The sequence below is a fragment of the Balaenoptera borealis genome, assembly GCF_965194805.1.
Source record: "Balaenoptera borealis genome assembly, chromosome: 15".
Lineage (NCBI taxonomy): Eukaryota > Metazoa > Chordata > Mammalia > Artiodactyla > Balaenopteridae > Balaenoptera > Balaenoptera borealis.
Window position 1 is genome coordinate 60,731,802 of NC_138871.1, and position 72,089 is coordinate 60,803,890.

The following is a 72,089-nucleotide window of genomic DNA, read 5'->3' on the forward strand; positions in this document are numbered from 1 at the left end:
TAAACCTTGCAGGATCTAGGTTTAGTTTTATTTAGGAAAACATTTTTCCTCGTCATCCATGGTTCTGATATGAGCCAACAGGGAAACTGGTTAAGAAGGTAAATGCCATGTTTGGTTGCATTAATACCAAGCACAGCACCTGGGCCAAGGGATGTAACTATCTCACTGTAGTATACTTATTCTTTGCTGGTTGTCACCATTCCTCTGTTGGAAGGAGCTGGAGATGGCTGGGTCTTGGCTAGCCCTCACGGCTGGGTGAGCTTCAAGCACTCCTCTTCCCTCAAACTAAGTGAAAAACCTCTTTGGCCCCCTTTATCTGACCTTTTTACTTGGTTGATGAGAAGGCCTGGCAAAGTGACCACATTATTTCTCTCGGCCTAGAGTAGAGCTCTAGGCTAGCCACTCCCTACCTCCTCTTCCTGGCTTCACCTTGGTCCTGCTGGCAAGGGCCTGCTTCTGCAGGATGGAGATCCTGAAAAGGAGAGTGGAAGCGGTCAGAAGAATGCCCAACTCCATACCCTCAACCAGATTCCAGCTGCCTCCTCTCCTAGGGTGGACTAAGGGAGCCTCGACCTTCCCCTCGTGGCTAAAGCGTGCCACGACTCTGGTCAAACCATCTCTCTAAAAAGATGTGTGTTCCATTAGCATACAGTTAGGTCATCCCAGATGACAGGCCTGGCAACCAAGAAACAGTTGTAGTAACTAAGGACGTTTGGTTTAGGATAAAGAAGGCATGCAAAGACCAGTCTCTCTTTTAAATATTCAGGAGGTTCCTGGAAGAGAAGATATTTTTTGGGGGGGACAGGATTAGAGGACAAAATTGGGACCGAGGAATAAGGTACTAGGAAGTGGATTTTTTTTTTTTTTTTTGCTTCAATAGTAAAACTAGCCCCCATGGAGATATTCAAGGAGGTGTTTCTGACCACGTGGTGGTGCCCTGGGAAGGAACGTCCTGCTGGAAAGCCATCCATTCCTGCATCCCTTGTCTCAGGCCTTCTGGAACAGTCCTATTTTCAATATTCTGCCTGTGACGGTGACTATAAACCATCACATGTCCCAGAAACTCCAGTATGCCCACATTCACTCCATACCCCTTCGAAAGCCTCTTGATCTTGAAAACAGAATAAGGATGTTTTGGCAAATATATTCTGACTTGTGGTTCATAAAATATGGGCAAGGTGCTAGGGTTTTATCCAACTCTGAAGGTCTGTAACCCCACATTTATCAGACAAGATTAAGTAATCACTTTAGATTATCTAATGACATAGTGGCAGAATAGGAGCTAGAACCAAGGATCTGACTTCTCTTTGGATGTTATTTGAGGCTTTTACAAATTCTGGCTCAAGAGGGGCTAGCTGCCCGTGATGAGATACAGGAATCATCTCTTGGTTTGGAACAAGCTCTGCCTGCTCCATTCTGCAGGTCTTTACTCATCCCTCCCCGCTCCTCAACACATCTCCATAGTGATGGCTTTCATCTGTTAGTTCGGATGCCCCTGGCACAGTATGAGACCAGACAGAGTTCACTTCTGGGCTGAGCTGGTGTTTTTCCACAGGTGAGCTCTCAGCTGTATGTATATCCATCTACCCTTGGCAAGGACGAGCCCTGGTGCAATCCAGTGTCCCTAAGTTAGTGGTGTATTTGGAGAGTCTGCTATTGCCTTAGAGGCTGTAAGTCCTCGAGGGCAAGGCACACAGAATCATTACTCTGAATCTTCAGGCAGCTAATAAGGTGTTACAGCCTGCAGGCATTGGATAGATATTTGGTGTTTGCTTCTCTTCTCCCACATGAAATCTCAAGATTCCATCATCTGGGGAGTCAGTTCCACCTGGTCGCTCCTCTTCCAAGCTCAGCTTCGGGAAATAAGGAGTGTGTCTTCCCACATACGGCTCTGTTTTCAACTTAATGTGTTTATGCGAGTACCTAGAAACCATGGTGACAGGCGCCATAGAAATAGAGAGAAAGAGCAGGGAGGTGGAATACAGAAAGGGAGGACCCCAAACACCAGGGGGCTGGAAGAAGTGTCTTTGTGACACCAGTGTTTATTTTGAGCTGGCAGGAGTATTTATCATGTCTTTGTGCACAGCCTCTCCCCCGGGAACGTAAATGCCATCCACTTCCTTATGCACTTACATCCTCCTGGTCTCCCGAGGAGGAGAGACGCTGCATTCAGTGTATAAGGATACACATCATCATCACTACTTCTTATCTTTGTGTCACTTGTCACTTTTCAGTGCACGTTCACGCACATTACTTCCCTCATTGGATCCTACCCCAGGGCAGATAGTATTCACTCCTATTTTTCTGATGAATTTGATGTTCAGACTAACTTGTCCAAAGTCACATGGCAAGTCAGGGGTCAGAGATAACCTTCAGCTCTGCTTCCTTGAGGGGGCTTCCCTCTGCTAAGATTGGGCTGTGCAACGATGGAAATTCAAAGCAGGCGGGACCGATGGCTAGTGCATTTTGGCCAGTGTCATTCAGGTTAGAATGTGCTGTGTGGAGTGATCTGAGTCATGGAGTGACAGCTGGCGCTTCTGCAAGAAGCCCACAGAAAACGGTGATTGGCTGCAGGAGAAATTTTGCTGATTTTATGTCCCGAGACAAAGGAAAAGGTAAACCATAAATGGACCCTGTTTTCAAGGCTGACGGCTCCTTGCCAGCACAAGTGAACTTCGGTGCTCTCAGCTTGATCTGCCTGTGCTGGTCCTGAGAAGGGCCACACAGATGTCTCTATCCCTCCTCAAAGCAGACTGAGCCAAATGTGACAGGAAATAGAGTCCTGGGCGTGGTTGGGCATGTTCCAACTTCATATCTATGACCCCCTTCACGCACGCCTGATGTAGCTGAACGGTGCTGCCTACAAGCCCTGCAATTTCTTGTTCTCGTGTTACCGAGCAGGACCCTATGAGGCCTTCCTGAGACACTTCTCCCCTGTTCCCCACCTGCCTATTGTTTGATTTGCATAAGCGAAGGTATAAGTTCGTATGTCTTGAGAATGAATTGTGGATAAGTTTGAACCACCAGAAGGATTTTTATCATTGCTGAAGCCATTTTATAACGTAGAAATTTCTTTTTCCTATTTTAAGTAACCAAAGTCCATTCTTAAGAATACGTTGTCCAACAACTAAAACAGTCTCAGAATTTGTTACTTGTCTGTGATTTATACTGATTCTGCCTTCTGTTATCATCCGATACCCTCGGAGTCCATTTGAAATGGCATTTGCTTTGCAGCAGGTATCTAGGATGCTTGTTCCAGGGTCAAGAACTAATTCAGAAAATGAAGCTTCTTTTAAAAACTCTAAAAGAGTTTGATCAGACATGACCTCTAGCGCATCTATGCTACTATGATAAAGGGCTTGTGCACACCTTTTAGCAGACTCCAGTCCTTCTTGTCTGCGAACAAGCTTTGTTTCTTCTGCAGCGAGTCATTTCTGACCACCCCGCTTTTCTGGCTCTCTGACATGCAGCTACATTATGTGGTCAATCTCTGAAAGGGGCAGAAAAGCGAAGAGCTTCAGGGACCTTTCTACCAAATCATCTTGCTGCCTCACAAAGAATTGATACAATTCAAATGGAGATGTCTTATTTGTTTAGCCAAAGAGCATTGCCAGGGGACTTTCCCAATTTTGCTCCAGTTGTAATTAGAGCAACAGATTCTAAATATGTCTTCTCCAGTGAACTTACGGATGAACTCATATCCAGACATGATATTGCCCAGCTGATCAGATCCACCTAGTTGGAGCCGGCATCCATGAGGCTAGAACAGGTAGTAGCAATCATAGGCCTGGAGCACCTGGTATTAAAAACTTGGCCAGGGGCTTCCCTGGTGGCGCAGTGGTTGAGAATCTGCCTGCCACTGCAGGGGACACGGGTTCGATCCCTGGTCTGGGAAGATCCCACATGCCGCGGAGCAACTAGGCCCGTGAGCCACAACTACTGAGCCTGCGCGTCTGGAGCCTGTGCTCCGCAACAAGAGAGGCCGCGACAGTGAGAGGCCCGCGCACCGCGATGAAGAGTGGCCCCCGCTCGCCGCAACTAGAGAAAGACCTCGCACAGAAACGAAGATCCAACACAGCCAAAAATAAATAAATATAAAAAAAAAAAAAACAAAAAAACAAAACTTGGCCAAACTCATGCGTTCCAGGCTCTTAGCTGAGGCTGCATGCTCAGCCGGCTCAGCAGCGTGCCCCTGCGGAAGTGGCCGCCCACTGCAGCTAGGAAGTGCCCCAGGTGATACCTCTGGGACCACGCCGAGGTGTCCAGCAAGGTGAAGCTGCCCTGGGTCCGCCCGTTAGTGAGGAGCTGCCGGTGATCAGCCGCCAGGGCCTTGAGCCCTCGCCGCAGGGCGGGCGCGTTGATTCGCAGGTGCTCTGCGTCCCGTGCCTCGCGCTCATTGGAACCACCGCTCGGGTCTCCCAGGCGCGCCGCGGCGCCTCCCACCAGCGCAGGCGTGCTGTGGCCTGCTCGCTGGGAGTGAGACAGGCCCAGCGGCGCCAGCAGACGCCCCACGTGAAGTGAGCCGGCCGTGGGGTCGAAGCCGCGTGTAGATGATGCGGGGCAAGTTGCCCGCCCCGCCGCGCCGCGGCGGAAGAGCTCTGGGAGCTCTGTCTTCATCACCCTCCCGGGGAAGAATTCCTTGAACAGACCCCGAGCCTTCTGCACCACCAGAAACCCCTGAGCGCCCGTGTGGGCCTCACACAGCCCCAGGGGCCAGACTCATGACCCTCCTCAGGTACCAAACCACCGACCCTGGGAAATGCACTGCAACATGGGCGCCGCCATCTTGGCGAAGCCCCAGGCTAAGAGGAGGAGGAGGAGGAGGATGGAGATGAACACGATGAAGATGAAGGTGGTCCACCTGAAGGATGTGAGGAAGAGGAGGAGGAAGAAGAGGCGGAGGAGGAGGATGAAACGGTGCTGGTCTGGTTTGGTCTTGTCCTATCTTTGAGACGTCTCTGGTGAGTGGCAGAACCTCGAGCGTGCGGACACCAGGGTGTACTTCCCTACTGGGGTGCCTTGATTGGAGATTTTCCTTTTTTGGGGGGGCGAGGGGGGGAAGGTGTAAGACTTGGTCACCTGGTTTTGAGCGGAGTGCCGCTTTAATTGGGTTTTGTCCTCTGTGCTGAGGAGTCCTTCCGCCGTCTGGCTCCGCCTGAGTGGTGCTGGGAAAGTCCGGGGAAGGCTGAGGCTGGGCTGTACCCCCGTTTGGGACAGTAGGTAGGTAGGAAATTTTCCATTCTCGTGCTAGGGAACTGCGACCCTGAGAGGCCATCGAGCTCTGGTTTATCTAGTTCTGGTCTGTTTCCGGTAATACCGGCCCTGTGAAAGAACAATGGGGAACCTGAAAGCCTGAATGATACTTTTAAAAAACAAGAGTTTCCGAGTATAGCTAGTGTGGAACAAAGTTCACTGGCCCGACTGCCCAGCTTGAGTAAACTTTGAAAGTTGGAATTTAGTGACAACATAATTTCTGGAGGCTTGAAAATCCTGGCAGAGAAATGTCCAAATCTTACCTACCTCAATTTGAGTGGAAACAAAATCAAAGATCTTGGTATAGTAGAAGCTCTGCAAAATCTTAAAAATTTGAAAAGTCTTGACTTGTTTAACTGTGAGATCACAAGGCAGGAAGATTATAGAGAAATTATTTTTGAACTGGTGCAGCAAATCACATACTTAGATGGATTTGACCAGGAGGACAGGGGGAATCGGTCCCAGGAAGGCTCCAAAGGGTTCTGCTGGGTTACAGACTCAGTCTTAAATCTGAAATGATCAAAGGTGACTGGAAAGCTATAGAATATGGCAAAGAAGTGATTAAGGGACCCACTATTTAGAAAAAAGAGGGATGAGCCAATTTGGACTAGTTGGAGAGTAATTATAGGACCAAAAATCATGTTTTTATCTCCCAACTAGTTGACGTTATTCAATAAAATCTTTAGAATTATTTTTGCACTTGGCTGATCTTTCTTTTTTAAAATTGTGGGAAAAAAAGCCATAAGATTTATTATCTTAAAGATTTCTAAGTGTACAGTGTTAAGTATATTCACACTGTTGTGCAACCAACCTCCAGAACTTTTTAATCTTGCAGAACTGAAACTCTGTGCCCATTGAACAACTTCCCATTTCCTGCTGCCCCCAGCCCCTAGTTACTATGGTGTACTTTATGTTTCTATGAATTTGACTTCTCTAGATATCTCATAGAAGTGGGATCATACAGGATTTGACTTTTTGTGACTGGTTTATGTCACTTAGTATAATGTTCTCCAGGTTCCTTTGTGTTATAGCATGTGTCAGAATTTCCTTCTTTTTTGAGGCTAAATAATATTCCATTGTATGTATACATACATTTTAATGACATCTGTTGATGGATACTTGGGTTTCTTCCACTTCTTGGCTATAGTGAATAGTGCTATTATGAACATGAGTATGCAAGTATCTCTTCAAGATCCTGCTTTGGATTCTTTTAGATATACACCCAGAAGTGGGATTGCTGGCTTGTCTTTGTCTGTTTGGGTTGTTGTAACAGAATACCATATATTGGGTGGCTTATAGATAACAGAAATTTATTTCTCATGGTTCTGGAGGCTGGAAAGTGCAAGATCAGGGCATGATTAGGTGTCTGGTGAGATTTGCTTCCTGGTTCATAGACGACTGTCTTTTTGCTGTGTCCTCACATGGTGGAATGGGTGAGGGAGCTCTGTGGGGTCTTTTTTATAAGGGCACTAATCCCATCATAAGGGCTCTGCCCTCATGACCTAATCACCTCACCTCCCAGAGGCCCCAGCTCCAAATGCCATCACAGTGGGGGTTAGGATTTCAACATAAGAATATTAGGGGGAAACAAACATTCGGTCCCTTACATGGGTCATATGGAAATTATATTTTTAATTTTTTGAGGAATCTCCATACTGTTTTCCACAGTGGTTGCACTATTTTACTTTCCTACCAGCAGGGCACAAGGGTTCCTATTTTTCCACATCCTGGCCAACAGTTGTTATTTTCTGTTTTTTTGGTAGTAGCCACCCTGATGGATGTGAGGTATTATTTCATGGTGGTTCTGATTTGCATTTCCCCAATGCATAGTGATGGTGAGCATTTTTTCATATGCTTGTTGGTCATTTGTATGTCTTCTTTGGAGAAATGTCTAGTCAAATCCTTTGCCCACTTTAAAATTGGGTTGTTGTTGTTGTTATTGTTATTATTATTATTGAGTTGTAGAAGTTCTTTATATATTCTGGATAGTAACCACTTACCAGGTATATGATTTGCAAATATTTCCTTCCATTCCGTCAGTTGCCTTTTCACTGTTGATTGTGTCTTTTGATGAGGCTCATTTCTTTCGCCAGTCTAAAGTTTTTGGAGGGCACGATTATATATCCGGGGCATCTTCAGTAAATGATTGTGGAGCGAAGCAAGGAACATACGCTGAGGGGAATTAGACAACATGCTTTTAATGAGATGGGATTTAAGTTTTGATGGGCAAGGCAGGCTCCGAGTGGAAATGCAGATGGCATTTGTGTGTGGCCCCCTCTTTCATCTGTTCCTCTCTGCTCAGGCATGAGGCTCTCTATCAGCAAGGTGATACTGGAACCCAGTTCAGTTTGACAAATGGTGTGGCAGGCACTGTGCTAGGGGTTACAAAGGAGAGCAAGGAAGGCAAAGCTCTACCCTTACCAGGTGCCATCCTGCAGGGAGATAAACAAGATGGGAACTTCAGTGTAATGTGAGGAGGAGGGCACCCTCAGGTAGTGGTTACTCACTGTACGAAAAGAGGCAAAGAAGGGCACCTAACCTGGACCAAGGGATGACGGAAACCTTCCTGGAGGAGGTGGTCCTGAGGTTGTTTGGCACCTGGCCTGGTCTGCCCTCAATAAAGGGCAGCCTTGAGCTCCTCCACTCCTCAGAACCCAGGGGCAGGGTCACCATCCAGAATCAGCCGGAAGAGGGCGCACCACTGCAGGAGCAGAGCTGCCGGGAGGATGTCAGGATCTACTGTATTGTGTTATATTTCCCCACTAACAAGCTCTATTTAAAGGTGCAAAAAAAATTCTAGACAGTTTATTGAGGAATTTCAATAAACTATTTCCTTTGGAAAACTAAAAGGAGCAATATATATGACTGATAAATTTATTTCAAAAATTAAGTGTTTAAGGGAATTCCCTGGCAGTCCAGTGGTTAGGACTCCACTGCTGAGGGCCTGGGTTCGATCCCTGGTTGGGGAACTAAAATCCCACAAGCCACACAGCATGGCCAAAAAAATAATAATAATTTTTAAAATGCTTAAAAAAAGATTTATTGTATTTACTAACATATTATGCTTCTTAGGTGCCAGTTACAGCTCTAAGCACTTTACATGTATTTAACTTACATGTATTTACTCACAACAGCCCTGTGAGGTAGGTATTATTATTACTCCCCTAGGAAGACAGGGAAACTGAGGCACAGGGAGGCTAAGTAACTGGCCCAAGGCCCCCAAATTAGGAAGCAGCAGAGCTGAAATTTGAACCTGCAGCCTGGCTCTAGAACCTGTGCTCTTGGCATTGGATGCTTAGATTTAAAAAAAATTTTTTAATTTTAATTTAAAAAAATTGAAGTATAGTTGATTTACAATGTTATGTTAGGTTCAGATGTTCAGCATAGTGAGTCAGTATTTTCATGGCATAGATTTCATGGCAGTATTTTAATGGCATAGATTATATGCCATTAAAAGTTATTACAAGATAATGGCTATAATTTCCTATGCTATGTAATATATCCTTGCTGCTTATCTATTTTATATATAGTAGTTTGTATCTTTTAATCCTGTAGCCCTAATTTGTTCCTTCCCCCTTCCTTCTTTCCTTGGTAACCACTAGTTTGTTTTCTGTATCTGTGAGTCTGTTTCTGTTTTGCATATATATTCATTTGCATTATTTTTTAGATTCCACATATAAGTGGTATCATACAGTATTTGTCTTTGTCTGACTTATTTCACTAAGCATAATATTACCTAGGTCCATCCATGTTGCTGCAAATGGCAGAATTTCATTCTTTTTTTATGACTAATATTCCATTGTATATATATACCACATCTTCTTTACCCATCATCCGTTGATGGGCACTTGGGTTGCTTCCATATTTTGGCTATTGTCAGTAGAGCTGCTATGAACATTGGGGTGCTTGTATCTTTTTGATGGGTGGTTTGATTTTTACCTGCCAAGAAAGTTTTTCCACTTCAGCCAACTTGATCCAATAGAATATGTGTTATAAGGTCATTCCTTTTAAGACTCCATTTCCTCACTTGCACCTTCTGAAAAATTCACCGTTGACTTAGTTGTTTGATGTAGGACTTGGTGTCACAGAGCCCTGGCACATCACCCAGGGGCTCCTGAAGTCACCTCTTAGCTCTCTGTTGTCCAGGTGCCTGGGAACCTTACTTAAAGCCACACTTAAAAAAGGCTCAGAATAGGGCTTCCCTGGTGGCGCAGTGGTTGAGAATCTGCCTGCCAGTGCAGGGGATACGGGTTCGATTCTTGGCCTGGGAAGATCCCACATGCCGCAGAGCAACTAAGCCCGTGCACCACAACTACTGAGCCTGCGCTGTGCAGCCCACGAGCCACAACTACTGAAGCCCATGTGCCTAGAGCCCGTGCTCTGCAACAAGAGAAGCCACTGCAATGAGAAGCCTGCACACTGCAACGAAGAGTAGCCTCCGCTCGCCACAACTAGAGAAAAGCCCGCATGCAACAACGAAGACCCAACGCACCAAAAATAAATAAATTAATTAATTTTTAAAAAAGGCTCAGAATAAATTAAAACAAACACACAAACAAACAAAAAAGGGACTTCCCTGGTGGTGCGGTGGTTAAGAATCCACCTGCCAATGCAGGGGACATGGGTTCGATCCCTGGTCCGGGAAGATCCCACATGCCACGGGGCAACTAAGCCTGTGCACCACAACTACTGAGCCCGCGTGCCACAATTACTGAAGCTTGCGTGTCCTAGAGTCCATGCTCCGCAATAAGGGAAGCCACCACAATGAGAAGCCTGCACACCACAACGAAGAGTAGCCCCCGCTCTCCGCATCTAGAGAAAGCCTGTGGGCAGCAACGAAGACCCAATGCAGCCAGAAATAAATAAAAAACAAAAAGACATAGACATAAGGGAAAAAACTCTAATGAGAAAGGATCTTAAAAAAGTAACCACAGTACCATTATTACACTCAATAAAATTGAAAATAATTCCTTAATGTCATCTAATATTAGAGTCCAATTTTCTCTGATTATTTCTATTTTCTGTGATTATTTCATAACTTTCTTTTCACAGGTATATTTGGTTTTAGGTCCCTTAAGTCTTTTCTTTCTTTCTTTCTTTTTAAAGATATTTTTTTGATGTGGACCATTTTTAAAGTCTTTATTGAATTTGTTACAATATTGCTTCTGGGTTTTGGGTTTTTTTGGCCACGAGGCATGTGGGATCTTAGCTCCCTGACCAGGGATTGAACCTGCACCACCTACGTTGGAAGGCAAAGTCTTAACCACTGAACTGCCAGGGAAATCCCTCTTAAGTCTTTTCTGATCTATAAAAGAATGTCTTCCTTTTAGTTTTTATACATTTTATTTGTTAGCAAAACTGGGTCATTTGTCCTGTGGAATAACTAGGAAGACAGAGAAAATCGGCTTAAGATGTCTCTGCGACCCTCTTTGTCCCTAGGTGCTATCCCACTAGGTGTGTTCAGTCAAAATATCGTGTTTTAAAATCACTTGAAATACTTCTTCTCTATGTGATTATGAAATCAATATGATACACTGTTAGTTTCATTTGTTCCAGTTTGTTTTTGATTGATGGGGGTTGCCTTTTCTAAATATGATTTTGTTTTATAATACTGCAAGATATCTACACGGCTGAAAGTCAAAATTATAAAAAAGATATAAACAGAGAAGTATAGCTTCCATGTCTGCTCTCTTCCCCTTTCAACCGTCAGTCTCTTCCTTGCTTTAGAGATGTATTTTTTATTAGTTTGGCTTTATCCTGCCATTTTTGTTTATGTGTGTGAACTTGTATTCCTCCTCACTTTCTAATATGATGCGTACTCTTCTGACCTTGTATTTCTGGAGGCCATCCTTATTCCGTTTTACAGCAGCATAACACTCCACTGTGTGTGCATTCCAGAATTTGTCCAGCCAGTCCCATACGGATGGACATTTGAGTTGTACTCAAGCTTTGCTATTGCGGATTGTGCTGCAGAGAATAACCTTGAGCGTATGTCATTTCACAATTTTGGTAGTTATATTTGGGGTAGACTCCCGGGAACTGTGATTGTTGGGTCAAAGGGAAAAGGCACGTGCAATGTTGCTAGACATGACAAAATCCTCCAAAGAGATTGGTACATTTTGAATTCCCATCAGCAGTGTAGCAGAGTAACTGTTTTCCTAGAACCTCACCAGTAGAGTGTGTTGTCAAACTTTTGGGTTTTTGCTTATCTGAAAGATAAGAAATGGTATAGTTTAAATTTGCAGTTCTCTTGTTATGAGCAATGGGGAAGTATTTTCATTGATTTCGTTTGCTTTTCTTTTTCTGTGAAATGCCTATTCATATCTCATTTTTAAAATCAAGTTATTGGGCTTTTTCTTCAGAGTCTTTAATTGTTAAGGATATTAGCCCTTTGTCTATGATATATTGATAATTTGCGGTAATTTCTCCCAGGTTTTCATTTGCCTTTTGATTTTACTTAGGACTTAAAAAATGCCATGGAGCCAAATTTATTAATCTTTTCTCTTATTACTTCTGGATTTTGCCTCTCTTAAGTTATAAAATATTTCACCCAATTTTTTTCTATTATTTGTATGGTTTCATTTTTACGTTTAGAGCTTTGACCCATTTAGAATTATTCTGGTGTTTAGTGTGAGAAATGGATCCAATTTTATGTTTTTCCCTATAGGTGTCCAATTGTATGGTATGTGAATTATATCTCAATAGAGCTATTATATATAATGTATATATATAACCACTGTTTAAGTGTTAGGATATACTATTCCAAACATATATGTGTGTGTATATATATATACATATATGTGTATATATATATATATATATATATATATATATATATGTAGTGGTTGATTCTGGATGGTAGGATTGTAAATATTCTCTATTTTTTCTCTACATGAATAGATAGGCCATATTCTATTCTCCTGTATTTGCAAGAACGTCTTTCTATGTTATACACCTCAGAAGGCTGGAATATTTATTTCTGAGAGGATATAAGGCAGGCCCAATAAAAACTTTTTTTGGAAGAAGTTTGTCGATTCTTAGTTCATACTTAGGCAGCCAAACAAGTATTTGCATGTCTCCTGTGCACTCTGAACCATGCTATGTGCTGGAGAAAATTTTAGAAAAAGCATAATGATCTAGACGGTCATATCTAAAAGTCAGTGCACCTTGATGGGAGTAGGGGCCATGGAAAAAGTTGAATAAGTGGTATAGACAGAGGATGAAGAATTCACAGGAGGGAGAGATCTCCATAGGCAGGGGTGGCCCTGGAGGCTTCAAGGAGAAAGCGTCTTCCAGTTAGTCTTTTTAAAATAAATTTATTTATTTATTTATTTTATTTTTGGCTGCGTTGGGTCTTTGTTGCTGTGCGCGGGCTTTCTCTAGCTGCGGTGAGCCGGGGCTATTCTTTGTTGTGGTGCGTGGGCTTCTCACTGTGGTGGCTTCTCTTGTGGAGCACGGGCTCTAGGTGTGCGGGCTTCAGTAGTTGTGGCACGCGGGCTCAGTAGTTGTGGCTTGCAGGCTCTAGAGCACAGGCTCAGTAGTTGCGGTGCACAGGCTTAGCTGCTCTGCGGCATGTGGGATCTTCCCAGACCAGGGCTCAAACCCATGTCCCCTGCACTGGCAGGTGGATTCTTAACCACTGCGCCACTAGGGAAGTCCCTCCAGTTAGTTCTTGATGGATGAATAGGATTTAGACTGACAGGGAGGAAACAGACACATGGAGGCAAGGACCAAATTGTGAGCAGAGGTGAATGGGGGCTCTTAAGGGCATTCAGGGGACCAGGAAGGCAGGGCTGGTCAGAGGGTCTGCCTTGAACATCTGACACTGTACACTGTGACTGGGGGCACGGCTCTCTGCTCCTGACACGAGGTGAGCTGTCCTCAGTCTCCAGGGACTGGGAGCCTCTCAGAGGATCCAGTTACTCACAGAACCCCTCCTCAAGGAGCTCGTTTCTAGTGGTCAGCTGCTTGCAGGTGCTGAAGCTTGCAGATGCCCACGGGCAAAGGGACTGTCAAGGTTTGCATTTGATTTTGCTCCTCATTATTCCATTCTTGGCTGGCACCCATGGTGTGCGGACCCTTGGGTCTGCACCAGGACCCAGCCAACCCTCCGCGGATGGGCACACGGCAGCTGCCTGGCAGGGCCTGTAGAGGGCAACCACCCAGGCTCAGATCGGCTTCTGCTTAGAAGAACTCTGGGCACGAATCTTCCTCCTCCTCCTCCAAGTGTCAGAGGAAGCAATGGCATCTCTGTTGGGGATGGAGTCAGGGAGGAGGCGCAGGCGAGTCTACAGCCTAAAGCAGCCACCTCACCACCTGTCCTGCATCACAGCCTCATTCCTTTGAGACTTAGTGTGAAAAAGGCCCCCAGATTTTCAGCTAATCTTTTTGATTGTGTGTGTGTGTGTTTGGTGGGGGTGGGAGGCTTCTGTGGGTCACCCTCCCCTGTGACTCTCTGGAACCACTTCCAGACCCTACACCCATGCCTCTTCCTCTGGGCTGCCCCTCGATTGCAAAGGGTGCCCTTCAGCACGCGTTCTCCCCATTCAGGGCAGGGCAGTACTCCCAAAGGGATTTCTGTAACTTCCTGAGATAATCCACTTCAGTTTTAAACAATCCTACTTATGTGTAAGCTAACACTCTTATGTTGCAGGAATAGAGAATACCTGAGTACCACTTTTTATTCCCTTATTTACAGACTCTACTGTGTTCCCCCTTAGAGGGTCACATGATGGGATGAACAGAGCATGGGTCTCAAGTCAGATGCAGCCCTGGCTCTGTCACTACCAGCTGAGTGACCTCAGGTGAGTGACTTAGCTCTGAGCCTCTTTCTGCCCCTTTGCCTGCTTGTGGTAAAGACTGAACAACACCGGCAGAGCTCATGGGCAGGATGCTGCGAAAAATAGTTTCGTTGCTACGTTCCAAAGCCCTCAGCCTTCTGTGTTTTGAGTCCCCTAACCTAATCCATCCTGTTTTCCGACACTTTAATCAGCGCCCCCTCTTTTGAGTGCATTGCTGTCCACTGAGGCACTGAACTCACCCAGAAGCCTCTACTGAGCCTGCACAATGAAAATATTCCTTTCCAGGCAAAATTTCTATACCAAGAACCGGCTTCTAGGCCCGATGAGGCTACCCCTGGAAGAGAGTGCCCTGGACACAGTTCACTGCACAGGAGCAGACAGAGGTGCCTGTGTTTGCAATCTTGTCCTCAGTTCCCTGACACCGGTCTCCAAGGGAATTAGCAAAAGGCATCTCAAATGTCAGGGTACATATTTCTATCTGAGGTTGTGCTCTCTGTCTTCTCCCTCTGTGGACCTGTACCACATCCGCCCAGAAATAAGTGACCCAGCCTCCTTGTAGAATGGCCTATACAGAAAGCATGCCTTCCTGGGTTCGGGATGAGAACTGGGACAATACACGAGGGAGAGTTGAGGCTTGTGAATTAAACAGGGCACACATAGTGGTCAGGAGCCAAGTTATTAATGTTTCTCTGATTTCCCTCTGGAGCAGTCAGGAACTGTTTCTCCCCTCACCTTTACTCCTCTCCTTCGCATCTTGTAACCCCTTTGATAATCAAGATGGTGGTATAAAAAAGCAGGTACCCAATAGCTCCTCGTAACCTTATTTCAGTGTCTCCCTTCCTCCTTTGTCCTTGGGCAGCCACCCTCATACCCAAGTCTTCAGGCTGCCCCCTCCTCCCATCTCATTGTCCCCTGGGGCTGGTCCTACCCATAGAACTTCATTGCTTCTCACTGTCTCTGTACCAAAGTGTTTAACTAATTTAATTAATGTTCCCAAGCCAAATGAGAGAAGACCAGAAGGTACTCCAGGTTCCCCGTTGAGTTCCCTGTATAGGTCGAGGCACACCATAGACTTAGTAATTCTGATGTTGGAAATTTTTCATAAAGTGGGAGATGCTTTTGGGCCAGTGGGTCATTCAAGCGATCTCATCGGATACTGGATACTAAAGTTCTTCATAAATTAAAAACAAAATTATGAGACAACCGTCATCCTCATAAGCAATCAACTGAATACTGTGCTTGGTGATTGGGACCACTGCTCTAATTAAGTATGACATACAAAGATAATCTGATGCCTATTTAGTGATATTATTTTATGTTTCCCTCCAGCCCCCATTATAATTAGCCACTGAGGAAGAGTATCCTTTATTATTTATTTATTTTTGTTCATTTATTTTTGGCTGTGTTGGGTCTTCGTTTCTGTGCGAGGGCTTTCTCTAGTTGCGGAGAGCGGGGGTCACTCTTCATCGCGGTGTGCGGGCCTCTCACTATCGCGGCCTCTCCTGTTGCAGAGCACAGGCTCCAGACGCGCGGGCTCAGCAATTGTGGCTCATGGGCCTAGTTGCTCCGCGGCATGTGGGATCTTCCCAGACCAGGGCTCGAACCCGTGTCCCCTGCATTAGCAGGCAGATTCTCAACCACTGCGCCACCAGGGAAGCCTGGAAGAGTATCCTTTAATTTGACTTTTCGATGATAGTGTATGTTTTCTGATAAGTTGTAGTTTCTTTCTTCAGAACGTAGAGTAGTGGTCTTCAGAGTATGGTCTAAGAGCTGGCAGCATCACCACCATCTCCCGGGAATTTGTTAGAAAGACAAATTCTCAGGCCCCACCCTAGTACTCCGAAATTAGAAATTCTGGGGGTGGGGTGCAGCCATCTGTTAGAACAAGCCCTCCAGGGGGCTGTGATGCACTCAAGTTTGAGAACCACTGGTGGAGAGTAACCCATTAACCAGTCAGTAGCCTATTAACCTCCTGTAGCTTGGAGCACCAGCCCACCCCTTTGCAGGAAATCTCCCAGAGAAAATACAATTCTTGTCAACCTTGTCTCTTTTCTAATCAAGTTGCCTTGTTTTGTCTGGAGTAGTGAGTTGAGGTGAGGAAGAGGGACCCAGTCTTCAGGACAACAAGAGAAGTACCTGCTTAGCCCAGCTGAGCTGCAAACAGAGGGTGCACCTCAGATTAAACTGAGCCAAATGGGAGGCTCAGACACCCACTGTGTCCTGAGGGCTGCTGGGCCCCACCATCCCAGGAGTAGGCTCCTGGTCTGATCGGCCTCTCCTCATTCATCAGTGGGAAAGAAGAGCCGGATGAACATCTTTTATTGCTGTGTGGTCTGGTTTTAAAGTAAGTCAAGAACAGGACTTATCACAGGGATGGTCTACAAGGGTACAACCTTCCTCTTGACTGAGACGTGATAAATTAGATTTTAGATTGGAAAAGATTTCTTCAGAAGAGGCGTTAGAATCATAATGGTTCACACTGGCTGAGTGCTTCTTGCTATCAGTGTGGCCATACCAGCTGATGAAGCCTGGTAAATACCAACTACCTCATTGCATTTGCTACTTATAACCCTTCAAGAGAGGCACTGTTATTAGCCTATTTATAGGCTGGGAAACTGAAGCTCAAAAAGGTTGAGTCAACTGCTGGTTAGAAAGAAAAAGAACTGGTGTTTAAACTAAACAACCTCAACACACAGCCACATGTTTAACCACCAACCAGGGCTCCCTTCCATGAGTTTAATGGACCAGAATCATCCTTTATTCATTTTTCATGAAATCTCAGCTTCTCTGCCCCTCCTCCATTGTCTTCTTGCCCCTCTCTCCCACTTAGTCTCCCTCTTCTTTCTTAGTTTGTTGACAGTCTTTTCTCCATCCTGACTGAGTGCTTTGTTTTCAGGGGTCTCTATGGGCCGCTCTTTGCCTGATCCATCCATAATTAACCCCGAAAAATGATCAGAGACAGAAATTTGCATTTAAAATTTCTTGTACTTTCTCAGGCTAAAAAACCCAAAGGTTTTGAATAGTATTTATTTTCTGAATGGAGAACCAGCGTCAGGTCCCTCTTAGATGTTGACGGTCTTGGGCTGAGGTGGGTATTATGAGTAAACCAGTGGTTGCTGGAGCCCAGAGCAGTAATTCTCATGTGAGGTTGGGTGAGTGGGCCACACCCCACAAGGGACATCTGAATATGAGCCTGGCTGTTCCGACTCTTCCCTCCCACTCCGATTCTGAATCCCCTGGGACAGGGGTCAGGACGTTGGCCTTTTTATGAGGTCCCCAGTAATACTTAAGATTAGACTCTTTGGGAAATGCTGGACCGAAGGAGTAAACCTTGGTTGGTTCTCTCATTTTCTTGCACCTATTCTAGAAACTCTCTTTGGAGATCCTGAGGCCAGCGGTCCCAGGACCAAAATTTGAGAACACTGCTCTAGAGCAGATGTCTTCAAACTTGAGCATGCATCAGAATCCCCCCAAAGGCTTGTTAAAACATGGACTGTGGGCACCTTTACTAGAGTGTCTGACCCAGTCAGTTTCCGGTGAGGTTGCACTTCTAATAAATCCCCAGGTGATGCTGATGTTGGGGGTCCCGGGACCACACCGTAAGAACTACTGTGCTAGATCATTACATTGCATTAAAGAGTAGATTGGCCCTCAGCCCAGACCAGAGACTTTTCTTCACTTCAAGCTAAAATGTGTAATGATAGCAACTCTCGACATGCCAGGGCTTTCTCATAAATTACCAGGCTCCTTATGTACCTCTGTTCTCAAAAGGTACAGCAAGTGCTCTGTTCACTGTTAAAACCAGGTGCTGGGAAACTTGGGTCCTAGGATTCCATTACAACCCAGACAATAATGTGAATGACCACAGGGAAGTCATCTATCTTTCTTTGGCCTGATTTCCCTCCATTTGCCAAATGTGACATCTTGAGGAGATAAAATGAGAGAATAAATTAAAACACATTCAGAAAAAGTTTAAAGCTCAAGGTACAAATACTGGCCATGACCCTGAATCTCTCACTGGGGAGGTGAAGACTGGCTCCTGGGTCTTGGTTTTTCACTTACTTGTGGGGTGACCTGGAGCCAGTGGTCAAGCTGCCATTTCTTTTCTTTTCTTTTTTTTTTTTTTAATAAATTTATTTATTTTAGGCTGTGTTGGGTCTTCATTGCTGCATGCGGGCTTCTCATTGCAGTGGCTTCTCTTGCTGTGGTGCATGGCCTCTAGGCGCGTGGGCTCAGTAGTTGTGGCGCACGGACTTAGTTGCTCCGCGGCACGTGGGATCTTCCCGGACCAGGGATCGATCCCATGTCCCCTGCATTGGCAGGTGGATTCTCAACCACTGCGCCACCAGGGAAGCCCAAGCTGCCATTTCTTCATCTGAGCTAAGTAGAACTAGACCGTGAATGGAGCCTCTGAAAATGTAGCTGCTTCCCCATGCTTACTTGTAGTTTGAAAGTTGCATTTAAAATTGTCTTTCACAATCATTGCTTTAACGCTCATTCTTATTGATATTTTTCTTTGTAAGTTCTTCCATTTATAAGGAGAAAACTCCATCACAACGGCCCCTGCCTGGGTAGGACCAGTAGGCTGTTAGGCAGCAAAGGCTGGAGGTGGGGGACAGGGGGCTGCTGCTGCATCAGCCTTAATCTGGGGAGCAATTTTTGGTTGCTGAGGAATGATATGACAACTAGTGAGATGTCATTAGAGTACATAAAATATAAACCACTAGGAACACTTATTTTTGTGATAGTTGGGACTGACTGATAGTAAGAGAGACTGTTTAGCCACGATCACAGGAATTATAAAAGAGTTGACACGCAGTTGTCTTGTAATTGTCTGTTTACCTGTCCACCGCTGCACCTAGACTAGAAGGTACCTTTCGGTGCGGCCAATCTTCCATCTTTTCACTGATATTGTCTCACTGCTATTAGAGTTGGCATTTAATAATTATTTCTTGAGTTAAATTATTGAATGCCATTGATGATAGATGTGAATTAACTTAAAAATGTCATCTTTTGGATAAATTGGTTTCACCTTAAATCCATTTTGTAACAAGGCGAAGATAAATATGTTAGTGAATGAGTGACTGAATAAACCAATGATCAGATGATAAAGGAAAGAAACAAATGAGAAAAAAAATACATCAGTAGCCTCTTGGCTGGTCTGTTTCAGGCTCCACAGAGGTCCTTAGTAGTCCAGCCCGATTTTGATGGAGGCTAAAGGAACGAGACCAGGGTCATTGGCTTGACCCCTACCGGAGCCCTTTAGTTTTGCTCTGTCTGGTGGCCCAGGCTGCAATGCGGAGCCAGACCCAAATCAAACTGGTCCTGATAGATGATGGTGTGAGCAACACTTGCCTTCTCAGGGATCCTCCTTGTGGAGCAATTCCTTATCTTCCTACAAAGGCCAGAGACATGCTCCACGTCCCAGGAGCAAGTGCCCATCACACGAAAGACCACATTCCATGGGTCAGCTTTTCCCCCCATTTAATTCATCAGAGGACCCTTCCCATGGTATTCTGCTCTGCTCTGTAGACAGTGAGTAAGACCTAGTTAGTACTTAACCTAGTAAAAGGGAACAGTCACCAAGAGGTGGAGACCCTCATGGTGCGAATGTCAGACATAACCGAAAGCCAGAGGAGAAGGCATTTCTGGGAAGATGGGCTGCCCATTCCTTCCTTCTGTAGGTTAGTTGTTTATGTGTTAGATACCAGGTCAGGTGCTGCAGAAGATTAAATACAGACACAGACAGACTGACAGGCGTGAGTGCACGTACATACACACACACACACAGACACACACACTTTCTCCTCCAGAAACTTACAAATGGAGGAAGCCTTACAAATGCATAGATCATTATAATAAAGGCAATATATAATAAGAACAATCATTTTTTGTTTAAATAATGATTTGCTGATTCCTATAAATAGCCTCTCTTGCCCCTTGTTTCTTCCCATTAACCTTTCTTTCACCTCTGCCTTTACCTGATTGCACTTTCCAGCTTATGGGCGTTACATAGAATAGCAGTTCTTATGAAATGCAAGAGCAAGAAAAACAACAGCCTTTCAGTCCATTCTTGTTCACAGGAAAACACCAGAGACTGGAAGGGTCCTGTGAGTCAGTGAACTGTTGCTCCTGGCAGTTGAAATACTTAACTTGTCATCTGAAAAAGATGCCCTGGAGCTAAAAACCATGGGGTTACCTGAGGTCTGGGAGTGGGTCGCCAGGACAGGGGAAGGGAAGTGACCGGGTGGGGCCTGGGCAACAAAGGCTCCAGGAAGGACTTGGCTTCTTATCTCTGCTCTGCCATGTCCTGCCTCTGATTTCGGGAGTCACATTGCTTCTCTGAACCTCGGTTTCTTCATTTGCAGCATGGCCATAATACCTACTCTGTCTACCTCACGGGGTTGTCATAAAGCTGAAATGCTCATTTCAGCAGAACTCATGTTTCTTGGTTCCTTGGAGAAGAGGTGACATTGGCAAGTACCTGACACCCCTTTAAACTGGAGAAGTGATTCAGTGATTTCCCCACGAACCTTGCAAGGAAGCAAACAGCTTTATCAGGCATCTGCTCTGCAGTGATGTTTGTGATTCAATTTAATTATCCCAACAACCCTACAAGGAAGGTACTTTCTTCTCCCTTAAACAGAGGGAGAAACCAGAGCTCAGAAGAGTTGACTGTGGCATACCTGGGATCCCTCGGGGATTGGAACTCAGGTCTGTCTGACTCTGCACATTCATTGTTCACTGTGCCCCACTGGCTCATGCTTTGGTTGCAGTTGGATATGGAACTAAAACCTAGGCCTTTGCATTAAGTCATCAGGATGCTAGACACCCAAGCAGGCCATGGAGAAATGAGAGAAGAGACAATGGGACCTCTGGAAGACACGTTGCCTCAGGACTGTTTTATGGAGACAGCTGAGAGCTGGTGAGAGGCCTGTGTCTACCAAGTGGGCATCACTTCTTCATCCTCTCTCTCTTTCTTTCTCCGGTATCTACTTAGGATGACCCCAAAGCCAAAGGTCCATAGAACACAGAACACATCTTCCTGGCCTCACACAAAGCTCTCGAAGCTGCCCAACTGACCTCCAGCAGTCAGGCCAGGTGGACACTTCATGAGGAACCTAGCTGGGGAACATCGTGGGAGCTGAGTGGCGGTGAAGAGTCGGCAGGGGCAGGCTTCACTCTAACTCCCTTTCTTGACGCAGTGCTGCCTCCTCCTCCTGGCCTGCTTTCTGACGTCCCCAAGGCCTTTCCAAGTAGGGAGAGTGGAAGGACAGAGTGGATGTGGCGAATCAAGAAACGCCATCCTCTAATCAGGTCACCCACACAGCCCCCTGTCTAACCCAGTTGGTGCTGGGCCTTTTGCCTGGGGATCATTCTGTTCTGTAACAGTAATGCTGACCTCAAGCTAGGCTACTCTGTCCAGATCCTTGTTGGATCTAAACAAGCACAGCAGCTATCTCTGGAGAGTTCTGTCTTGCTGGCAGGTCTCCAGAAGGGGGCGTTGCTGTTTAGCCAGGGGAGTCAGCAAATGGCTTTTCCTCCTACTTGGACTGCTTGGGTAACCTGCTGGTGGATTTTCCTCGGGTACAGAAGGATCCAGATTGTCTAGAGACATGTGAAAAAGAGCCTCAATTTCTAAGAGAAGGCATCAAAGTTGCTAAGTAGAAGCTCATTATACAAAAATCAATTTGCATTTTTATGTCACAGTTAGGAAACAAAAACTTTTAAAGCTTACATTTATAAGAGAAACAAAAGCTATAAGGGACCAGAAATAAATCTAATGAAATATATGCATGATCTTTATGAAGAAAATTATAAAACTTCACTGATTTAGGTATTCTTTGATAGATAGATAAGGTATGTTCATGATATGAAGATTCACTGTCATAAGATTTCAATTCTTCCTAAATTAATCTATAAATTCTAAAAATCCAGACAGGATATTTTGTGTAACTAAATAAGATGATTCTAGCCTTGGGCTTCCCTGGTGGTGCAGTGGTTAAGAATCCGCCTGCCAATGCAGGGGACATGGGTTCAAGTCCTGGTCTGGGAAGATCCCACATGCTGCAGAGCAGCTAAGCCCGTGCACCACAACTACTGAGCCTGCGCTCTAGAGCCCACGAGCCACAACTACTGAAGCTCACGTGCCACAACTACTGAAGTCCGTGCACCTAGAGCCCGTGCTATGCGACAAGAGAAGCCACTGCAATGAGAAGCCTGGGCACTGCAACGAAGAGTAGCCCCTGCTTGCCACAACTAGAGAAAGCCCACGTGCATCAACAAACACCCAACACAGCCAAAAATAAACAACAACAACAACAACAACAAAATAATAATTTATTAAAAAGAAAAAGATGATTCTAGCCTTGCTGCAAAAAAGCAAAGGGCCAAAATAACTATGAAATTTTGAAGAAAAGGAGATGAGTGACTTACTTTATAAGACTTATTAAGTTAAGGTGGTGTGGTATTAACCTAGAAAGAGACAAATAGACCCATGGAACAGAACAGAGAGCCCCCAGGCAGATTCCTGTGTATGCGAAGAATTGATATATGACAGAGGCAACATGCAGATCCATAGAGAAAGGATGAATTATTCAATGAATGACACTGGAAATTCAGAAACCCATGTAGAAAAACAAAACCAGAAACAACCCATTAAATTCTAGGTGAAAAATGTGAAAAGCAGAACTTTAGGACTTCTAGGGGAAAATATAGAAAACTTTCAAGATCAGAGAGTAGGCAATAATACCTGAAAACACAAAAAGGACAGACTATAAAGAATAGTGATAAATTCATCTGCATTAAAATGTAAAGCTCCTTTTCATCAAAAGAGGCCATACGGCCAAACAACCAACAGGGAGGGAACCCAGCCCCACCCATCAGCAGACAAGTGGATTAGAGTTTTACTGAGCTCTGCCCACCAGAGCAACACCCAGCTCTACCCACCCCAGTCCCTCCCATCAGGAAGCTAGCAGAATCCTCTTAGATAGCCTCATCCACCAGAGGGCAGACAACAGAAGGAAGAAAAACAACAGTTCTGCAGCCTTTGGAAGGAAAACCACATTCACAGAAAGATAAGACAAAATGAGAAGGCAGAGGACTTTGTACCAGATGAAGGAACAAGATAAAACCCCAGAAAAACAACTAAATGAAGTGGAGATAGGCAGCCTTCCAGAAAAAGAATTCAGAATAATGATAGGGAAGATGATCCAGGACCTCGGAAAAAGAATGGAGGCAAAGATCGAGAAGATGCAAGAAATGTTAAACAAAGACCTAGAAGAATTAAAGAACAAACAGAGATGAACAATACAATAAATGAAATGAAAAATACACTAGAAGGAATCAATAGCAGAATAACCGAGGCAGAAGAACAGATAAGTGACCTGGAAGACAGAATGGTGTAATTCACTGCCGTGGAACAGAATAAAGAAAAAAGAATGAAAAGAAATGAAGACAGCCTAAGAGACCTCTGGGACAACATTAAACGCAACAACATTCGCATTATAGGGGTCCCAGAGGAGAAGAGAGGGAGAAAGGACCTGAGAAAATATTTGAAGAAATTATAGTCGAAAACTTCCCTAACATGGGAAAGGAAATAGTTACCCAAGTCCAGGAAGCGCAGAGTCCCATACAGGATAAACCCAAGGAGAAACACGCTGAGACACATAGTAATCAAATTGGCAAAACTTAAAGACAAAGAAAAATTATTGAAAGCTGCAAGGGAAAAACGACAAATAACATACAAGGGAACTCCCATAAGCTTAACAGCTAATATCTCAGCCAAAACTCTACAAACCAGAAGGGAGTGGCATGATATGTTTAAAATGATGAAAGGGAAGATTACTCTACCCAGCAAGAATCTCATTCAGGTTTGATGGAGAAATCAAAAGCTTTACAGACAAGCAAAAGCTAAGAGAATTCAGCACCACCAAACCAGCTCTACAACAAATGCTAAAGGAACTTCTCTAAGTGGGAAACACAAGAGAAGTAAAGGACCTACAAAAACAAACCCATAACAATTATGAAAATGGTAATAGGAACATACATATCGATAATTACCTTAAACATGAATGGATTAAATGCTCCAGCCAAAACACACAGGCTCGCTGAATGGATACAAAAACAAGACCCGTATATATGCTGTCTACAAGAGACCCACTTCAGACCTAGGGACACATACAGACTGAAAGTGAGGAGATGGAAAAAGATATTCCGTGGAAATGGAAATCAAAAGAAAGCTGAAGCAGCAATACTCATATCAGATAAAATAGACTTTAAAATAAAGAATGATGTAAGAGACAAGGAAGGACACTACATGATGATCAAGGGATCAATCCAAGAAGAAGATATAACAATTATAAATATACATGCACCCAACATAGGAGCACCTAAATACATAAGGCAACTGCTAACAGCTCTAAAAGAGGAAATTGACAGTAACACAAAAACAGTGGGGGACTTTAACACCTCACTTACACTAATGGACAGATCATCCAGACAGAAAATTAATATGGAAACACAAGCTTTAAATGACACAATAGAAAAGATAGATTAAATTGATATTTATAGGACATTCCATCCGAAAATAGCAGATTACACTTTCTTCTCAAGTGTACACGGAACATTCTCCAGGATAGATCACATCTTGGGTCACAAATCAAGCCTCGGTAAATTTAAGAAAATTGAAATCATATCAAGCATCTTTTCCGACCACAACGCCTATGAGATTAGAAGTCAGTTACAGGGAAAAAAACGTAAAAAAACAAACACATGGAGGCTAAACAATACGTTACTAAATAACCAAGAGATCACTGAAGAAATCAAAGAGGGAATAAAAAAATACCTAGAGACAAATTACAATGAAAACACGACAATCCAAAACCTATGGGATGCAGCAAAAGCAGTTCTAAGAGGGAAGTTTATAACAATACAAGCCTACCTCAAGAAACAAGAAAAATCTCAAATGAATAATCTAACTTTACACTTAAAGGAACTAGAAAAAGGAGAACAAACAAAACGCAAAGTTAGTAGACGGAATGAAATCATAATGATCAAACCAGAAATAAATGAAATAGAAACAAAACAATAGCAAAGGTCAACAAAACTAAAAGCTGGTTCTTTGAGAAGATAAACAAAATTGATAAACCTTTAGCCAGACTCATCAAGGAAAAGAGGGAGAGGACGCAAATCAATAAAATTAGAAATGAAAAAGGAGAAGTTACAATGGACACCGCAGAAATACAAGACATCATAAAAGACTACTACAAGCAACTCCATGCCAATAAAATGGACAACCTGGAAGAAATGGACAAATTCTTAGAAAGGTATAACTTTCCAAGACTGAACCAGGAAGAAATAGAAAATATGAACAGACCAATCACAAGTAATGAAATTGAAACTGTGATTAAAAATCTTCCAACAAACAAAGTCCAGGACCAGATGGCTTCACAGGTGAATTCTATCAAACATTTAGAGAAGAGCTAACACCCATCCTTCTCAAACACTTCCAAAAAATTGCAGAGGAGGGAACACTCCCAAACTCATTCTATGAGGCCACCATCACCCTGATACCAAAACCAGACAAAGATACTACAAAAAAAGAAAATTACAGACCAATATCACTGAAGAATATAGATGCAAAAATCCTCAACAAAATACTAGCAAACAGAATCCAACAACACATTAAAAGGATCATACCCCATGATCAAGTGGGATTTATCCCAGGGATGCAAGGAGTCTTCAGTATACACAAATCAATCAATGTGATACACGATATTAACAAATTGAAGAATAAAACCCATATGATCATCTCAATAGATGCAGAAAAGGCTTTCGACAAAATTCAACACCCATTTATGATAAAATCTCTCCAGAAAGTGGACATAGAGGGAACCTACCTATATGCAATAATAGAGGTAGATAATAATAGAGCAATAATTAAGGCCATCTACGACAAACCCACAGCAAACATCATTCTCAGTGGTGAAAAACGGAAAGCATTTCCTCTAAGATCAGGAACAAGACAAGGATGTCCACTCTTGCCACTATTATTCAACATAGTTTTGGAAGTCCTAGCCATGGCAATCAGAGAAGAAAAAGAAATAAAGGAATACAAATTGGAAAAGAAGAAGTAAAACTGTCACTGTTTGCAGATGACATGATACTATACATAGAGAATCCTAAAGATGCCACCAGAAAACTACTAGAGCTAATCAATGAATTTGGTAAAGTTGCAGGATACAAAATTAATGCACAGAAATCTCTTGCATTCCTATACACTAACAATGAAAGATCAGAAAGAGAAATTAAGGAAACAATCCCATTCACCATTGCAACAAAAAGAATAAAATACCGAGGAATAAACCTACCTAAGGAGGTAAAAGACCTGTACTCAGAAAACTATAAGACACTGATGAAAGAAATCAAAGATAACACAAACAGGTGGAGAGATATACCATGTTCTTGGATTGGAAGAATCAATATTGTGAAAATGACTGTACTACCCAAAGCAATCTACAGATTCAGTGTAATCCCTATCAAGTTACCAGTGGCATTTTTTACAGAACTAGAAAAAAAATCTTAAATTTGTATGGAGACCCAAAAGACCCCGAATAGCCAAAGCAGCCTTGAGGGAAAAAAACAGAGCTGGAGGAATCAGACTCCCTGACTTCAGACTATACTACAAAGCTACAGTAATCAAGACAATATGGTACTAGCACAAAAACAGAAATATAGATCAATGGAACAGGATAGAAAGCCCAGAGATAAACCCACACACCTATGGTCAACTAATCTATGACAAAAGAGGCAAGGATATACAATGGAGAAAAGGCAGTCTCTTCAATAAGTGGTGCTGGGAAAACTGGACAGCTACATGTAAAAGAATGAAATGAGAACACTCCCTAACACCATACACAAAAATAAACTCAAAATGGATTAGAGACCTAAATGTAAGACCGGACACTCTGAAACTCTTAGAGGAAAACATAGTAAGAACACTCTATGACATAAATCACAGCAAGATCTTTTTTGATCCACCTCCTAGAGTAATGGAAATAAAAACAAAAATAAACAAATGGGACCTAATGAACCATAAAAGCTTTTGCACAGCAAAGGAAACTACAAACAAGACGAAAAGACAACCCTCAGAATGGGAGAAAATATTTGCAAACGAATCAATGGACAAACGATTAATCTCCAAAATATATACACAGCTCATGCAGCTCAATATTAAAAAAACAAACAACCCAATCCAAAAAATGGGCAGAAGACCTAAATAGACATTTCTCCAAAGAAGACATACAGTTGGCCAAGAAGCACATACAAAGATGCTCAACATCACTAATTATTAGAGAAATGCAAATCAACACTACAATGAGGTGTCACCTCACACCAGTTTGAATGGGCATCATCAGAAAATCTACAAACAACAAATGCTGGAGAGGGTGTGGAGAAAAGAGAACCCTCTTGCACTGTTGGTGGGAATGTAAATTGATGCAGCCACTGTGGAGAACAGTATGGAGGTTCCTTTAAAAAACTAAAAATAGAATTACCATATGACCCAGCAATCCCACTACTGGGCATATACCCAGAGAAAACCATAATTCAAAAAGACACATGCACCCCAATGTTCATTGCAGCACTATTTACAACAGCCAGGTCATGGAATTAATCTAAATGCCCATCAACAGATGAATGGAGAAAGAAGATGTGGTACATATATACAATGGAATATTACTCAGCCATAAAAAGGAACGAAATTGGATCATTTGTAGAGACGTGGATGGATCTAGAGACCGTCATACAGAGTGAAGTAAGTCAGAAAGAGAAAAACAAATATCGTATATTAACGCATATATGTGGAACCTAGAAAAATGGTATAGATGAACTGGTTGGCAGAGCAGAAATAGAGACACAGATGTAGAGAACAAACGTATGGACACCCAGGGGGGAAAGCGGTGGGGGGTGGGGGTGGTGGTGGGATGAATTGGGAGATTGGGATTGACATGTATACACTGATGTGTATAAAATGGATGACTAATAAGAACCTGCTGTATAAAAAAATAAGTAAATAAAATTAAAAAAAAAAAAAAAGAAGAGGCCATATGGGAAAAATAAAAAATAGACAAGCACAAACTGAGAGAAGAAGTTGGCAGTGGGGCAGCCATAAGGGGTGTGCTGCTTGGTCTTCCTTCATGAGAGAAACACCTGCCAGGTGTGTGATTGGCTGACAGCCAGTAGATGCCATGCCTTTAAGATCCACCAGTGTTCAAGCCAAGGCCATGCTCTCCCTTGCCTGGTCCCTGCCAGTGACTGAGCATGGTGGGAGAACCTAAGCTGAGCCATTCTTGCCCAATGTTGGTCTCCTTTAAAAGGCAAACTTTCTTCTGGGGCTCCCCATTAGCCTGGCCGAGACCTTTCAGAACTGCCTACAGAAGAAGGCCCTTCCTACTCAATCCTCCTCTCTTTTCTCCCATCACAGGTATCAAGAGCTGCATTGGCATCTGAAGATTCTTCCCAACCACTCCTGTTCCTTTTCCCACTACCCTTCAGAAGCATTGACCCCCCCAATAATTGTCTTGCACTTCCAATTTCCTCTTGGTGTCTGCTTCTTGGAGGACCTGAACAGACATAGCTTATAAATAACAGAGGACTAGTATCCAGAATGTATATGTAAAAACAAACAAACTACAGATTGATGAGATAAATAACTCAATAGAAAATTAGGCAAAAGATACAAACAAGCAAGCCACAGAAGAAATCTAAAAAGCCAATGAATACACGAAAAGATGGCTGATCTCACTAGTAGTCAGGGAAATGTAAATTACAGGAAACCAGATACCATTCTATACCCATAAGATTGGTACAAACTGAAAAGAACAACAACAACAAAAAACCCAAAAAACCCAAAACAAACAAAAAAACCACAAAACATTTGCTGAAGTATTGGGTAAGACGTGGGGCAACAGGAACATGTGTGCTGTTGGTGAGAGGGTGAATTCATGCGACCACGTTGGACAGTTTAGTAGTTACTCATTTAGTAAAGATGAGGGGACTTCCCTGGTGGCGCAGTGGTTAAGAATCCGCCTGCCAATGCAGGGGACATGGGTTCGATCCCTGGTCCGGGAAGATCCCACATGCTGCAGAGCAAATAAGCCCGTGCACCACAGCTACTGAGTGTGTGCTCTAGAGCCTGTGCTCCACAACAAGAGAAGCCACCGCAATGAGAAGCCTGTGCACCGCAACGAAGAGTAGCCCCCGCTCGCTGCAACTAGAGAAAGCCAGGGCATAGCAACGAAAACTCAAAGCAGCCAAAAAATAAATAAATAAATAAATAAATAAATTTATAAAAGACGAGGAAGTACTTACCCATCTTTAGAGACTTTCCCACATGTACATAAGGAGACACACAGAAGAATACATTGCAGAATTATTTGAAAGAGGAAAAGAACCTAGAGCAATCTAAATGTCCAGCAAGAGAAAAATGGATGAATACATTGTGAAACAGATATGCTACAGAATATCATACAGCAAATATGCTACGGAATATCATACAGCAAAAATTTCCACATGGAATGGAAGTGAAAAACTGACTTTCGGCTGTGAAAAGTCCTAATAATGTATGCTTTATTTATTTTGAAAAGTTAAAAGAAAGAGAGGGAGAGAGACTTGCTTATCCTCTAGTCTACAGGAAGTAAGTTGACAAGTACTTTTGATGTGATTTGTCTTGGCCACACTAACTGCTGAAGGAGACTATGATTTTGTAAATCTTTCATCTATTAAAAACAGACGGAAAAGTGTCATTTGTTAACAAATTGTTTTCTCATCAGTCCCAGCAGCTGTTGAAGTTGCCAGAAATTTGGAGGTACTCTCTCAAATGTCTGCCTTGAGTGGGCCTGGCATTCGGAAGTACAAAGGAAGGGGAGAGGGGTGAGGAGGGGGCTTTCGTGGGGGAAGAGGAGGGGTAGGAGTGGGAGGGCTGGGGAGCTACCTCGCTGGCTCTGCCTTCCTCTAGCCTGAGGCTGACGGTCCAGCGGCTGCCTCTTGTGTGCTGTCCTGGAATTCTTATTATGTCTCAGGAATCTGGCTCTGGCCAGTGATGAAATTACAGACAACAGTGCCCAGCCTCACCCATGTGACCTGAGAGGGGAAACCTCTCTTCTGGATGCCGGCTTTGGAAAACCTCCCAGACCTCTCTGCCAGGGCCTTGTCCCCAGTTGCCTTCCTGACCTGGTACTGACAAGCCCTGAGCTGTGCACTGGCCCCTCCCTTCCACTAGGAAAGTGTCCCTCTACTGCCTTTGTCCACAATAGGTAGTAAGCACTAAGAAAGCAAACCAGAGCAGGTCTGAGGCTCAAAGAGTTTTCAATCAGAGGGAGAGTTATTTTATTTTTGTTTTTAATTTTTAAATTTTATTTTTGGCCACACTGTGCTGCTTGTGGGATCTTAGTTCCTCTACCAGGGATCGAATCCGTGCCCTTGGCAGTGAAAGTGTGGAGTCCTAATCACTGGACCACCAGGGAATTCCCATTATTTTATTTTTAAAAATCCTATTCAGAAAATGTTCATTGAGCCTTATGAGGTACCTGGGCGACAACATGGAACAAGATTCTGATCTTGTCCTCAAGGCAGGTAAAGCTCAGAGGAGAAAGAAGGTAGGCCTGTGAACAGGCAGTTATGAAAGGATGAGATAAGGGCTGGGATGGATAAGAGCAGGGTGCTGGTACCCACTGGGGCCAGATGAGAGATGCTGGTGCAGTGCTGTTGGGAAAGGAAGAGGTGTGTGGTAGGCAGAGTAACGGCCCACAGAGGTTCATTTCCTAATCCCCAGAACCTGTGTCACCTTACAAGGCAAAAGGGACTTTTCAGATGTGATTAAATTCAGGATTTTGAGATGGGAGGATTATCCTGGATCATCTGTGTGGGCCCAGGGTTAATCAAAAGAATCATTAAAAGGTGGAAGAAAGCATATGGTCAAAGTCAGAGAGAGTTGAAGATGCTGTGCTGCCGGCTTTCAGGATGAAAGAAGGGGCGAAGAGCCAAGGAATGCAGGCAACTGGAAAATATCAAGGGAGCTGACTCCCCGCTAAAGCCTCTAGAAGGAACACAGCCCTGCTGACGCATTGATTTTAGCTCAGTGAAGCCCATTTTCGGACTTCTAACATCCAGAACTGCAAGATAATAAATTTGTGTTATTTTAAGGCACTAAGCTTGTAGTAATTTGTTACAGCAGCCGTAGGAAACTATCAACTAATATAAGGTGAATAGGTTCAAGAATGATTTAGTAAATAATTTGATGAGAGAGAGGAGGGGAGAGAGCGGCCTCATGGGATTTCTGGGTCAGGCATTAAGGTGAATTGAAGTCCCGTACCCTGAGCTAGGGTCCACTGGAGAGGGCTTGGGGGAAGAGGGATGGTGACGAGATACTCCCTTTTGGACACATTACAGTGTTAAGTTTGAGTGTCTACCAGTGTCAAGGTGAAGATGTCCAGTAAGCAGTTGTCTGCCAGGAGAGAAACTGGCCTGGAGACCGAGGTTGTCCGTGGTAACTGAAGTCCTGGGTCACATGAGGTAACCCACAGAGTGACACTGGGGAGAGAGCTGAGGACAGAGCCCCACGTTGGAGGGAAAAATCTCTTTATAGGTAGAGACACAGAGAACAGAACACACCTCCAGAGAATTTTTTGTTCTGTAAGCATTTCTGTTCTTGTATCCTCTTTGCCCCCAGGGCTCTTACAAAACCTCCTCGTGTACAAATGGACAGATTTCGGTGCTGCGCTCCTGGATTCTCCCTTTTATCCTGGTTCTCAGCCTCCCAGACACATACGGGGCTTTAAAATGTCCCTGGGCTCCAGCTCCCACGCTTTCTTCATGCAGAGCAGCTCCACGTGTCCTGCTTGGGGACATCAGGGTCTGCACACAGAGTCTGCCTGTCAGCAGCGAGCCCTGCCTCTTCTCTCTGGTTCTCCTGCTCAGATTTTGGTCCTGTCAGAAGGAGGCCACCTTCTTGACTCTGCTCCTGGCATTTGAACCTGAGCTTAATTTGACTGTTTCGGAGTTAGAGTACCTCAGCCCCGCTCCCTAGCTTTTGTATGTGCTGTTCTCTCTGCCTGGAACACCCTTCTGGAAAATACCACCAGGTCTGCCTGACTCAATTTGCAAAGCACTTCTGCAGGATTTTTTGTCCACGGGAGATAGTTTCATTTTAGTCTCATGTGGATCGTGAATGACTGTTTACTGGCCTGTGTCCCTCTTCTTGACCACGAGCTCCTTGTGAGCACGGACCCTGGTTTATTTATTTCGGTATCACCAGCACCTAACAGAGTACACAATTCAATAAATGTTTTTGCTGAACTGAACCCATCCTTCTCGACTGCGTCTCTGTCTGCATCTGACAGCTAGGTGAGCTTGCACAGCTGACAGGCAGGCACTAATTAGCAACAGGTGAATAGCTGTGCTCAAACCCACATGCTTTCCTTACATAACAGCCCTCCTGGTTAGCTGGCTCCAGGCATCACACGAAAGCCCCTGTGGTCTCTTCCTCTTCCCGTGCCAGAGGCTGCAGGGATCACACATCTCGGCCTCCCTGACAGATACCTGTCTTTGGCCTCACCTATCTTGCTTGACAGTGTGAGCCAGGCAGGAAGAAATCGCCTCTGTCTTAGAATGTTCTGGCAGGCCCAGAACCCACACGGAGAGAGCCAGACTGAACGTGTGGCTGGAGGGAGGGAGGGGAGAGGGGCTAAAGGGTGAGGGTGGAACTGAGTCTCCAGCGCTATAAAATTCCATTTTCCCCCGGTGGGTGGGGTGTTGAGAAATGCTAGGATAAATGAACCTGAAAATGAAAAGGAACTGGGGAAGCCCGTGAGTGATCTCAGCTGTTACTCGCCTGTCACGTGCCACCCTCTGAGTTCTGGTTTCCAAAGGGAAGGACCAGCTGGTGCAGGTCCTAAGGACACTTCTCAGTTGCCTGGCCAGTCCAGACAGCTCAGAGTGAGCCAGATGCAGCCACAGCTCTTTGTTTACTTTGCTGCGCTTCCCCCAGTCTAGAAAAGAAAGCAGATCCAGTGGATCCAATTACAAATGTGGCCTATGTACCTCCTCCTCACCCCCAAGGTTAAAATAGTTGACTCAACAATGTACATAATAACCCTGGAAACATTGAGCTACATGTCATTGAAAGTTTAAATACAAAAGCCACACAGAGATCGATAAGTAGTGAAAAGGTGAACTATTTAAGACTTTTATATAGCTCAGTGGGCCTGCATTCTGCTGAGGAGGAGTGGTTCTCAAACAAGCCGGCATCAGCGTCACTGGAACCGGTTGCTGGCCCCGCCCCTAAAGTTGCTGCTGCTCTAGGTCTGGGGTCAAGTAGAGCATCTGTAGTTCTAACAAGTTCCCAGGAGATGCTGCCGCCGCTGGTCCAGGGGCCCCTGCTTTCAGAACCGCTGTTTTCTTTAACAGCTAAAGAAACTCGTTTAGAGAGAAATTAAACCAACAAATAAAAGCATACACAAAAGCGTACTGGGTGAAAACCTGGCCTCAGGGCAGTTGCACATAGAAGGCCTCTGGACACTTCTCATTGCCCCTTGTATGGTAGTTCATGCTCTTCCAGAACTATCCAAGGTGGAGGAGAAATGGCTTTTCCAAAGGGGGTACCCTGGGATTCACAGCCTTTCCCCTCGGGGCTCCCACGATGTCCCTCCCACATGGCGTCTATGTATCCAGCCTCCTGGTGCACAACCAAGTGAGGACAAATCTCAGGGGACAGTACGTTCAAGACTGTGGGATTTGGAGGTTAGAAGACTCAGCTTGTACTAACCCAAAATATTACTGTTATTTCCAAACCTTTCTAGTTTCCTGCTCCTCTCTACTCCCCTAGCCCTGACTTCTGAGTCTAGTATCTTCTAAAGCTGACTTTAAATGCCAATGTTTCTCCCCCTTGTTTTTCCAAGAACATAACACAACACACACTTCTCTGTGGAAACTGAGTTATTGCTTTTGTCCTTAATTTCCTGGATGAATCAAGGTAATTTTCTGCTTGGGCTCCATGTCCACCCTTTGATTGCACTCCAGTGTCATTCTCCCAGAGGCTGGAACAGCCTCAGTTCCCTTTCATGAGACTTCCTGAGTTGGACTCTGCCATCTCTTCCCCACTCCAAGATTACAGCCTCAAGCTCAGCTCCTCCAGAGAATTCTCATCCCTCTCCCAGTGAGCGGGCTCGCAAATGCCATGGCCTACTTTAGACGACTTTGCACTGTAAAGAAGTCTTTTTCTCTCTCTCTCCCCTGAGGATGATCTCTCACTTTCTAGGCAATAACTTCACTCAGATGCAACCCCTCACTACCCCCACCCCCCTAGGCCAGATTAAAAATTTGGTGGAGGGAGGAGGGTGGAGGGACGGAGATGTTTTGCTAGTGAAATATTCATCATGGGGAAAATCAGAGCCTCGTTTCTGACCCTTTGCACTTAAAAAAAAAATGCAATTTAGTGCTATTTTTATTTGGGGTGAGATTTCTTTTTTTTCTTTTTAAATTTATTTTATTTTATTTATTTATTTTTGGATGTGTTGGGTCTTTGTTGCTGTGAGTGGGCTTTCTCTAGTTGCAGTGAGCGAGGGCTACTCCTCGTTGTGGTGCGTGGGCTTCTCACTGTGGTGGCTTCTCTTGTTGTGGAGCACGGGCTCTAGGTGCACGGGCTTCAGTAGCTGTGGCACACAGGCTCAGTAGTTGTGGCTCGCGCGCTCTAGAGCGTAAGCTCAGTAGTTGTGACGCATGGGCTTAGTTGCTCCGCGGCATGTGGGATCTTCCCGGACCAGGGCTCAAACCCGTGTCCCCTGCATTGGCAGGCGGATTCTTAACCACTGCGCCACCAGGGAAGGCCGGGGTGAGATTTCTTAATCGGTTCTGTATTTATGGTCTCTACAGGTCTTAATCAGGTTCACCGAACCATCAAATCTTGTGACTACAGGCTGTGTTTTAGTGAGAGAAACTTACACATCGCGTCGCAGACTGTTTTAGTCTTAGGCTGCTTCAAATATTTGCTGAAGGAGAGAACAAATTACGCTCCTGTGATTCCATGGGCCTTAGCTTAGTTGTATGATGGGATTCATAATAATAATATCATACCTCACATAGACTTTGCCTCAGAAAATACTGAAATTAAAAAAATACTTTTGAGATTAGAAAAGGTAAAATCTGCAAAAGGTTTTTGACCTCCACAGAGAAAACCTCAGTGCCTACGCCCCTTACTTGCGTAAAGAGAGTAATTCTCTCCTGGAGGAAGATGACAAGAATCAGAGGTCAGGGCCTGTGCAGCTGGGTCACAACGCAGGAACTCTCAGTCCTTATTTTCTAACCCAGAGCTTTGCTGGGATTGTGTGTTGGTGTACTTGGTGAAGCTCCAGAACTCTGCTGCTTCTTACCTCTTATCACACTGGTCCATTGCTAGGATCACACTTCTTACCTCTGATCACACTGGTCCATTGCTAGGACTGCCTCATGAAGCGGCTGTGGAAGCCAGGCCGGCAGAGTCCACGGTTTGGCTTGGGATCTGATTCAAGGACAAAGGTCTTCATGCCATCTGAGCAAATCCCAAGAACTGGTCACTGCTGCATGCCATTCACGGCTCACATCTGGGGTTTAGGAAATCCAGACTCAGAGCCAAAGATGTCATTCTGGCTGTACAAGAAGACTGTCATTGACAGACGCTGTGGCCAGTGTGACAATCCAGCCAGCGGCTAACCCGACACACAAGAGCCACTCAAAATGCAGTGGGACCCTCTTCCTCTGCAGTCTTTCTGCTCCAGAGGAGACCCTTCTCAGGGTCACTGGATGATCGTCTCTGGGCAGTTTACATTAGAACCACTGCAGAAACACTGAGTGATGCGTGGGAGACCCCCAGCCCTTTGCTGCCCGGAGTGGTCAGCTCGGGCCAGGCCCCCAGGGTTTGGGGCTCATTTGCTCACGTTGCTCCTTTGGAAATAGCAGAGTGAAGTCACTCAGGCTGGGTGCCTGCCTTCCCTGCTCCCGGCCCACCAAGGGGGTCCAGGACTGCTGCTCCCAGTAAAGGGCTCTGCAGAGAAGAACACGCTGCGTTTTGGAAATTAAACTCCTTTTTTAAAAGGTCCACCTCACTTCGAACTCAAGGTGGGGGGTTTCTTTGTCCCCAGCCAGGAAAATGAAAGGCAGAGGAAAAGCTGGGCAGTCCCTTCTTTAAAGGTGTTTAGGGTAAAGACGATTCTCTGTACTTTCCCCGGGGAGCTCTTTAGGGAAAAGAGTTGTTTCTCATCCTGATTCCGTGACATGTATGTGCTCATGCTCCCCCCACTACAGTCGGGGGCACACCTGGGAAGTCGTGGAGTAAGGGGTGCTTCTGGGACCCTGCAAACGAAGGAACCCAGATGATTGTTTGGGTGACAGGTCATTACAGTGGCCTTTCTCTTCTGGGGTAGACTAAGGCTCTTGGGCAGGAGGGGGCTGATGAGGCCCCACAGTGCACATGCAGCGGAATGAGGGCCAGGCCTCGGAGGGAGGAGGACCCGCCCAGCTTCCCTTCCCAAGGGCTTCGTTCCCATGTGCTCAGGAAGGCTGTGGGAGCCCGCACGATGTGCTTCTGGCCAGGGGAACATGTTGCTGTTAATAATAATAAACATTTATTGAGCATTTACTCTATGTTAGGCACTGTTCTGAACACTCGACATGCATCAGCTTCATTAACAACCCTGTAAAACAGATGCTATTATTATCATCCCCATTTTACAGATGAGAAAACTGAGGCACAGAGAGGCTGAGTCACTTGTTCTAGGTCACCTGTGCAGGAAGTGCCAGACCCATGATCTGACCCCAATCAAGTCTGACTCCAGAGCCAGTGCTCTTAATGTTCACATCCTGCTGTCCCACGCCCTTCACTGTTTGGGTATCAAGGACAAGTATTTATCTCACACGTTGTTTATGCCTAAGTAGGTTCACATACTTGATCACATTTGATTTCTTTCTACAACAGCCCTAGGAGATGGGTGGATTGAATAATATTGTCCCCACCAGATGCTGAGGAGACAGAGACAGGTCGAGCACGTTTGGCAGCATCGCCTTACTAGTTAGTAATAAACTATTCAGGGCTCCTGATGTTGAAGGAACATTTGCTCCGTTGACCCACAAGGAGTTAATCCGGCGTGTTGGATTAGGAACAAGTCATGCACCAAAGGGAACTCAAGGTGTCAGGTGATTTATGACCCAGGCCTTACCCATCATGACCCGCTTATAGAATAGAATGGAATAATTGCTCAAGGTGCTTAGGGTTGCAAGGACAAGACACGGAGGCCTGGCTCTCCTCAGGTGATGGATGTTGACTACAAGGCCACAAGAGGAAGTACGGAGCCCTGGAAAGCATCTCAACAGTGGCACAGCTGTGCCTTGTCCCAGTGCTGCCAACTCTGGCCATGGGAGTGCCTTGGAGAAGTGGAACAGGGGCCAGTCCTTGTTGAGAGCACCCTGTCTTCCTGTGGTCACTCCGACATGCTCTCTGTGAGACCCTCATATTCAACCCCTGACACAGGGGGACCTGAGGATCTGGTCACCATCAATAAGGAGTGTCCCTTTTGGCCCACCTCCCTGGTGGCAGCCTCACTTGGTCCAGTGTGTGGATTGCTTTTGGTCTGGGCATCTTCTGTCTTCCAGCTGGTCCCGGGCAGGACACTATCCAAAATAACTTCACCAAAAGAGCCTCCTGGACCCCTTTCCTCAGAGCAGGACTAAGGGCTCGCCAGGCAGTAACCATTGGTGGCCTGTTAAACGCGATGCTAGAGCTAGAAGAGACCTTAGAAACCAACTTTTAATTTTATTGAAAGGCCAAGTGTAGTGAGTCAAGACATTTGCTCAGGACCCCTGGGACTGTTCATAGCAGAGCTGGAAGCAGAGCTGGATGTAGAGCCCGGCTCCCGACTCCAGGTCCAGCACACCTTCTGCTGCCCCCAAGAGAGGCCAAGGAGGGGTCTTCCGTCTGCTCCACTGAATGCTCGCTAAGTGCTGCCCAGTAGTTAAAAAGAAATAAAAGCAAGACTGTCTTTGTCCTAACATTTCTATACCTTCTCTTCCCCACCAAATCCCTGCTGTCTGATTTGGGGCAGACTTGGTACAGAAGGGGTGAGAAGGCATGAGGAAACCCCACACAAGAGCCAGGAATCTGTCTGCTGGAGGGAGAGACGTGGGAAGCATCAAGCAGGTGGGTGGGTATCAGACAGACACCACGTATCTTCGATCCAGAGGCACTGCCACCCAATGCTGCCCAGGCTTCCTGGTACTGCCGGCCGCCTGCCCTGCCCCACCCCCCAGAGGGATAATGCAGCCAGAGGCCACGCTAGAAGCTGTGAGGCATGGAACACCAAGTAAACAACCCCCAGGAATTTCTCTTACTTGAATTTCAGCTCATTTACTTGGAAGCATCTGTCCTCCCGTCTGGCTGGGGAAGGGGAGAGTAGGGGTGGGAAAGGCTAGGATTACAGTGTCCTTCTGCCTAAAGGAGGCTGCTGGTCGAGAGTACCAGTGGTTCCCTAACAGTCTTCCCAGCATGTTTGCTGGGGGTATTGCAAGGACAGAGGGTGGGGAAAGGGCTGCAAGGTCAGGGGCACGGTCTGGGCAGGCTACCTTCCTCAGAAATGTTCTCAGTCTTCCGCCTATTTTATACATAGTAGTTTGTATCTGTTAATCCCATACCCTGAATTTGTCCCTCCCCCCTTCCCTCTCCCCTTTGGTAATCACAAATTTGTTTTTTATGTCTGTGAGTCTGTTTCTGTTTTGCATATACATTCATTTGTATTATTTTTTAGATTCCACATATAAGTGATATCATACGGTATTTGCCTTTCTTAACTTATTTCACTAAGCATATTATTCTCTACGTCCATCCATGTTGCTGTAAATGGCAGAATTTCATTCTTTTTCATGGGCAAGTAGTTAATATATAAATATATATAGGTATATTATATATATATTATACCTATATATATTATATACCTATACCTATATATATTTTATATATACCTATGTATATTAATCTATATATTAACTATTATATATATTATATATAATATAATAATTATTATATAATAATATTATATTATTATTATATATAATATTACATATTATATATAATAATTATATATAATGTGGTATATATATATATATATATATATATATATATATATATCGTCTTAATCCAGTCATATGTTGATGGCACTTGGGTTGCTTCCATGTCTTGGCTATTGTAAATAGTGCTGCTGTGAACATTGGGCTGCATGTATCTTTTTTTTTTTAATTAATTAATTTATTTTTGGCTGTGTTGGGTCTTCGTTGCGGCGCACAGGCTTTCTCTAGTTGCGGTGAGCGGGGGCTACTCTTTGTTGCAGTGCACAGGCTTCTCGTTGCGGTGGCTTCTCTCATTGTGGAGCACAGGCTCTAGGCGCACGGGCTTCAGCAGTTGTGGCACATGGGCTCAGTAGTTGTGGCTCATGAGCTCTAGAGCACAGGCTCAGTAGTTGTGGTGCATGGGCTTAGTTGCTCCGCGGCATGTGGGATCTTCCTGGACCAGGGATTGAACCCGTGTCCCCTGCATTGGCAGGCGGATTCTCAACCCCTGCGCCACCAGGGAAGCCCCAGGCTGCGTGTATCTTTTCTTTTCTTTTTTTTTGCATGTATCTTTTCAAATTACTGTTTTTGTTTTCCTCGGATATATACCCAGGAGTGGAATTGCTTGGTCACATGGTATTTCAATTTTTAGCTTTTTGAGGAACCTCCATACTGTTCCCCAAAGTGGCTGCACCAATTTACATTCCCACCAACAGCATATGAGTTCCCTTTTCTCCACATCCTCACCAACATTTGTTATTTGTAGATTTTTTGATGATAGCCATTCTGAACTTCTGTCTGCTTTAAACGGTGGATTCTGCCTAAATTTTGTTTCAGGTGAAGATCCTGTTGCTAAAACGTTTTGAGAAGCACTAATCTAGTGAGAAGATGTAGGAAGGGAGAGAGCATGGTTTTAGGCAAATACCTGCCACTGGCTTTGGAGTGACCTTCGTCAAGGCTGTTCATCCCTTGGTCAGACCTTGGTCATTTCCACTTGGAGAAAGGCTCACCTGGGCTCTGTCGTCTCCTCCCTCACAGCCTGAGTAGGCTGCCTTCCTGGGAGACGTTCTCAGTCTTCTGCCTGTGCTCTTAGGCCAGCCCCACAGCTCCCTGCCCTCCAGGCTCCCCCACCTGCCTGCCACCCCATCCCTAAAGTCTTTCTTAGATGGGCTCAAGGGTGTGACACTAACTGAAAAGATTAAAGATTAAAAGATTAGAAAAATGATTCCAGATCAAGGTGTTATCATCACATAAATTGACAAGGAAGAAGATTGGAGGGGGTGAGGGAGAGGGCAGGAAGTGGGAGGAGGGATTCTGAGCCTGCGAACACTTCCAGGGCTACTTTTAGCAATTAGCATTTACTGTCTAGTCAAATGAGCTTCGTAGATCCAGTAGAAAGGGATGCAGAGAGTTTGAGGCAGCTCCTGCTGGCTCTGGTTAGGTAGAGTACACTAATTAGAATTGGGTGGGAAGCCAGAAAAGACGTAATTACTCATCTGATTCCAAATGAGGCTCATTGAACCAATGGGAAGCTTGCCACGGTAACACACTCTGTTGGAAAGGTCAAAGTCATCAAATGAAAACTGCAGGCAGATCAGGAGTGTACCCTTACAGTCAACGGAGGACTGACAGGTCTCCATAAAAAGGACTGGCACCTTTGCTGACTGTTGAATTCCCAAACGCAAGCTTGCTCTCCAAATTCCATGACTAGCAAAATACTCCACCTCCCCCGAGTGCCTCCTTGCTGTTCTGTGCAGTGTTATCTATTAAAGGAAAGATGACTTTTCAAAACAGCACTCCCTATGTAGTAGGTGTTCAGGTGGGGGGAACTTAAGTGATTTGGGGAGTAATGATGATGACGAAGAAGATAAAGATAAAATGGGGGAAAAAACCCACCAATTATAAACAGATCAACAAATCTGGATTTTTAGAAAATGGTTTTTGGAGAATACCTATTCTCCCCAAAATAGAGGATATGGAAAAAAAAAAAACAGACCTAACTTTTCCATTAAGATTGTTAGGATCGGGCTTCCCTGGTGGCACAGTGGTTAAGAATCCGCCTCCCAGTGCAGAGGACATGGGTTCGAGCCCTGGTCCGGGAAGATCCCACATGCCGCGGAGCAACTAAGCCCATGCGCCACAACTACTGAGCCTGCGCTCTAGAGCCCGTGTGCCACAACTACTGAAGCCCGTGTACATAGAGCCCGTGCTCTGCAACAAGAGAAGCCACTACAGTGAGAAGCCCGCACACCGCGATGAAGAGTAGCCCCCGCTCGCCACAACTAGAGAAAGCCTGCGCACAGCAACGAAGACCCAACGCAGCCAAAAATAAATAAATAAATAAATAATTTTAAAATAAATAAATAAAGTGGGTGCTTACTCTAGGCTGCTTGGATACTGAGCCATCTGGGACTGGATGGGAATTCCCACCTTCTCCCTATAGGAGGTGCTGCATCTCAAGTAAGCCTGCAGGCCCAGGGGTTCTTTCCCTGACAGGATAGTCTCTAATGTCCCACATTGGTGTCTAATATCCTAAGATCTGGGCAGTTGGCATTTTCAGACAACTCCTGTAGACAGCTGGCAAATACAGACTGCCTGGCACCGCTGTCAAGTTTGTTCTGGCACTTGTACTATGTGAAGAAAGAGTGACGGTTGGGGTGGGAGCCTCCGTTGCCACACAGACCCACAGTGTGGGCCCTGCAGCTTCCTGGCCCCTGTGTGTCTCTCTGTGGGAGACTGGGTAGATCCAAGGGACCTTAGCTTTCACTTATTTGGTAGATCCTTGTTTGATTCATTTACCCTATCCCCAAGGTAGCGTATTCCTTAGCCCATGCCTGTGACATCATGGAATTTGTCTTGGACCCTAGTAAGAGGGACCCATCTTGCATGACACCTTGTTTGCAGAGATGGGTTAATGACATTCGCCTTAAGGGATTGGGGTAAAAATTCACTTGGCGAGCCAGACCCAGAGGCAGCAGCCTGAATAAAGGCATGAAGTTGTGTCTGGGCTTGGCATACTCAGGAAATAACAAATGCAGTGTGGCTTTAGTGCTGAGTGCCTGGCGGGGTGGGGATAAGAGGTGACAGATGACGCTCGAGAGGGATGTGGGGCTAAAGAAACTTCTCTTTCCTTGAGAGGAACTGAATATCTGTAAAGGCTTCTAAGCTTGGGAATGACAGGGTCAGCCTCCCCTCCCCCCAACCTCTGGTCCCCTGGAAAATACTTAGGGCAGGCAGTGTGAGGGTGGGCTGGAGGAGTAGGGAATGGTTGTTAGGGAGTGAAGGCAAACTCTGATGAGGCTCAGATAGAACCATGAAAGTGGGGATGGAGAGAAGGGGTCTTTCTTTTTTTTAAAATTTATTTTATTTTTATTTATTTATTTTTGGCTGAGTTGGGTCTTCGCTGCTGCGCGCGGGCTTTCTCTAGTTGTGGCAAGCGGGGGCTTCTCTTTGTTGCGGTGCGCGGGCTTCTCATTGTGGTGGCTTCTCTTGTTGCAGAGAACGGGCTCTAGGCACACAGGCTTCAGTAGTTGTGGCTCGCGGGCTCTAGAGTGCAGGCTCAGTAGTTGTGGCGCACGGGCTTAGTTGCTCCGCGGCACGCGGGAATCTTCCCGAACCAGGGCTCGAACCTGTGTTCCCTGCACTGGCAGGTGGATTCCTAACCACTGTGCCACCAGGGCAGCCTGAGAGTAGTGGTCTTTCAAAAGAAGAATTAACAGGATTTGATGGCCATTTCCTAGTGGGGAGGGATGCATTTGAGGAAGGAGTTGAAAGGAAGAAGAAAAGCAAATGATGCTCAACAGACATTATTTTTCTTCCTTTCTTTCCCTCTAGAGGACAGAGGTTAGAAGGTCTTGTCTAGAGGACAAGGGCTAGAAGGTCCTTTCTGGGGAAAGGGCTGACTGGCTAGTTTTGAGAGACCAAGATGGAAGCCTTGGTTCTCGGGCATTAAAAGGTCCCCTGAGCCTTTTCATCTGGCCTGGTGGCCCTGTCTGCCCACTTGCCCACAATGTCCATGTTGGGCCCCAACACGCATCCCTGTCCTCCTTGTTAAAAGACAAAGAATACCAATAACCATTACTATGTTGAGACCTTATATAATTTATCTAAAAAAAGAATCTGTTTTCAAGAAGAAGAGGATCAACCATTAAATACAGAGCTGAGGTTTGGCAGGCACCACAAATCTATCTATCCAGATAATATTTTTCAATACAGGGCTTTTCTTTCATCTTTAACATATCACAGATAGGCCTAAGGAATCATCCGGCATCTTGCTGTCTCTGTAGTCGGACAACTTAGATCGTATTAATCAGCCTGCTGAATGGCTCCTTTTTCAGACACATAGATGCTATCCAAAATTTTTCTGGTATTTTTGTTTTTAACAGCCATGGCTTGCTGAATCAATGCAGCTGAGTTTGATGCAAGTTCAATGTTGTTTCCTTCAAGAATTAACTCATCTTTATGGCCTTGAGAACTGAACAAGCAACGCCTGGCCTTATCTGAGCCCTGTGGACGTATTGATATTTTGTTCCCAAGAAATTTTGGAAATAACGTTGATGGGGAAGTGAGTGTACACAGACCTCACCTTGTAACGAAAGCCCAGGGTAGCAACCTTGATCGTGTTCTGTTCATGGCTACAGAGTGCGAACAATAGCCAGTCCCTTTCTAGTTCCCTACTGTTTGTCAACCTGGAACTGCTTCTTTTTCTTTCCAAGGAGACTGAGTTCTACATTTATGTCACTGAAGTCCCTCTGCAGGTTTCTGCTGGGGTCCTTCACAATAGCTGTGCTTCCCTTCAGAGTGAAGTCGATATTTTCTGGAATGTTGACAGTCTAATTGCTGAGAATGGTCTTCATTCTTGCAGTAGATGCAGCAAAGAGAGCTGTGTGTTTAGGTTAACCCTGGTAAGCAAGTACAAAGCATGGTGAAGCTGTGTAGGGAGAGATGGGACAGGTTCAGCATTTGCTGGGAAGAGGCCTAATGCTTTACATACCTGTAAACATCTCATTTAATCCTCCCAAGACTCTTCAGGCATTGGTGTTCTTGTTTCATAGTCCAGGAAACTGTGGCTCTGAGGTTAGACAAGTGACCATATCTATCTGAAGCTGAAGCTCTTGACCTGCCCCCAAGATGCATTCCTGGGATGGGCAAGGGGGTCAGTGGTCCTGGCTGTGATTCCCAAGGGGTGCTCGCTCTGTCGAGTGGTTACTTGATGCTGATTTCCTGAGAATCTTCATGTGGTCTTGAACCCAAACCAATGGGCCCTTTGACCATCCTCATTACAACCACTGTTAGGATAATCAATACGAAATTGAAGCAAGATGGTTAAATATATCCCCAAAATCAAAATACATTGCAGCACAATTTTTATCTATCAGTAATAAATTAAAGCAGGCAGCCTGTCAGAGTACTGGATTCTCCTTTGGCCCGTGTATAGTTATTGGTTTTCTTACTACAAGCACAGTGCCACTTCTTGATCCCTGTGACTATATTATAAACAGATGCCAAAAACCAGCAGGTCATAGGCTATATCCAGGCTACAGACATGTATTATTAGGCCTGGAAGGTGGCTTTAATTTTCTTGTTTTGAAAAATTGAGATAGTTATCAACAATGAGATAAATATTAAGAAATTTCACCTAAAAACCTTATTTTGACTTCTTTTGAAGACCCAAGATCTACTTTCCCCCCATAGTAGCAGTTGGCTGGAACCAGCAGCTAACCCCACAGCTGTCCCTGGCCCTGGCCTGTTGGCTACAGTCCCCTGGAGCTTGCTTCATTCACCTAGGTTTCCTGCCTGGCCCTTCTAGGCATCTGGGTTATGGCTTCTATATGATGCTGATCGAGTTCCCTAATTAATTACTTATGTTAGATCGACTTAACGGTATGAACACTATGAGAAAAGTGTCTGCCTCAGGACCCGAGGTCTATGGTTATGGATGTGAAGGTGTGGATCCTAATGTTAATCGAGAGAAGTGCTGTAGACCTGTAAAACATGAACGTTCTTACATCCCAGGGCAAATGCTCCACAGCCAGCCCAGCTGACTCCAAATCCTGTTGGGAGCGAGCACTTCCCCTGGTCCTGACCCCAAGCCCCACCCATACCCAGAAGCCAGCCTCTCCAAGGATTAGCCCTTCTCTGCTCCAAAGGCACGAGCCAGATTAACACCAACAGCATGGTGTTAATCCGGCCTGCCCTACCCTGGGGTGGGTGGTCTTCAGCTGCCAGATGAAGTGACAGAGATCCTGGAAGAACACTGTCTGCAACAAATCCAGATTCCTGAGACGACAGCCTTGCAGACTGGCTCTGGGTGCCAGGGGGAGGAAAGTCCAGAGGGAAACTGTACCTGAAAATTCACATCTCTTGTCCAATTATGGATTGGTTTCTTTTTTTTTTGGTCTTCGACTTTATATAGCTCTTTGAATTTGCCTTAGAATAAACAATTATAGTAAACATCATCTATTTTTAAAAAGTTTTACTGAGATGTAATTCATATATTATACAACTCACCCATTTAAAGTACAATCCAATGGTTTTTGATATATTACAATATTAACTTTTAAAATTTGTGGTAAAGTATATAACATAAAATTTGCCCTTTTAACCATTTTTAAGTGTACAATTCAGTGGCATTGATTACGTTCATATGCTGTGCAACCATCACCACTGTTTTCAAAATGTTTTCATCATCCTAAACCGAAACTCTGTGACCATTAAACAATAACTCCTCATTCCCGCCCTCCTCCCCAGCCCCAGGTAACCTCTAATCTCCTTTCTGTCTCTATGAATTTGCCTTTTCTAGATATTTCATATAAGTTGAATCATATAGTATTTGTCCTTTTGTGTCTGGCTTATTTCACTTAGCTTAATGTTTTCAAGGTTCATTCATGTTGTAGCATGTGTCAGAACTTCATTCTCTTTTATGGCTGAATGCTATTCATTGTGTGTACATGCCACAGTCTGTTTATCTATTCATCTGTTGATGGGCACTGGGATTGTTTCCAACTTTTGGCTGTTGTGAATAATGCTGCTGTGAACATTGGTGCACAAGTGTCTGCTCGAGTCCCTGCCTTCAGTTCCTTTGGGTGTATATGCCTAAGAGTGGAACACCATCCACTTTAGACTTCCTCTCCCATCCTGGCTACTCACACCAAGAAAATTAACTCTGATCCTAAAAATAAACAGAGATTTAGACATTCTAGGGGAAGCTGACCGTGGCGTGACCACTTAGGGGTACCTGAGTCCTTTGTCTCTTCAAAGCCACAAATGAGGGACTTCCCTTGTGGCACAGTGGATAAGACTCCACGCTCCCAATGCAGGGGGCCCAGGTTCGATCCCTGGTCAGGCCACTGGATCCCACATGCGTGCCGCAACTAAGAGTTCGCATGCCACAACTAAGGAGCCCACGTGCGGCAACTAAGGAGCCCGCCTGCTGCAACTAAGACCTGGGACAACCAAAAAAAAAAGAAAGCCACAAATGATATCACTCCTCTGTTTGCAAATAGCCAAGCCCCCATGGAGGGCAGTGGGTGGGGACTCAGACACCCTCAAGGGGACCCCTGCTGCTCCCCTCCTCCCTGAAAGAGCAGAGAAAGAACAATCACCCCTTTGTGAGGAGAGTGGCCATTTAGGAGGAAGGAGAGAGGGAATTGGCATGTTGAGCTTTTTCAGGGGACCAGGTGCTGGAACAGGTGTTGCACATCTGTTTGCTTATTTAATCCTCTAGAGTATCATTGTTCCCATTTTCTAGATCAGGAAGCTGGCTTAGCAGCAGAAACTGAACATGCCACAACTAGCGAATGCAAGCAGCTGACGCATGCTGAGAGGGGTGGGAGGGAGAGGCCGCTGCTGCTGGGGCTCAGGGAGTTTGCGTGGAGAAGGTGGGCCCTGAAGCTGGACCACGAAGGATAATCTTATTTCCACAAGAGGATGGGGCAGGGAGGGGGCAGCAGGAATAGATGCTGTCGAGCAATATGGAAATTGGTTTGGAATCCTTTCCTGTTGTAGCTGGTTAAACCCCACGGTCTAGAAACTCCTGCCCTAGACTACAGTGCTGCAGAGGCAGGGCTTCCTGGGACACAGACTCAGATGGAGGTTACAGAGCAGGATGTTGACTGGGCAGTGCCACTGGGTCCACCCCTGTGGAAGGGAAGGGGAGGGGAAGGGGAAGGAAGGGAGCGGGAGTGGCTGGAGGCGAAGCTGGACTACAGCGCCTGCCCAGTGAAGGCCTCCACTCGCTCATGGTGAGCTCTGGAGCTGGGCGGGCCCTTCAGTTGTCCTAGGCGGGCCCAGGGAGCCTGGCCTTTCTTTCCTGCATCGATCAGTCACTGGATACGGGCTGCCCTTGGGAAAGTGGCGTGACCTTGAGTGAGACGGTAACCTTCGACCAAGATAATCCCCAAAGAGGGTTGACAGCTGAGACCTATCATCTGACAACCTTCCCAGCATCTGGGGAATCAGCCTTCCAGTTCCAAAGGGGGGATCTGGTGGCACATCACAGGGTCCCCATGAGCTGACGCTTCAAGGGTCCCCTTACCCTGTCCTGCATTGCAGGCTGAGGACCGTCAGATTCCTTGGGCCTCTTGTCTCTCCTCATCCAGGCAATGGTTTAAAAAGAATCAGCTTAAATGTGTTGAGCGGTTCATATGTGCAAACGTCTTTGATACTAGAAAAGTGTATAAGTTCTTATTAATTAGTTTATTTGATTGATTAAAAAGAATATGTTTATGCATCCAAAATGCAAAAAGTTAAATATATATATTTAACATATATTTGAAATATAAAATTGTATTCTGATATTATTATTACTTTTAAATGGGATCCCCAAGGAAAATGTTAAGACCCCCATAACCTTTCCAAACAAAATGAATAAATCCCCAGCCCACTGGGGATTCAGAGCAGGAGTGGCTTTTATGTCAACGGAGGAAAAAAAAAATCAAAGCCTGCAGCTGTCCATGCTGCAGCCTTTGCTCCAAATGCTCCCATCTTTCCATGTCTCTGGACTTTCTCACTTCAGTGTGAGTAGTCAAGTCTTAAGGACCTGGGGGATTAGTCTCAATAAGCCTGTGGGTACCGCCTATGTGTCCAGAGGAATGAGCAAAGCGGGTCTTTGGTAACATTCCGTATCTTTTTTTTTTTTTTTTTTTTTTGTAAATGGCAATTAAAATTGACTTAAACAAAAAGAGAAGATACTGGCTCCTGGCTCATGTGCCTGAAAAGCCCAGATGATTTCAGGAATGGCTGGATATGGGGGTTAAAATGTCATCAGATCCCAGCTTCTCTCTGTCTTTTGGCTTTGCCTTGTCTCAGCTGGCTTCATTTTCAGATAGGTTTTTCTCTTGCAATGGAAGATAGATGTAGCAGCTCCAGATTTTCCAGGTTCACGTTCAGCTGGAAAGAGCAAGCTTCTTTTTCAGGAACTTGAGCAAAAGCCTGGCGGTTTGATCAGCTTGAACAGCCCTAAGTCATGAGTCTGTCAGAGCCAATTACTATGGCCAGAAGAATGAGATATGCTGATTGTCATGTGCTACGTCCCCATAATCATAAAGAGATTATCCTCTTCCTGTCCTCTTGAACATATGGACTGACCTAATTAAAGTTAGAAGCTATAGCCAGAAGAAGAGTGTGGCAGACACAGTTGGTTGCTGTGGGTGATTTGGTGGAGTTGGAGCTCAGTATCTTCCATCTTTCTTCTGGTGTGCCTTCCTGTACTGCAGGGGATTGAGAGCTAACCATTACATTTCCCAGACTCTCTTTCAGCTATAATTTCTGCTGTGATTTGATCCTGCCCCTTGGATGCTCTTTTATAAAGTTGGACCACTGAATTGAGATGGGGCCAAGATTCTGCCAGCAAATTCAGTTGGGTAGGTGCTTGGTTTTCCTGTAGTAGCCACGGTGGAAATCTCAGTGCCCAGTTCCTGGCCTTGTGGGTGTCAAGAGGCAGCGTGGGCCATTTGTTGAGCTGGTGTGGTCCATGGCAGACACCATGTAGTCAAGGAGATGGCAGCAGTACCCATGGCTTCCTGACTGTGGCCATGGCAGTGTGGTCCGGGAGCCTTTGGCTTTCTGAGTACAGACAGGCAACAGCTTGCTTGGTGGCCCAGTTCTGCGGGTGACTTTAGACCTTTTTCCTGAATGCTCAGCCCAGAATCTGCTTCTTCAGCCTGATTTTGTTGGCCAATTAATACCCTGAAACAAATTCCTTCTGCTTCGTTTAGTGAGAATGAGCTTTCTCCTCTGCACCCGAACCCTCTTGCCAATCCTACAGCTGTCTCTTCCGTGCCACCCCCTTGTACCCCTGCCTCCTACTTCTTCCCGGCTGGCAGTGCCCAATCCCACTAGAGAGGCTGAAGATCTTTTCCAGCCTCTTTTGCAGCTGGGTCTGTGTTGGACGTGTGTGTGTGAGGAGGGGAGCATTTGGGATAAGTTTTCTGCCCTAATAAAAAGACATTTAAGAAAAATCTTCCCACCTGCTTTTGGATGTGGTTGGGAGAAAAAGTGCTGTGTGGTGCTGAAGTGGCCCTTGTGCAGCCCTGTGGCAATAAGTCTGAGGACATAAGCCAACCCCTGTGCCACTAAATTAAGAAGCCTTGGAACGGGAAATTGTATGAGAATTTTCTAAATTTTCTATTGTTTAAGCCACTTCCAGATGGGTTATATGGCTACCTGCAGCTGGAAGCATCCTGACTGACTGACATCTATCTGTCTGTCTATCTGTCATCTATCTGTCTATCTGTCATCTATCGAGACATCTAGAGAGAATGGAGATGGGAGGTGGAGGGGGATAAATTCCAATTCTGCTAATGCCCCTTGTGGAATTAATAGCACCTGCGGGTGTAGGTAGGAAGCCACGTCTTCATTGTGGGGGAGATTCAGACACTACTCTTTCGGCTTCTTTAGTGCTGAGTATATCAAGCTTGGCAGAGGGGAGGTAGTAGTGACTTCATTGCTGGTTGACATGGGTGGTGCCATCCTCATAACTCCCATCCTCATTTACATTTCATGAATAGTATAGCTCTTACACATGCTTTTCCAAGGCTGCTTCTGCCTATTTTTATGTGATCTTCATAAAAAATCTTCAAGGTGGTAGGGCAGATATTATTCGCCTTGTATTTCTGATGAGAAAACTAGGACATAGACTTAAATTGCTTGGCCAATCACACACAGTTAATTAATTAGGTACAGATTTTGTGATCCCTTGCTCTAGTTTTATTTCTACGGCACCATATTGCTGCCTCAAATAACTGATTCGTTAGAGAAAAAAAAAAAAAAAATTTAAGTGCCTAGCAGGGAAACAGAGCTTATGGGTTCACCCTCTTTGTTCCCAAAGGGCAAAGGGCCCTATGAAGTCAAGACTTCATCCTTCACAGGGAGACCTTATTGGTTTCCTGGGGACCACATCATCTTTTGGCCTATTATGCTCAGCAGAGGCAGTGGATCTCTTGCAAAACTGCCATGTGGCTCATTTGTTGGCAGGAACACTCAGGTAGGGGAAGTTTTTGGTAAGAGTGGTAATGTTCCACACAGGGCAGTAAAAGGCATCTCACATTATGCAAGACAGCAGCCAGCTGGGGTCAGGACTCACAGAGGAGGGGCTGAATGGGTGGCTCTGGATCCTGTCTGGCTCCGGGGACCCTGAGAGGGCTTTGGCGACCTTCATTCCAGGCTCGTCCATGTGACTCGGCCGCCCTCTGTGTCTGCTTCTTTCTATCCCGCCATTGGCTTCCTCATCGTTTCTCTCCCTAATCACTCCCTCTTGCCTTTGGCCACTCACGACCTGTTTGGCCTCTAAATCGCCAGGAGAAAGGGACATTCAAGAGAGCAGGAGTGAAAACAGCAATAGGTGAAAAATGAAAATCTTCATTGTAATACCCAACCAAGTAAGGCTGCTTCACAAACTGCTGTCGTTGCCATGAAAGAGGCCAAGTGGCCCAGCCTTAGGTCCTGGGTCACTGGCCAGGCAGGGTCACCACTGCCAGTCAGCTGCAGTGGTGGAAGGCATGGCAAGAGCACAGGGTCAGGTGGTCTAACACCTGGGACCCGGGGCCCAGCCCTGTGTCAGGGGACAGTTTCTATAAAAGGGTGGAGGGTACGAGCTACGAGGCTTGTCTACCATAAGGCCTTTCCTGGGTTCTTATCCAGGTGATCTCCTATCAACAGTGGACTTTCTTGGGCAGCTGTGCCTTTGCCAGACTCTTGAATGAACTTTGAGGATGGGTTTTGCTTCCCGGGACCATTGACCTGGGTTACGGCTGAGTGTGATATGACCTTCTCCACTCTGGGGCCTTGCTTCCTGCTCCTTTACATCTTTTGCATCAAGCTGTATGTGGGCCTGGCACACAGGAGATGCCAAATGTTCTGGAATTTTACGGAAGATCCCGCTGTGGTCTTAACTTCATTTGTTTGAAGGGAGATGAATCAAAAGGAAGATTTAAAAGACTTACTAACTTTCCTTTTAAATCACTCCAAACTTTTCCAGCTCCTGACAGCTCTCTGGTCTCTAAAGCTCAAAGTTCTTGTGCTCAGCTTTGGAGGATGGGCCAGGGTGTGGTTGAATATAAAGATCCCTGAGAAGAAACTCTTCCCTTCTTCTGCAGTGTTGGCTGCAGACAAACTGTGAACCCAAGTGAACATGAAATCTAATAGGGTTTGGCCACTGGATGGAATTAGACTATTTTTAGATGAACTATTTTAGTATTATCCCCACTTGCTTTGCATTCATATTTTTAATACTTCCCTGAAACTTCCATTTGTCAATATTCTGTCTCACTTAATTCCAAACTGCTGTTAAAGGTGCGATATGAGCACCTGACCTCTGAGTTATTGTGGGGCTGACTGCTGATTCACAGACCAGCTCTCTTGCTGTTGATGTTCCTTTGAGTGCAGTTTTATCTTGCTAATCAACTTGGTTGGCTAAATTCCTGTTTTATATAGCTACACTTGGTACTAAGTCCAGAAGTAGAATTAAGGTGGGGATATTGGAGCTTAATAAACACATTTTGAATGAAGAAATAAATGACTAAGGGAATGGAGAAGTAGCTTTAGTTTAGGTCCTCTGTGGTGCTTTGTCTCCACTCTCTGGACTCTTCTCCCCTCCACCCATGGGCGCCACCGCATCCGCATGGTGCCCCCTGGCTACCTCCAGTCTCTCCCCTTTGGCACACCATCCAGGCCTGCCCTCCAGGATCCTATTTTCTGGGATATAGGATGGTTAACCCAAAAGGAAGGAGTCCTCTGAAGGTAGACTTCCAGACAACGACAAACTGGTCCGAGGACGATTTGGTGGGGGTGTGGGGCAAGGAAACTTTTCTGGGATTCCAGCTCGTAAGGCTGCTCCTGGATATCCGAAACCCAAACCCAGGGAGTGGAATCAGTGATACTTGTTCTTCCCCAACCCTTTATCCAGATGAGCTAAGCAAAGGGAAAAATACACTTGCGGACAGGGAAATCTGAGACCCGGAGAGCTGTCCCGCGTGGAGAGGGGGTAGAAGCAGCAGGAAGTGCCAAGTTGTTGGGTTCCAATTTAGACTACAGGGCGTGCCTGCAAAGCTTAAAAACATGTGTTCTAAGACTTGCATGCCCACCTGAGGGTTGTCCTGTAATGGGGGCAGATCACTGGTTTCAGTGATTCTACCATAATTTTTCTTTTACTTTTTTAAACGAAGAACAACCTGCGATTGAGAATTGCTTTCAAGTCAGTCTGGAAGACACACAAGAAAAGTATTCTCTTATATTTTCATTAAAAAAAAATAAAAAAGCGGGATTTCTTAGCAGGATGATGAACCTTAGTTATTATTCTTTGTAACAAATAACTTTTTAAAAACAGCTTTATCGAGATATAGTTGACATACAGTAAACTGCTCATATTTAAGTGTACATTTTGATGAGTTTGGACATGTGTGTACATTCATGAAACCATTACTACAATGAAGACAATAAACACACCCATCACCCCCAAAAGTTTCCTTGTGCCTCTTGTATTCCATACCTCCCGTCCCATGTCCCCACCTACTCTGTTCCAGGCAACCACTGATCTGCTTATAGCAAATGACATTTCGTCTTTTCTAAATATCAGCTTTTTCCTAAAAAGATGAAGATTTCCTAGTTCTGGGGATATAGTCATGAAGGGAGGTCCTTCAAAGAAGTCCAAAGTAGTTCTTAGCAGTGACAGCACTGTAAGAATGAATGTCTGGCTTCTAAGGAAGGGATAATATTCATTTGGATAATATTCATTTCGCCTCCAAGGAAGGGATCATAGTCAAAAAACTGGTATGGCTTTTGAAGAATTAACCACACTATTTTCTATTTTATCTTGTACTTTATGATACTCTGTAGTTGGAATCTACTAACCCAAATAAATTGGCCAGTTCTATAACTACATGTTAATGCAGTCATCGGTGAAAGTAATAATCCTTGTCTTTATTACAATGGTGTCATTTGAGGAATTCTGAACAGCCTATAGAACATAGTTCTTATCTTCTTGCTCTGCCTTCTATGAGGGAATAACTCCCTATTTCACTAAACTTGTTTCTTGTGCCCCAGTATAGATTCCATCACCAATTTGTGTCAGTTTCATCCCCCTCTCTCTGTGTCTTCCATCAGTGTCTTAGGGCAGGCCATCTGCATTTCTCACCTGGATAACTCTGGACCTGTCAGCCTCTTCAACCTCTTGATTGATTTTCCTGCCTCCAGTCCTTCCCTCTTTTTATCCTCTAGGTATCAATGGAATCTTCATAAAAGGCAAATCTGATCATATTATTCCTCTGCTTCAAATATTAAAATTTGTGACTCCGATGTGGCCCCTATATACCTCTTTAGGGCCTCCCTCCTCAAAGCCCCCTCTCCCCTCCACAATGCTTTCTTGGTTGCAAACAGGAAAGATTTTAATAGTATTACAGAGAGTAGAGTGGCATCCACTTTTATGCCTAATTCTATCCCCATTTCCTGAGACTCACCTTCCAGTCACACCAGACAACTTGAGGATCCCTGAATGCACCATCCGCTCTCTTGCCTCTGTGCCTTTAGGCCTGTTGTTTCTTCTGCTTGAAACCCCCTTAGACTTTCATGTGGTTACCTCCCTCCTTTGAAATACTCTTACTACCATCATACCTCTGACCTTTGTGAATAGTAATTTTTTGATTGGTCACTAATCTTGAGGGCAAGGGATCATCTCTATCTTTCATTACAGAATCCCTGAACTTGGTACTTATGCTGGTGGATGGAATGAACCAATGCAACTTATCCTTAAATCAACATCTAATAACCTCTAGGACTGTGTCACTGGTGAGGAGGATTTAACAAGTCAGAAATATGATGGACAGTATGGGTAGCCTGACACTTACAAATGTTGTTCACTTATTGCTTTTTTTCTCTGCCAGGAACTCTCTTCTCCCAGAGAGTGACATGCCTCACTCCCTTACTTCCTTCAGGTCTCAGTACCTTGATTAGCAAGGCCTTCCCTGCTCACTCTGTATAAAATAGTAACGACCCACCCCTAGAAACCCCTACTCTCTTACATCCTGCTTTTTTTTTTCCTCCTTCACACTTATTACCGTCTGACAAACCATATATTTACTTGTGGGTTTGTTTACTGTCTGTTTATTTGTAATCACTAGAAAGTAGACTCTTTTGTTTCCTGTTACATCCCTAGTACCTGGTACAGTGCCTGGCACATAGTAGGTGCTTGTATACATCTGTTGAAAGATTGAATGCGTGCAGAGAACAGCTCATGTCACCGGAGGACAGTGCGAGGCATTTCAGTTTCTAAGTGATAGATGAATTAAATAATAGCTTGTATGCAGAAACAGTAGTAAACTGTGGTCATAGGGATGGCTTAGAGAATTCCAAGAGTGAAAAGAGCCTCTCTCAGCCTCAAGCAATGTAAAAAAACATATTAAAAAAATTAAGAAGTTCTCACCCTGTGTCTGGAATACTAATAATGTATCTGAAGAAACAAGAGCAGAGCAAACAAAGAAAAAGAATTCTAATAAATCAGAGAGAGAGAGATGCTTGACCATACCAACCTTTTGATACTACCAGCAATTCTTTGGTGTTTGCTCTAAATTCTGTAAAACCAATTACACGGACCTATGAGAAAAAGCAAATGGCCGAGACAAACTGAAAGCTGGGATTTTATTTTGAGAAGCAACCCCAAGTGTTATGGCTGATTTTACTGAGATTCAGCTCGATCTCACGGGAGCTTTGAGCAGGTGATTTGTGGGCCTGGGTCTCGGCTTTTCCCCCACGTGGCCCCAGAGCTTGTGAGCTGCTTCTTCATTCTGCGCCTCAGCTTCTGCCAGCAGGAGAGTGAAGGAGTTGGTGAAAACAGATTTCCAGGGTCTTTTCCAGCGATAAAGTTCTATGATTCTGCATCCTGATAAGGATTTTTTTAAAAAAATTAATTAATTAATTAATTTATATTTTTGGCTATGTTGGGTCTTCGTTTCTGTGTGAGGGCTTTCTCTAGTTGCGGCAAGCGGGAGCCTCTCACTATTGCGGCCTCTCTTGTTGCGGAGCACAGGCTCCAGATGCACAGGCTCAGTAGTTGTGGCTCACGGGCCTAGTTGCTCCGTGGCATGTGGGATCTTCCCAGACCAGGGCTCGAACCCGTGTCCCCTGCATTAGCAGGCAGATTCTCAACCACTGCGTCACCAGGGAAGCCCCTGGTAAGGATTTTTAATTTGTCCTCATTAATGCAGAGGTTCAATTAACCAGGACATTAAATTCCCTGAGCATTCTGGTTAATTGGATCTTTACTAAAATAGCCCCAAATTTTGTTTATGCATTAAAGAAAACCACAAAAGTATTTTTTTTGTGTGTATTTTACACCTGTATGGAATGTAAAAGCATTTCACTGTAACAGCTAGAGGTTTGACGAGAAGTTGTTCCTTAAGGCAGATTTTCCAAAACATTTTTGACAGTGACCCATGGTTCAAAAAAAAGAATTAACCTTTTACATATCACACACACACACACCACACAGACACAGTAATAAAAGTTTTGCAAAACAATACTTAACCTTACCATGTAATGGAGTGTGAGGTAAGGTTATTTTCTATTCTATTCAAAAATGCCAGTCAACATACTAATTGATTTCCTGATATTCCCGATTCCCAATTTGAAAAGCACAGCCTTAAAGTTCTACAGGCCTCTACCTGCCCCTCATAGAGCTCTTTGGGTATCTGCTAGTAATAAAATGCCCAAGACATTCAAGGGCTGCTATTTTGATAGCTGTCCTATGGTTCTGACACTGAGGGTGCTGTAGCCACCTGGCTGGCTTTACATTCTAATTCACACCTAAATTGTCTTTGGCATTTCCTGAGAAGTGATCCTAGACAGGCCAAGGTGACCCCAGCAGAAAGAGATTGTTGGTGTGCTTTTGGAGGAGGAGATGGATGAGGACGAATGGGAGAGTAAATCAAAGGGGAAGGTCTCTGAAGAACCCACAAAAGCTCTTTGAGTAAGACCCAGTGTTTGGGCACTGGCCACATGGAGAGATTATAATGGCACTGGCTAAATACGACCATTTGGCCCACTTATCTTCCCTCCATCCCGAGCTCCTCATTACTACCCTGGAAGATCCAGGGGCATTATAATCTTTGGGTGAAGTAGAGGAAGGGCAAGGTGCCAAAAGAATGCAGAACCACCTTAGTATACTTGCCCACCGCGGGTCTGCAGAATTTGAGGTTCAGGATCAAGCTGGAGCTAGGGTGTGCTTTAAACTGGATGTGAGATAGAAATTTTGGTTTAGAATGGACTGTACTTTTTCAATATCTGAAAATGAGATGGTTACTTAACATCTGAAAGTGACTGGAAAACTAATAGGTCTGCTTGAGCTGTTGTTCGGGACTAGGGAAAGAGCTCCACAGAGGGTTTAAAAGGCAATGGTGAGAAAGAACAAAGTTGTTTTCTGCTTATACTTCATCTAATAAATCAGTTACAGTGGGTATTTATTATCTTTTCTTCTAGTCAAGTAGTCTGAAAGGCCCACTCGAAGGCCTGCCAGTCCTCGTAGAGCCTGAAATTCTTTTAACTTGTATGGCACGCAGGCTGTGACTGTGTGACATTTTGTAGCTTCAGTTACACTTGCTTGGCCTGTTTCATATTTGTGAGACCTGCCTTTCCAGCATGCAGGTGGTCACCAGGCTTAACTCATTCCTTACAATGGGACATGTAGTAATAGAAAAAATACTGAGAATCAGGTGTCACAGGACCAGATTCTAGTCCCAGCTTTGTAACTCATGAGGTGACTTTTAGGTAAGTTACTTAATCTCTCTGGACCCCAGTTTTCTCCTCACAGAGCTGGGAGGTTGCATCAACTCTAACTTTGAAATTCCACTTCTGATATCTTCTGAATTCCTTTCATTTTGTCTAGCTTCATATTTTGAGTACCCAGAGGATAAAAATGAATACCAAGTCCCACCATATTTACACCTGATACATGCCAGGCAGTTTCACAGATGTCAACATACGAATCCACATGCAGTATCATTGGCCCCAAATTAAGATCCAGCTGAAGGCTATGGAGTGTAATGAATGAGAGACACAGCTGTGGTTTGAATCCAGGTCTTCTGATTCCAGGTCTAGTGCTCTCCCTACTAACTCTCAGTTTTTGTCAATTGTGACTTATTTAATAGTGTTCTCAGTCTGGGCTTGAAGCTGAGGGTGAGGAAATGGGTCTTATTCTTCCTCAACTCCTGCAAAACATGTGCTGTCAGATATGCACTTGTCTCTTCCTTTGATTGAGGGAGGAAAAGAAGGGAAAGAAAGGAAGGAGGAAGGAAAATAATCTGATGTGCTCTGAGTGGGAGCTGGGAGCTAAAACTCAAAAGAAGTACAACCCTCTCTTGCAGCTTCCCTGTTCTAGTTTTGACATCACTCTTACACAGCTGAGATGACCAGTCCTGAGCCAGCCGCCCAATACATTACATTCCTTCATCAGTATCAGTTGCTACGACTCCTTGAGCTCAGTGCCACGTACCAGGCACTATAGCCAGGGGACTGCTTGGAGGCTGGGACATGGGAGAAGCAGAAAGGAAAAAAGAAAAAAACAGTCAAATGGGAGGTTTCTGCCCTTCTTTCTGAGTGTTAGGAATTCCCTTTCCTCCTCTGAGCCAGAACTAGAGTGTTCCCCCTGGAGCTCTCACAGTCTGTGTCCCACTATCCACCTCTGGGTTCTGACTGCTTTGGGTTCAGGCAGGGAGGTGCCGGAGGGAAAAATATGGCAAGCTCATCACCGGTTTGGTCGCGCTTTGAATTCTGGGCTTTTCCTACAGTTCACCTGCCGCTCTTTGCTTTTCAGAGTTCTCAGATACCTGCCCGTGCATTCAGTAGGAGAGACATAGTTGACCCTACCTGAGTCAAAAGAGTGGGGCTTTCACATTTCCCCATCCTCATTCATTAGCTGAGGTCCACAGGGTTGGGGGTTAAATTGCCAGCCACTTTCAGCTCTTCTAGTTGCGGGCAAAGTGGGTTTCAGGAGCCCAAGAGCAGCCCTGTCAAACAGAGAGAGAACACGCGGAAGGGAGGGCACAGAACCTGTCAAAAGAGATCTGAGAGACTCTGGGAGGAGCGCCGAGATAATCTACTATAGGGGCACGCCCAAGCTGGGCAGATCCTAAAACAGACTGTGGCCAGGTGAGCCGAGAACCCCTAGGGGTGGGGCTGGAGCAACCTGCTGATCTGTTCCATCCACTCCAGGCACCATGAGAGTGGCTGTAATCGTGCTGTGTGTCCGCCTTCAGGTTGAACAGGGACAGTTGAAACACCCACAAAGGGCTTTTGATTTTTGTGGTAAAACAGTTTAAAAGCCCCTTCTGGCTTTTAAAAGAATTATTTCTGGATTGAATGTTCCCTGGGAGACTCTTGTTATTTCTTAGAGCTCTTTGCTTAATGCTTCTTCCTATCTATTTTTATCAAGCATATCGCCAGCTGTCCCGGCTGCGGTCAAAAATTCTTCTTGGGACTTTCCTGGTGGTGCAGTGGTTAAGAATCCACCTGCCAATGCAGGGGACACAGGTTCAAGCCCTGGTCCGGGAAGATCCCACATGCCGCGGAGCAACTAAGCCTGCGCTCTAGAGCCCACGAGCCACAACTGCTGAGCCCGCATGCCACAACTACTGAGCCTGTGCTCTAGAGCCCGCGAGCCACAACTACTGAAGCCCACGAGCCCTAGAGCCCGTGCACCGCAACTACTGATCCCATATGCCACAACTACTAAGCCCGCGTGCTGCAACTACCGAAGCCTGCGCTCCTAGAGCCTGTGTTCCACAACAAAAGCCACCGCAGTGAGACGCCCACGCACCGCAACGAAGAGTAGCCCCTGCTGACCACAACTAGAGAAAGCCCTTGTGCAGCAACAAAGACAAAAAAAAAAAATTCTTCTTGGAGTTTTGCTGTTTAACTCTTTTCCCCTCCAAATATGTAGGTTATATTTGGGTGTGGGACAAAAGCCTTTCTCGTGGTATCACAGGCACTCTGAGTGATGTACCACAGTGGAAACCCCTGGTGAAGAGGGCTTTGGCAAGCCTTGTGTGAGGTCAGAGTTGAAGCAAGTGTGGCACCAGTGTCCCCCAAGCAAAGCCATTAAGTTGATACCTGAGCCATGGCAGAAAAGAGGGGAATGACCCTGACGACAGTGCAGTGACCTCAGATCTCCCATTTGCTTGAGATTTTTGGTTTGGTTTGGTCTTTGCACCAACACAAATCTGAAGGACTGATAACCATTCTTCAAAAACATCCCTAAAAACCAGCTTTGCAGTTTAAAGGTCAACCTTGATTCCAGCTTTCCGCAGCTTACTAGGGCTAAAGAATAGAGTATTCATTTTCTTTCCAGACATGGAAACACAATTACAACTAGCTTAGGCAAAGAAGAGAAGCCAGGGGTGGGACTGAATAACCAACTGTGGAAAGGACAGGATGCAGCCGGGCCCAGGAACCCAGGAGTCAGGCACTGAAGTACTGCTGGCTTTTTGCTCCTGCTCCTGTTCTACGGTTGTTCTCTGTGTCTCAATTTCATCTCTGTCACCGCAGACCAGCTTCTGCCCCAGGTGGTAAAGAGGGTTGCTGACAGCCCTGGTGAAGGCCATCTTAGGTTTTGCACTGGAGATATACTGACCCCTTTGTTTTGTTTCAAGATGAAAAATGCTAGGAAGGACTTTGATTCTTCCAGCTTGTGTGTCAGGTGCTTTCCTAGCCCCTGGACAAATCAGCTGCGGAGGTGGGGTCCCTGAAGAATGTGGTAGCCCCTGAGGTAGATATGTGGGTGGGGAAGGGCAAACCATCCATCCACCCATTCATTCATTCAATAGATTTTTATTGAGCAAAACTGAAAGGCTGAGTGAGGGGCTAGAGTCTTCATGGATTAGAGGGTGGTGACCTGGAGGTTGGTAGATGAAGATAAATAAAAAAGGCAGAGAGCACTAAGTGCTCTGCCAAGTGCCAGAGGTAGGAAGAAATGGGGAGTTTGTGCCAGAAGGTAAATTAATTGCTCCTTCCCAACTGAGTCCCGCTATGAAAAAATGCCAGTTGAACTACACAGTGTACTTGATAATGCAGTTGCCTGACATCCTGATGCAAGTTCCTTATCTTGTTGTCAAGCAGTGGTAGTTTGAGCGCCAGCACTGGGTCTGCAGACCAATCTCCGAGTAGCTCTGCCCTAGGAAATTCTCTCACATATCCTACAGGAGACACGGACAAGAATGCTCATAACAGCTTTGTTTATAACAACTAAGAAAGGAAACAATCCAGATGTCCACAAACAATAGAAGAGAGAAGTAATCATGGTATGGAATTCTATAGAGCAGAGAGAATGAGTAAACTACAGCTACACACATCAACCTGGACGGATTTCAAAACTACTGTCGAGCATAAAAGCAGATTGAGACAATGACAGTTAGTATGGATTCATTGTAGGAAGTTTGAAACCAGGCACTGCTAAACAATATAGTGGTTAGGGATGCATGACAAATGGATTGAAACTGTAAAGAGAAGCAAGGGAGTGGATAGCACATGTGTTAGGTCAGTGGCTGGCGGGGGGTAGGAAGGGAGAGGGAGACAGCTGGGAAGGGGTGGGCACAGAGGAGCCTTCAATGTATTGGCAATATTTTATTCCTTACACTGGATGGTGTGTACGTGGGTGCTTGGTTTTTATTACTGTTCTTTAAACTGTACATATATGTGACACATGCTCTTTTGTAAAGATGACCTATTTCACAATGAAGAAAATTTAAAAATATAGTCAAAGCCAAAGGCTCCCCACTCCCCCAAAGCCAATAAAAGGTAGAGGGTAGTGTGGTTAAATGGTGTGCGCCTCAAAGGAATGAGAACTTTTCCAAAGGTGGTGCCTTGAAGGTCTGGGAAGGCACCAGGGAGGAAGGAGGAAGGTAACCACTGCCCACCTGTCCCCCCATCCCACCCTGGGCACCAGCAGCTGGGTAGAGGTGTGTCCTGCTGTCCTCAGGACCTCCGGCTCACATGCCCTGGGTCCGCAGCTTGCCCCCTTTATAACCCTTTCTTCCTGCACCACAATCCTCAAGCTTTAGCCTGTTTTGCTTTCCCTCTCAAAGCTGCCACCACGTACTCTGCTTCCCTAAGGCTGCCTGCCGTATAAGATGCAATAATCCTAACTTTTCAATTTTTGACCACCCCCCGCCCCCAAAACAAGTGCACTGACCCATTAGGGGTTAAAGTGTGAAAATATTTTGGATGGTGTAGAAAACTTTCCTAATACCACTTCCAAAGTTTGGTCACACACCATCTGATTACCTTTTTAGGGAAGGTTTATCGTTCGGCGGCTGAAGTTTATTTTAAAATCTGTCTGGTTTGCAAACCCATTCTTTGTTGACAGCTCTTGTTTGAAATGTTTGAGCTCACTTTGCTCTGGGTAAAACAGGTTGTCAAGTCTTTTTTAAACCCTAGTTGTTAGATGGCTTTTCTTGTCATACAATTTGGTGTCCATGAACCTTAGAGTCATAAAAGCTTAGAGTTAGAAGGGACCTTGGAAGTCACCCATCCAACTTCCCGCCAATGAAAGAAGTTTTCCTGAAACATGCCTTATCACCAGCCTCTGAGAGCTTGCTTTTTAAGGGCATTGCCGTAGGGACAGAGAGTACCATAGGTTACAAACTCCCCATGAAATTTTGCATCAATCTGCGTTTTGTCTTTGAGAACCAGAAATCAGAGTGAACAATTCCAAGTTTGCTAACTGAATTAAAATGAACACAGACTCTTGCAAAACTGGTTCTAGAGGTACATGGTCCACACGTCCAAAACCTTACATGGTCCAAAACGTCTTTAATCTACTTAATATAATCATATCCTGGATTAGGAGGGACAGAGAAAACAGAGGAGTTGGACGCATCCACACACTTGGAAGCAGGGGCAGAGAAGCCAGGGTGATTTGGTTAATTGCTTGGGAGTCCCCTGTGCACATTTCTCTCTGTCTCTTTGTCTCTGCTTTCCTGCCTGCTTAAAGATACAGAAACGTAGACATTGCCTCTCCTCAAAAACGCCACTCAGGGAATTCCCTGGCGGTCCAGTGGTTAGGACTCAGCGCTTTCACTGCCAGGGCCTGGGTTCAATCCCTGGTTGGGGAACTAACATCCTGTACCCTGCATCATGCTGCCAAAAAAGAAAAGAAAAGAAAAAAACACTACAAAACAAAAAAACGCCACTTACCACTAGCCCCGTTGAAGGGAGCAGGGCTGGTCTGTCACCCCTTGCCCATCCTCAGTCTTCCTTACCTCCTGGGTCAGTGGCTGCCTTTTCTCACGAGGCTGGGCCCACTTCAGTTTCTGAGCCCACCCGGAGACAGTGTGATGTGTGTTAGCAGTTGCTTTTCCACCTGTCTCCCCACCTTTTGTTCTGCTCTGCTAGAGCTTGGAACTAAGCCATGACCCCAGCTGCCATCATAATTCAATGGGTTTGGGCCCTGAGCCAGGCTAGGACCTTGGGGAGCACAGGTCCATCAGGGTGAGGGAAGGAAGCCAGCCTGGAAAAGACCAGAGTTAGCCCATGGGAGCAGCAGGGTCATTCCATGTCGAACTCCCAATCTCATGCCAGCTGGGGAGAGTTTCTGGGTTAAAGAGGGTAGCTGAAGATGCTTTTTAAAAATTGGGGGCAGGATGCCCAAACACGGGTGGAGAGGGTTAAAGGTACTGACCCAGCCTGGACACGCAGTATGCAAGGTCCAGTGGGCATGGGGAGCCCAGGCGAGGTTTGGTAGTGGTTATGATGAGTCCCAGCTGGTAAGGCACTGAGGCACTGGACCCTTCCCAGCAGGTTGTCCCTGTCAGACCCTGTGCAGGTGGGACTTGCTGGGGTGAGGAGTCAGGGTTCAGCCCATGGGCCAGGGGCAGGCTAGAGCCAGGCGGGATGTCAGGCCACAACCTGATGGTCAGGGCGGGCCACTGTGGCCCACAGGCGACCCGAGGCAGCAGCCTTCTATGCAGGCTGCGATCCTGCTGCATGGTCCCTCCACTCCCACCCGCCAGCGGCCCCCAGTCTAGGGACTGGGAGGGAACTAGGGAGTCTGGGGCTGACTTCCTGAAGTGCTGGGCTCCAAGTTCTATCCAGTCAAATCAACAAATATTTGACCGGGTATTTGTGTGCAAGGGAGCGGTGATAGTAAAGACAAGGGGTTGCATGACCTCCTGGGAGGTGGATTAGGAAATGGCATCTGTACACCACACAGATTATGTAGCAGATTACAGAGCCAAAGCACATTTCTTCGTTAGTCAATACGGGCACTGGTTTGCATGGGCCTTTTGCATGGGGAGGACAAGTGTGGGGAGAGGAGGGCGGGGAGAGTTTTGCACAGATACAAGGCAGGACTCGTCTCTGGCCTTATCTCCTGGGCCACTGGGAAGGAGACCGAAGGAGTCATTTTCACAGGGTCTCAGGGAGACAGAGGCCACAGCTGTCTGCTTTGCTTCCGAAGTGACTCCCAGGGACACTGAATGGAGGACGGGCTTGTCCTCCTGTCCCTGTGCTGCAAAGCACCTCTGAATGTGAGTGTAACTCCGTGTTGCCCCCTCACCTTTGGCGTAGTGGAAACAGCACCCTTGGCAAGAGTACAGGTGTATCCCCAGAGGGCAGCCTAAGAGTACGCGAGTCTCCTTCCCAGACTGTGGGAACACGGGCAGGACTTGAGTGGGGCTGGAGGGCCCCATTATGTAGGCGGCGGCGGGAGCCAGCGAAGTTCTGGATACTCCGGTTAGTTTCACTGGGTTGGTACCCGCAGGCCAGTGAGACGTGGAAACCCTCCAGATACAGGAGATGACAAAGTGCTAGACAGCAATAGAACGCTTTAACCCTCACCTTCATAACAGCCTTGAGAAATTCCTCCCCCTGCCCTTTCTAATTCATAGAGCTTTTCTGAGTCTGTAATTACCTTGTTTTTCTTTCTTTAGTCCAAGGGTCAGCAATTTCTTTTCTGTAAAGAGCTAGATAGTAAATATTTTCAGATTTGTGGGCTATGCAGTCTCTGTTACGGTGGCTCAGCTCTGCCGTGGGAGCACAGAGGCAGACACAGACACTACATCAACTAATGAATGGGACTTTGTTCCAACAACGTTTTATTTGTGGACACGAAACTGGAATTTTACATAACTTGTCACGGTTGCAAAATATGCTCCTTTTAGTTTTTTCACTAGTTCCAAAATGTAAAAACCGTTTTCTAACTAGCAGCGTACAAAGACAGACTGTGGCTGTCGTTTGCCCCTCCCTGTGAGGACGGGAACCAACTCATCTCCTGTCCCTAGTGCCCAGCACAGTGTCTGACATATACTAGGTGCTCAGTAGGTATTTGTAGGAGGGGTGACCTTCTCCGCTTTACAGACAAGGAAACTGTGGCTCAGGAGGTTAGTCCCCTCTCTCAGATGTGGGGCTAGAACTCAAACTTGCATGCTAGTTGGAGAGCTGTAGAGTTGGGTAGTTGGTAGTTCTACCAAATCCTGTGTTCCTTCTACCAAGTCAGTTTCAGCTTTTGCAGAAAAAAATACTGCCACATGGAAGTTCAGTGTTTCGGATTGGGAGCTTCACTTGAGCAGAAAACCAACACCATAGATTCTATAGTGGCCCCTTTCAAAATGGTTGAGCTGTGGAAACTTAGCTTTACTGCCTCAGGTGGTTCTTTTTTTTTTTTTAAACCTGGGGACCATGCCATTGCTAGTCTACTTTGGAAGACAGCTGTGAAGAATAATGTTAGAGGCTTTGCAGATATTAAAAAGTCACTATGACTATGTTCTTCAGATTGGGCATTTTCTTACAATCTAAATTAGTGGGTTTTTCAGAAACAGACTCGCAGACTTAGAGAACGAGCTTATGGTTACCAGGGGGGAAAGGTGGGGGGAAGGGATAGTTAGGGAGTTTGGGATTGACATGTACACACTGCTATATTTAAAAAGGATAACCAACAAGGACCTACTGTATAGCACGGGGAACTCTGCTCAATATTATGTAAAACTTAAATGGGAAAAGAATTTGAAAAAGAATAGATACATGTATATGTATAACTGAATCACTTTGCTATACACCTGAAACAAACACAACATTGTTAATCAACTATACTCCAATAAAAAATAAAAAGTTAAAAAAAAAACTTATTTTTTATTTATTTTTTTTAAAACAGTGGCTCAGAGGGTGTGGAGAAAAAAGGGAACCTTCTTGCACTGTTGGTGGGAATGTAAATTGATACAGCCACTATGGAGCAGTATGGAGGTTCCTTAAAAAACTAAAAATAGAATTACCATATGACCCAGCAATCCCACTACTGGGCATATACCCAGAGAAAACCATCATTCAAAAAGACACACGCACCCCAGTGTTCATTGCAGCACTATTTACAATAGCCAGGTCATGGAAGCAACCTAAATGCCCATCAACAGACAAATGGATAAGGAAGATGTGGTACATATATACAATGGAATATTACTCAGCCATAAAAAGGAAAGAAATTGGGTCATTTGTAGAGACCTGGATGGACCCAGAGACTGTCATACAGAGTGAAGTAAGTCAGAAAGAGAAAAACAAATATCGTATATTAATGCATATGTGTGGAATCTAGAAAAATGGTACAGATGAACCGGTTTGCAAGGCAGAAAGAGACACAGATGTAGAGAACAAACGTATGGACACCAAGAGGGGAAAGCGGGGGGAAGAGGGGGTGGTGGTGGGATGAATTGGGAGATTGGGATTGACATGTATACACTAATATGTATAAAATAGATAACTAATAAGAACCTGCTGTATAAAAAAATAAAATTTAAATGATTAAAAAAATAATAAAATAAAATAAAATTCAATAAAAATAAAAACAGTGGCTCTGTGTCAGCTAGGGGCTACCCAAGACCTAGAAAAGTCCAGTTCCCTGGTGGAAAAACTGGTTCTCCTTCAAAGTTACCTGAAGCCTGTCTGTCTCTCCGCCCCCAGCTCCATCAACTCCTACACCCTGTTTCGACTTAAGTCTCTGTCTTGATTACTGCACTTTCTTTTTTAATAAATTTATTTATTTTATTTATTTATTTTTGGCTGTGTTGGGTCTTTGTTGCTGTGCGTGGGCTTTTCTCTAGTTGCAGTGAGCGGGGGCTACTCTTCATTGCGGTGCGTGGGCTTCTCACTGCGGTGGCTTCTCTTGTTGTGGAGCACGGGCTCTAGGTGCCGTGGGCTTCAGTAGTTGTGGCTCGCAGACTCTAGAGCACAGGCTCAGTAGTTGCGGCGCATGGGCTTAGTTGCTCCGCGGCATGTGGGATCTTCCCGGACCAGGGCTTGAACCCGTGTCCCCTGCATTGGCAGGGGGATTCTTAACCACCGAGCCACCACGGAAGTCCCACTGCATTTTTTTTTTCCCACTCCAGTGACTCATTCCCACGCTTGTTCTCACTTGGCCTCAAGGCTGCCCTGCTCCTTGGGAGGTGTGGTTAACCACAAACCACCCAGCCTTCCAGGAAGCAGGTCAGGATGCTCTCGCCTTCTCTCAGAATCTTGCAATCCACACCCTTGTTTCACTCGTTTGGGTGGATTCTTATACTGAAGGCTCTGGAGGGGTGGGCTGGGGCCTTGGCCACTGGCTGGGCACCACCATGGTACCTCCATAGGCCCTAGGGTGCTGTCCTGACCAGCAGTGTCAGCAGCAATGTGAGGAGCCTCCCCTCCCCCACCTCTACTTCCAGCTGCTGACAGAAATGTGCCCCACCCAAGGGTGTGTGTCTCAGGGGTGGGCAGTGGGCAGCCCTTCCTGAGGCCTCTCCTTCAGAAGGCCTCATATTGCAATGCTGTTTTGTTGCCTGATTTGTGTTTTTACTTAATACGTCATGAGCACATAACCACGTCATGAGGTATCTTTTTACACTATGATTTTCTTTTAAATTAATTAATTTATTATTTATTTTTGGTTGCATTGGGTCTGTTGCTGAGCGCGGGCTTTCTCTAGTTGTGGGAGCGGGGGCCACTCTTCATTGCGGTGCACAGGCTTCTCATTGTGGTGGCTTCTCTTGTTGCGGAGCATGGGCTTTTGGCATGCAAGCTTCAGTAGTTGTGTCACACGGGCTCAGTAGTTGTGGCTTGTGGGCTCTAGAGTGCAGGCTCAGTAGTTGTGGTGCATGGGCTTAGTTGCTCCGTGGCATGTGGGATCTTCCTGGACCAGGGATAGAACCTGTGTCCCCTGCATTGGCAGGCGGATTCTTAACCACTGCGCCACCAGGGAAGTCCCAGGCTGAATTTTTCAATGTGTTTTTTAGCCATTTGCATTTCTTTTGTAATTTACCTTTTGTGAACATAAATAATTCTTTGTTTATTCCATCCTCGTATTTATTAGGCTTATCTTAGGTTCAGATTTTGGCTCTACCAATTGCTAGCTTCATGACCTTGAGCAAATCACTCCACTGAACCTCAGTTACATCACTGATGGGATAAGAAAAATAATTCCTATTGAATAGAATTGCTGTTAGGATTTAATTAGATAACATATGTAAAGTGATTTCCAGTCTCTGGCACATAGGAGGTGCTCAATAAATGCTAACTTCTTTCCTTTCCCCTAACATGGGGAAAGTGCTGTGAGAAACACATAAGTGTATAAGACGATGTATTTGTTTTCAAGAAGTATGCAATCCAATAGGAGCAATAGAATATACTCAAATATTTGACATAGACTTCATAAGATGGGTAGAATTTTGACAGGGTGGGGAGAATTCCAGGGAGAGGTGTGGCAGGGGTGGGAAGGTATCCAACACAATGTTTGGGGAGTGGCAGGTGGAATAAATGGACTCTAGTGGAGGCTTCTTAACAGATAAGCCTGGAGATATAGATTAGGGCCTGCACTGTAAGAGACTTTGAAATCGAAGCTAATGAATTTGTCTTTTGATCTGAGGTGATGGGGAGTTATTGAAAATTTCTGAGTAGTGAAATAACACAGTCAAAGGTAGATTGATGACCAATATGACAGAGAATGGAACTGGGAAAATTAGCTAAAAAAATAGAATTGTGATCAAATTTACACTATATATAAAATGCCATGATCAATGCTGAATTCAAGAGATGCTGTGAGACAAGAATTAATAATATCCAGTAAGTGAGTGGTGTGGGAATCAAGGAAGAGGTAGGGGTCAGAGGTGTGTGTGCAGCCTAATGCTTGGAAGACTAATTCTGGCTGATTTTTATCGTTGTTCAAAAATATTTGCTGCCCTTTTCTATGGGCTCCTCCCTTAGGAAGATTATATATCCCATCTCAATTAGTGTCAGGCATCACCACAATATTATTTTGACCAATGGAATGTGAGTAGAAGTGAGGTGTGCCACTCCTTAGAAGTTTTCAGAACCATAGAATAGTCTAGAACCTTCTCTCTGGTCCCCCTGCTGATCCATAGTGGATATGTAACATGATAAGAAAAAAAACTTTCTTGGGATTGACATGTACACACTGCTATATTTAAAATAGATAACCAACAAGGACCTACTGTATAGCACAGGGAATGCTGATCAATATTCTGTAATAACCTAAATGGGAAAAGAATTTGAAAAGGAATAGATACATGTGTATACGTAACTGAATCACTTTTCTGTACACCTGAAACTAACACAACATTGTTAATCAACTACGCTTCAATATAAAATAAAAAAAATTTTTTAATCTAAGTTTTGGATGTCAGCCCATGTCAAAAAAAAAAAACAAAAACACAACACCTTTGTTATCATAAACCACTGAGATTTGGGGCTTCTTTGATATAGCAGATTAATTTAGCCGAAGCTAACTGATGTAGGTTCCATGAGGAGAAATAGAAACATCTGGAGAAGGAGGAGTTGTTTGGAAAAAAGGGGGTGATTCAGTGTGAAACAGAATGATTCTAAGGTGGCATTTGAATGCCTCAGTGGGGGTGTCAGATAGTTGACTTATAGATGATGAAACAGAGGCCTAGTAAGGTAATTTGCCTAAGATCACACAGAAGCTGGAGATGGAGATTTGGAAACTGTGTGTGTAGATATTAAATCACTGAGAGTAGATGATCACAAAGAGCGAGGATGTAGGGAGGAAGATGGGGAGCAAGTAGGAGCCCAAGCTGGATCAGCCAGAAAGATGAGAGAGGAACCAGCATGGGTAATCAAAGTCAGAGGAGGCAGACATGTTGAGAGAGGATAAAATGGGGCAGAATTTTACAGAAACTGAGAAAAGACCTTGGGATATGGCAATAACAAAGTCATTGGTGACCTTTGAAATAGTCGTTTTTGCAGTAAGGTTCTGTGGTTTTCTCTGGCTGTCCTCTTCAGTCTAAGAGCAGAGACTAGAGAATAAGAATGCGTGTAGGGATGGGGAGTGGGGGTGAGGGAGCCCCAGATAGGACACTAGCATCAGACAAGAGTGAGGGACAAAGGAGTCTAGGCATTAGGGCAGAGTGAAGGGATGGTCCATGGCATCAGTACCTGACAAGGATTTGAAGAAGGCCACAGAGGGCTAACAGAATGGAGACATACGGCTGCCAGCAAGTGATTGGAAGAGTTAGCAATGAGATTAATCCTTGGTGGTCTGGGGCTGCTATGGAAAGGAAAGGGAGATCTGTGAAGTTCCCCAAGGTTGAGGACATATGAGGGGCAGATTTGGTGAGTTTGGTAACTACTGAAAGCCTCTGAGAACAGTGAACCCTGGTGGGCCTGAGAGAAAAAATGTGAACACAAGTAGGCTTCCTCTTAGAAGGTAGAAATGGGTTCTGGTACCCAGCAGCAGGGATTATTTGAATAGAGTAATGTGAGTGGACGCACAGCATACAGATGAGAAGCAAAGAGAGAGACGTTCTAGAAGAGCCACTAGGAATGTAAAGAAAGCTCGTCTCTCTCCCTTCTCATGTGGGTGAGTGAGGGGAGCAGGTTTAAGGTAGTGGTATTTTCCTTTTCTTCTTTTTTCAAGTTTGCTTGTGAGTAGGTAATATATTCACATACACACATAGAAATTCAAAAGATACAAAAGGAGTCACAGAGAAAATTCCTTCCACCCTCACTCACAGCCAACAAGGTCTCCCCCTATGCCCTGCTTGCCCCCAGGCAATCACATTAACAGTTTTTATGTATCTCTCAAGAGTCCTGTGGTCCCTGGACTAGCAATAAAATAATCATCTCAGAACTTGCTAGAAATGCAAATTCTCAGTCCCCACCCCAAACGTACTGAAGAAGAACTTCTGAGGGTGAGGCCCAGAAATCTGTTTTAAAGAGCCCTCCTGGGGCTTCCCTGGTGGCGCAGTGGTTGAGAATCTGCCTGCCAACGCAGGGGACACGGGTTCGAGCCCTGGTCTGGGAAGATCCCACATGCCGCGGAGCAACTAGGCCCGTGAGCCACAACTACTGAGCCTGCGCGTCTGGAGTCTGTGCTCTGCAACAAGAGAGGCCGCGATAGTGAGAGGCCCGCGCACCGCGATGAAGAGTGGCCCCCGCTTGCCGCAACTAGAGAAAGCCCTCGCACAGAAACGAAGACCCAACACAGCCATAAATAAATAAATAAATAAATAAATTTTAAAAAAAAAGAGTCCTCCTGGTGATTCTGGCACATGCTGAAATTTGAGAACCACTGCCCTTGATATATTCTGTGCATATATGTATACACATATACATCAATTTCCTTCTCTTTTTTACATGGTGTTTTACATTAATATTTTTAGAGATCACAGACCACTTCAAAATATTTTAAAATTTATGTATAATGTGTAAAGTTTTGCAAATATTTTCAGGGAGTTCACAGCCCTCTTTGGGGGTGTTCGTGGATGTCATATAATAGGAATTTTTATTGAGTAGGGAAAGGTGGCAAATGAAGATGGGGATTACGTGTATCAAGAGATACAGTGCTTTCTTCCAAGGGAGTGCCAGGTTTTGGTGAATAATAGAGGTAAGAAGAGAGTGGAGTGAATAAAATAGGTTTAGGGTGGCATATATACAGAAAAGACGAAAAACTCTAATTTGAAAAGATACATGCACCCCAGTGTTCATAGCAGCACTATTTACAATAGCCAAGACATGGAAGCTACCTAAGTATCCACTGATAGATGAATGGATGAAGATGTGTTATCTGTATATACAATGGAATATTACTCAGCCATAAAAAGAATGAAATTTGCAGCAACATGGATGGAGATTATCATACTAAGTGTAGTAAGTCAGACAAAGACAAATATGTGATATCATTTATATGTGGAATCTAAAAAAAATGATACAAATGAACTTATTTGCAAAACAGAAACATACTCCTAGACATAGAAAACTTATGGTTACCAAAGGGGAAAGGAGTAGGGGGAGGGATAAATTAGGAGTTTGGGATTAGCAGGTACACACCACTATATATAAAATAGATAAACAGCAAGGTCCTCCTATATAGCACAGGGAACTATATTCAATATCTTGGCATAATCTATAATGGAAAAGACCTGAAAAAGA

At 45.0% G+C, this 72,089-nt stretch overlaps 1 long non-coding RNA gene and 2 pseudogenes across 3 annotated transcripts; 1 reads left to right on the forward strand and 2 right to left on the reverse strand.

The window, feature by feature from the left end:
• Positions 1 to 457: 457 nt before the first annotated feature.
• On the reverse strand, positions 458 to 4,785 carry LOC309611535 (tyrosine--tRNA ligase, mitochondrial-like; annotated as a pseudogene). Its single transcript has 2 exons — positions 4,112 to 4,785; positions 458 to 3,796 (listed from the first exon to the last, which is right to left on the reverse strand). The product of its transcript is annotated as a tyrosine--tRNA ligase, mitochondrial-like (transcript).
• Positions 4,786 to 5,177: 392 nt separating this feature from the next.
• LOC309611539 lies at positions 5,178 to 32,416 on the forward strand. The gene is made up of 2 exons (XR_014234582.1): positions 5,178 to 5,220; positions 28,540 to 32,416. It is a non-coding gene; the product is annotated as an uncharacterized lncRNA (long non-coding RNA).
• Positions 32,417 to 42,450: 10,034 nt separating this feature from the next.
• On the reverse strand, positions 42,451 to 68,455 carry LOC309611530 (large ribosomal subunit protein uL6 pseudogene; annotated as a pseudogene). The gene is made up of 2 exons (XR_014249770.1): positions 64,573 to 68,455; positions 42,451 to 55,554 (listed from the first exon to the last, which is right to left on the reverse strand). The product of XR_014249770.1 is annotated as a large ribosomal subunit protein uL6 pseudogene (transcript).
• Between the last annotated feature and the right edge of the window lie 3,634 nt (positions 68,456 to 72,089).